The sequence below is a fragment of the Martes martes genome (genome assembly GCF_963455335.1).
Source record: "Martes martes genome assembly, chromosome: 11".
Lineage (NCBI taxonomy): Eukaryota > Metazoa > Chordata > Mammalia > Carnivora > Mustelidae > Martes > Martes martes.
This window is the reverse complement of record NC_137899.1, coordinates 1436677-1501341: the sequence shown is the minus strand read 5'-3', so window position 1 is coordinate 1501341 and position 64665 is coordinate 1436677. Positions and strand designations below refer to the sequence as shown.

Sequence of the window (64665 nt, the reverse complement as noted above, 5' to 3'; positions counted from 1 at the left end):
GGAAATTGGGCATTTTTAATAAAATGCTCTAATAATTCTGGGTTCAGGGCCAACGCTTTCTCTCCTCTGGGGCGTCTGTTACTCGCTCGTTTGCGGGACTGGCTAAGTTATTTGGGTGACGTCTTCTCCTTTCCCCTTGCAGTGGTCAGCCTCGGGTGCTCTCCCTCCGGAAAGTACATGGCTGTGCCCACAGTCACCCTGGCCCGCTCTCTGGGCTGTGGCTTCACTGGCTCTGTGAGTCTCCTCCCAGATGCCTTTGACCACAACCTCCACGGCCCTGAGAGCACCGTCGGGTTCAAACGTCCCCATGCGCTACTGTCAGGCAAGTCAGCTCCTCTGGGAAGAGCCCGGCAGCTGAGCACTCCGTGGAGGGGGGACCCTTCTGGAGTGGAACCATGGCCCTGAGCTGGCATACTCCACACTCCAGGCCCAAGGTAGAGCCTCCCTCCACAAGTGGGGGCTAATCGGAGGAAGGGAGCCCCACCTCGCTCACACTTGCCCGGGACTCAGGCTCAGCCGCACGTGCCAGGATGGGAAAGGCCAAGCTCCTGGGGGCCCCACGTTCTTGGCTCAGCCGCCAGGTGCATCCTCTACCTTTGTGAGCAGGGAGAGGGAAGGGAGGCAGCAGCTTGGCTGTGTCGGGTACCACTGACTCTGCATTCTTTCGAACTTTGAACGGGGCACCCAGGCGGCTCGGTCGTGTCCAGCACTTGGTTTCAGCTCCGGTCGTGGGATCAAGCCCGAGTCAGGCTGCACACTCGGTGCAGAATGCGCTTGAGTTTCTCTCCTTCTGCCCCTCCTCCCACGCGCACATGTGCACACTCTCTCTCCCTTTCTCAAATAATTAAAAAAAAAAAACTTGGCCCCCATTTCCTTGAGTATCTCTTTCTTTGTCCGTTTGCCCATCTGACCATTTCTAGGAGCCCTGAGTGTTGGTGGCATGATTTCCACCAGCTTCACTGGGAAACAGGATTTCATTCTGCAAGTCTGGCTGCCCTCACTCCTTTTCTTGCCTCCCTGTGGGGTTAGACCCTGCAGCCCCGAGTTGAAAACGGGCGGGAACAGAGGCCCTTCTGCTGCCTCCGCCCCGGAGAGCATTCTGTCTCGCCACTGAGCACAGCGTTGGCTCCGAGCTTTTGCGTAATCTCAGCCGAGCTCATTTTACTTGCTGAGAAGTTTTTCACCATCTGAACGGCTGTTGCATTACGTCAGACGGGTCGTGTGTCCCTCAATACGGTCACATAATTTTTCTTGTTTCGCTTGTGGGTATGGTGGGTTCCACCAAATGGTTTTCAAGTGTCGAGCCGTTGGCGCACACCTGGAATAAATTCTATCTGGTCATGGTCATGTAGTGCTTTTTATACAGTGTCAGATTCGATCTGCCAGTCTGGCACTGAGATGTTCTGTGCCGAAGTTCACGGGCGACACTGTCTGTAGCTTCTTGTTTGCTGCTTGTTTCTGGCACCGTCTTTGCTCGGTTTCGGTGCAGTATGTGAATTCGCCTCAGGAGGTGAGCTCGGATGTGCTCCTTCGTCTCCTGCTTTTGGGAAGAGACCGCTTCAAACGGACGTTGTACTTTGCATGTTTGGGGGAAGTGGCCGGCGCCCTCCGGGCCTGGAGTTTCCTTCGGGTGAGCTCTTAAACAAGAAATTAAATGTCGTTCACGGCTCCAGCATTGTTCAGACCGTCTCCGTCTCGCTTGCTCGGATTTGGTGATTTTAATTTGTTTCTTGCCTCCAGGGATTTCGGACATCACCTGGCGCTCCTGGAAACAATCTCACCCGGCGTCCGGCGCCGTGTGGCCCGGTCAGGCCGGCGCCGAGCTGAGCCTCCAGGCCGCAGCGCCCTCGGCTACTGGGCACTTGTCTTCTGTCCTCTTCAGGCTGTCAGCCTCGTTAGGGCCTGGTCGGTCTTAAATCCCCACAGAACCATCGTGTTTCGTTGATTTCCTGTTTCCACTGTCACTGATTTCCGCTCCCGACTTCATTATTTCCTTCTTTTAGGTGCTTCTGGTCTTATTTGGCTCTTCTTGTCCTCGTTCCGAGAGGCAGGAACGTCAATGACGTTGAGGTCTTGCCTCTCTCTGATGCGTATACATATCCCTTCGGCTGCGTTACCGCAGACCACACCCTTCAACGTTTTGTATCATTCTTATTCGGGTCAGTTCTGTGTTTAAAACAAACAGGGGCACCTGGGTGGCTCAGTGGGTTAAGCCTCTACCTTCAGCTCAGGTCATGATCTCAGGGTCCTGGGATCGAGCCCCACATCAGGCTCTCTGCTCAGTGGGAAGCCTGCTTCCTCCTTTCTCTCTCTCTGCCTGCTTGTGATCTCTGTCAAATAAATAAATAAAAATCTTTAAAAAAAAAAAAAACACCCCCCGAGGTTCGCCCCCGATCACTCGCCGGCTGGAGTGTGGCTTTCTTCCCAGCGTTTGCAGGGTTTCCTGTCGTCTTGCCGTGACCGATCGTGTTGGAGTCCGCCGTGGTCTGAACACAACGCCGTGATCTCGGCTATTCTGGACGTGCCGGTGTGTGTTTTTCGCCCGAGCTGTGAGCTCCCTCGGGGGAGGTTCCCTACTTAGAACCCAGGATCGCTCCGCGTCGCTGGCCGGGCGGCCCGTGGGGGCCGTGGCGGGCGTGCAGTGGCTGTCCTGCACCGGGCTGGCTCCCTCCCAGGGGCACGGTGGGTCGTCTGGAGGCCGGAGGGGGGTCCGCAGCCACACCTGTGGCGGCAGCCTCCCCGCAGCTGCGCCGGCCTCCGCCCCGCCTACTTTGTGGCTCTAACAGCTGCCGTGACATCTGGGACGGTCACGTCCTCCTAGGGGACTGATCCCCGCCTCTAGCGTGTCCCCGCAGACTGTCAGTCCCCGGCCACCACACCTCCGCCCAGAGGTCTGCCTTCTCGGATGCGGCCCCGTGCAGCGCCCTCGTTCGGTTGCCGCTTGCCGTTGGGCTGCTGTCCACACCGCGTGTCCGCTGCCGCCAGCCCACCGAGCCCGGTGACTCTAAGTGACTTTGCCAGAAACGGCACATGCTTCCGTCGGCGTTTTGTGTCCACTCTGCCTGTCTTTGCCTCCCACTCTGCGCGCACACATGTGATTTGTACAATCAGCCTCCTCCCGTTTGTGTGCGTTAAGGCCCGAAGCCGGCCGTTTTGTCTTCCCGTTCGCGCTGTTCCTTGTTCTTTTGTTTCTCTCGTCCCGCTTTCCTGTGGACTCTTTGAACTTTTTTTTTAAACATTGTATTTATTTATTTGAGAGAGAGGGAGAGAGCACAAGCAGTGGGGAGAGGGGGAAGCAGGCTCCCCACTGAGCAGGCTGACTCGGGGCTCGATCCCAGCACCCTGGGATCATGACCTGAGCCGAAGGCAGGGGCTTAACCCACTGAGCCACCCGGGAGCCCCTTCTGTGGACTCTACCATTTAAAAGGACTCTATCTTGGCTTACATAGAGTGGTTTGGGGTGTGTCATCTCGTTTTGTCTTTTTTTCTTTAAGATTTTATTTATTTATTTGACAGAGAGAGATCACAAGTAGGCAGAGAGGCAGGCAGAGAGAGAGGAGGAAGCAGGCTCCCCGCTGAGCAGAGAGACCAATGCGGGGCTCGATCCCAGGACCCCGGGATCATGACCTGAGCCGAAGGCAGAGGCTTTAACCCACCGAGCCACCCAGGTGCTCCAATAAATAAAATCTTTAAAAACAAAAATCCTCTTGAGTGTCCGCTGGTGTTAACATTTGTTTCATCATCACACACGCTGCCGGGCACTGAGGAGCGCTCGCTCTCTGCCCTTCCCGTGCTCCTTCTTCCCTCCCGATGCCCCAAGAGGCCGCCCTTATCATGTCCATCCTGGTGGAGGGACGTGCTCTACCCAGGCTTGTGGGGCGCTGGGCCACAAATGCATCACTCAGGATGCATTTCTCCGTCGCTCCTGTGCACGTGCACAGGCACACGGCCGAAGCGGGGGGGTCTCCTTCTTGAATGATGCTCACTTTCAACACCTGGAACACAGGGTGCCGCTTCCTTCCAGCCGCGGGCTCTGGACCAGAGGAGCACTGCGCTTGCCCTCCGCGTTCCCTGTAGGGCTCGTGCTCGTCTGGTTGCTTCCATGATCTCGTCCTCAGTGCTCAGAGGTTACAGCTCAAGTGTCCGGACGTGGGTTTCCTTGGATGTACCGTATTTGGGATTTGCTCAGTTCCTTGGATCTCTAAGGCTCTGTCTTTGGCCGTGTTGGGGAGCTTCAGCTCCACTTGAGTACTCTTCCCGACCGCTCGCCCCTGCTGCTCTTTGGGACTCCAGTTATGTGAACAGCGGATCGTGTGTTGTTACCCCCCAGGTGCCTGAGCCTCTGTCCAATTTTCCCCAGCGTTGTCGTTGTCATTGTTGTAAACAGGTTGAGTCCTTTCTGTGGACCCGTCCTCAGCCTCACGGGGACGTCCCCTGTCATTTCCGGCCGCGGATAAGCCACCCAGCAAGTGTTTCATTTCGGCGAGTCTGTATCGTGCTGTGATTTTGGTTTTCTTCTGTGTTATAATGTCTCTCTCTTTGCTGGCATTTCCCACTTGTTCCAAGATAAACTGTTGTTCCCTATGGAAGCTTCACGAGCACGACTGATTCAAAGTCCTCGTCTGATAATCCCAGCATCTTCGCCTCCGTTTGGGCATCGGCCGGTTCCTCTTTCTTATTCTGGTTGTGCCTTTCCTGGGTCTGGGGGTCTTCCTTGAGTTTCCTGGTAGGACGGGGGATTTTTTTATTGTCCCCTGAACAGTCGGACAATTTCGTTCACATTTTGTATTGTAGCAGGTGGCCGTCCTGTTCAGGCTCGCCAGGTGGGTCCTGGGCTGCTCTAGTGGCCTGTGGTTTCGGTGGCCGTGGGACGTGCGGTGGTCCCTGCTGGGCCATCCTGAGCCTCTGGCCGGGGGCTGGGGATCTGGCCCTCGAGGAGTACTTCCTGAGCTGAAAGCCTGTTGTGGGCACCCCCTAACCGGTGCTCAGGTTGGGGCGTCTTGGTGGGGCAGGAGGGCCAGTGAGCCGGGTGGGGAAGGAGTTGGGCCTCTCCCTGATCCTCCTGCCAGCTCTGGCAGACTCCCCTAGAGTCATCAGTGGGACTCCAGCCCCACATGGGGATGAATACACCCCCCTGGTCCTCTTCCTGGTAGCAGGCTGGGGGCGGGGGGGGGCAGAGGTCAGGAAACGTGATCCTGGACCCCCTTATGTGGGGCTGCTCTGTTGTTCCTCCAGCCCTGGGGGCCCTCACCATGTCACCTCACCCTTTTCATGTGCCAGAGTTGTTCTGGTTGTCTGTGATTTCCTGCGTTTATTGGCAGTCGGGCAAAGAGACAAAGCTAGAAGGCCCTCAGGGCCTGCTGAAGGGCTTTTGGTCTCCGCAAAGTGTGTGCCGGCCAGATAGTAGGGGTCGGCAGAGCAGTGCGGGCTACGAAGGACTCTGCTGCGGCACCGCCGAAGGGCGGGGCGGGGGGGGCAACCTAGAGGAGTCCGGGAGGTGCAGATGAAGGTGTGGGGAAGGAGAGGAAGAGGAGGGTCCCGGTCGGGGATAGATGAACGGGTCTCCAGCGTTTCCGGAGCCCGAGAGGGGTGCAGGATGCCGGCTCAGGCCGGGCGAGGCGGGGCTGCTGCGTAGCGCAGGCAAGGGGGTCAGCTCCACGGTGCGTCCCGGCGGCGCACGCAGAGACAGCGTTGGGGAGACGCCCCGCCCCGCCCCCATGACAATGACCGCTCTGATTCCCTGCCCCCGCCCAGCTCTGGGTGGCGACAATGGTCATCTGTCTCCTGGAGCCGGAGCCTGGCACCGGGCGGGTGCGAGCGCGGGAGGGCCCGGGAGGAAGCAAGGGCACGGCCGCGGAGGCTCGAGAGGACTTGCCGCTCTGGGGTGCGGCGGGGGAGGCCGCGGAGGCGGGGGGGGGGGGGGGGGCGTGGCTCGCCTCTTCCTCCGCCTGGTGTCCGGGAGCGGAGCTGCGGGGCGCCCCCCCGCTCGCCTTCCCGCACGGCTCGCTCTCCGGTTTCCATGGAGCCGGGAGGCGGTTGCCACGGAGACCGGCGTGCGACCGCCAGCCAATCGGCGTGGAGCTGCGGCTCCGACTCACCTCCCGGATGGAGGCAAGGGGGGCGCAGGAGGCCGGGCACCGGGACGGCGCTGCCACCTCCCCCGGGGCGCGGAGGCCCCTGCGCCCTGCGCGCCGACGACCCTCCCCACCCCCGTCTCTTCCAGGCCCGGCCTAGGGTTGATGTTCCCTGGGGCCCGTCCAGCTTCCGACCGGCCCCGAACACCCTGGCGTCCGGAGGGGAATGCTGCAGGGAAGGCGGGGCCGGGCAGTGCGGAAGGAGGGCGAAGCCCAGGTCGGGGGAAGGAGGAAGGCCGCCCCCCGCCTCAGCCGCTCCGCAGTGCTTGGGGCGCACGCGCACGCTCACTCGGGGCGCCGGGCGGGCGGGGCGGCGCTGACGTCATCCGATGACCCACCCACCCCCTACCCCCTGGCCGAGGGGCGGTGGCCGCGCAGGCTCCGCCGGACGGACGCACGGACGGACCGGGCACCGAGGGAAGGGCGCACGGTCAGGCCATGCCCGGGGAGGCTGCCCGCGCCGAGCTGCTGCTGCCGGAGGCGGGCAGGCCCGGGCCCCGCACAGGTGAGGCCTCGGGCTGTGCCCCCTGCGTCTGTCTCCGCCGCCCTGTCCCTGCCTGTCCCCTGTCTAATCCCTCTCCTGCCTGTCCCCTCTGTCCTTCTCCCTTCTCCGATCACCCCTCCCCCCCGACCCCGTCCCCTCTCCGGTCCTTCTGGCCCCCTGCCCTTTCGAGCACCTGAATGCTGACCGCCGCCCCCGCTCCCGCCCCGCACGTCCCAGCTCAGGACTGCGGGGAAGGGCGGAAACGGGATGTCCTCCAGGAGCCAGGAGCGACTCGAGGGCCTGTGAGCATCCCAGGGCTCCGTGGCTCTCCGCCCGCGTCCCGCCCTCTGGGCCGCCGCTGTTGCCCCATTGTCTGCGAGCAGCGTCGGGCCCTGCACAGAGGTGGGGGGTCTCCACTGCACCCCGTCATCGGGGCACCCGCCCCTTAGAGGCCTGGGCAGCTGGAGCAGGGCTGGAGCCGGAGCGGGGGGGGGGGGGGGGGCGGCCGGCTGTAAGGGTGGGAAGTCTGATCCCCTGGGGGAGCAGGTCTGGGGGCAGGGCCCCGGGGTGCAGGCAAGCGTCACTGGAGAGGTGAGGTCAGCAAGTGCGGGTGGGGGCTGAGGGTGTCTGCCTGGGTCTGGAAGGACCAAGAAGGGTGGCCCAGCAGGTCAGCCATGAGTGACCCCTAGAGGGCCAAGGGCACCTTGCTGTGGATCAGTCAGTCACCTGGGAGTGTCGCCAGAGCTGGGTCCAGGGGCCTGGCCTCCCTCTGGGGTCCAGTAAAGCAGGTGGAGGACTAGGACTCCTCAGACCCAGGGTCTCAGGCTGCTTGATGACCTTGAATGCTTATGAAAACCTTTGACTTTTGACTTCCCTTCCTCATCCCCCATGGCCCAGCTCTGCCCTCTCCCTGCCCCTGGACAGGAGGGCAAGGGGACCACCTGCTCTGAGCCCGGTCTCCTCCCGTCCCCGCCCACCACACCCACCTCCAGGCATTTGGTGTCTGTCACACGGCAGAGAACCTGAAAGACCCCCTTCTCAGGATCCCCTGGCCACCTCAGGATCGCAGTAGTGCGGCCCCCGCACCCCGAGGGACCGTCCCCCATTGCTGCAGGCCAATGGGCAGCGGGGGGCACTATCCCTTCGTAAAAGCTTCACCCCTAATCCTGGCAGATTCTTGACTTTTGCAGACAGCTGAGGCACGAACATACTTGTGGGGTGATCATGGGTAGGGAGCAGGAGCCCCCCTGAACGGGTGGTTGGGGCCCAGGCAGCCCCTGTGACGCTGCCCTGGGACCGGCTTGCATATTCCTGGCAGGGGGAGCCCTTCCGGCCCCGCGGGGCGGCTGCCACCACAGAATGGCCCGGCTGGCCCTATCGTCCTGGAGCCTGTCCCCCACAACTGCCCTCTCCCACGGGACCCCACCCCCACCCCCACGCTCCAGCTTGGCCTCCGTGGGACACGCAGCCTGAGGACGCACACACAGTGGCCCCGCTTCTCTCCTCCGTGAGACAAGTCTGGGAGCAGGAGTGAGGGCAGGGCCAGGTGGCACCCCCAGAGGCTGGCCTCAGGTGTGGGCAGCAGGGAGAGAGACAAGGCCAAGAGGCGAGACCCCCATGCACAGGAGGAGGGAGACCCAGATCATCACAGGCCCAGCAGGATGCAGGTGTCCTGCCCCTGGGGGTTGCCGATGCAGGAGGTCAGGCGAGGTCACCCGCCAGGTCCCCGCCAGCCAGTGTCCGCAGACGGGTGCTGGTCCTGGCCCCAGGATCCACGTCCCCCGCCCCCCGCCCCACACCCCCCCGGCCCCAGGCTGTTCCCCCGGCGTCGCACCTCTCGGAAATTCTCCCCCAGACACTCCTGGAGGATGCCTCCCTTCCTCACACCCCTCTCTTTCCGCAGAGTCGTCCTGTGATGTGGCCGTGGCCACCACCCCAAGAGGGGACCGGCTGGAGCACTGTGCCCTGACCCCGGGACCCAGCGCCCTGGCCCTGGAGTTTCTGCCCAGCAAGCCAGGCGCCCGGCCCCCGCCCGAGGGAGCCAGCTGGGATGCAGGCCCGGGTGGCACCCCCTCGGCCTGGGCAGTCCCCACAGAAGGCAGCCCCAGCCTGGGTTCCCCCGAGGCCCAGCCTGCCGGCGGCCGTCCCCCAACCACCCTGGAGCCCCGGATCGTGATGGGCGAGGAGACCCGCCGGGTGCCCCTGCCATCCAGGGCAGCCCTTCCAGAGCTCAGGGACTGGGAGGGTGGGCACCCCAGCCTGGACCCACCCCCCGAGTTGTGTTCTCAGGGTGACCCTCCTGTGCCTTGCCCCGCCCCAGACCCTGACTCCTACTTCACGCCACCCTCCACTCCCACCGAGACCACCTCTGCCCTGCTGCTTGGCCCTGGGCCCCGCAGGGAGGCCCGGGACGCCCCGGCTGAGCCAGGGGACTCGCCGCCCGCCTCGCCATCGGGCTCCTACATCACAGCAGATGGGGACAGCTGGGCCTCGTCCCCATCCTGCTCTCTGAGCCTGCTGGCCCCGGCCGAAGGGCTGGACGTCCCCTCAGGCTGGGGCTTCTCCCCACCGGGCTCTGTGGCCGATGAGCAGGAGCCGCCTCCCGCGGGGCCCCCGGGCCCCCCATCCCCGGAGTCCAGCATCTCGGCCGACAGCAGCTCTTCCTGGGGCCAAGAGGGCCACTTCTTCGAGCTGGACTTCCTGGCCAACGACCCCATGATCCCCGCCGCCCTCCTGCCCTTCCGAGGCAGCCTCATCGTGCAGGTGGAGGCTATGGAGGTGACACCGAGAGCCCCCGAGGAGGAGGAGGAGGTCCCTGTCCCTGGAGGGGACCCGGCCGGGGAGGGCGAGGACGACAGCACGTTTGCCTCCTCCCTGCAGTCCCTGTCTGACCTCTCCATCACCGAGGGCATGGACGAGGCCTTCGCCTTCCGGGACGACACCTCGGCGGCCTCATCCGACCCCGACTCGGCCTCCTATGCGGGGGCAGATGACGAGAGGCTGTACAGCGAGGAGCCCCACGCGCAGCCCGCCGCCCTGCTCCAGGACACCCCCGGCGAGCCCGCTCCCACCGTCTCCTCGGGGGGGGCCGGCCGAGCCACCGAGAGCCGGGAGCCGGGCGCCCGGGTCCCCGAGATGGGCCAGGCCCCCGCTCCTCCCGCAGTGCCTCACGCCCCGCAGGAAGCCCCGGGCCTCACCGGGGAGAACCCCTGGGCCTGGGGGGCGGACGCGGGCTCCATCTCGGGTCTGGCGCCTGCTGCCGCGGGCACGGCTCAGCCCCGATGGGAGGATGACGGCGCAGCCTTCGGCCCGGAGTCTTGGACCTCCCCGGAAGAGGGACCCCGCACTCCAAGCCCAGACTCCCTGCAGAATCTGGAAGAAGAAGCAGGCCGAGGCCCTGACTCTGAGGCCGCACCTCTGTCCCCGCTGGACACCGGCCTCCCTTCAGCCCAGGCGCCCGCCGCCACAGTTGGCCCTGTGCCCCAGCCGGGGGACGCGGACAGGACCTCACACCAGGGGCCTGACTGTGAGGCCACACCTGTGTCCCCGCAGGACGCAGCCCTCCCCTCAGGCCAAGGGACCCCTGCCGAGGCCAGGCCTGAGACCCCGCGGGTAGATGCAGGCTACACGCCAGCGATCGACCTTGTGGTCCCTGCAGCCCAGCAGGAAGGACGAGTGACCTCGCAACTGAGGCCAGCACCCGAGGAGAGGGACACAAGCTGCACGGGAGGCCTGGAGCCTCCCGCCCGGGACCAGGCCCAGCTGGATGGCCTGGAGCCAGCTGCAGACGCCGGGGTGCCCTGGACCTCATGGGGCACCTCCAAGCCTGTCACAGAGGCCCTAGACTCCCCCAAGCCTGCCACAGAGGCCACAGAGCCCCTTGAGGCCCTGCAACACCCCAGGCCTGCCCCAGATGCCACGGAATGCCCTGGTTCTGACACAGAGGCCACAAATTGCCCCAAGCCTGTCGTGGAGACCACAGAACGCACAGAGCCTGCCACGGAGGCCCTGGAATGTCCACCATCTGTCACCGAGGCTACAGAATGCCTGGAGTCTGGCCCAGAGGCCCCAGAACATTCCAAGCCTTCCATGGAAGCCCCAGAATGCCCAGAACGTGCTATGGAGGCCGCGAAATGCACCAAGCCTGCCAGTGAGGCCCTGGAACTCCTGGAGCCCGCCTCAGAGGCCCCAGAATACCCTGAGTCTGCCACAGAGGCCCTAGAACATTCTGAGCCTGCCCTGGAGGTCCTGGAATGCCCAGAACCTGCCACGGAGGCACCAGACCATTCTGAACCTGTCACGGAAGCCCCAGAATGCCCAGACCCTGCCACGGAGGCCCTGGAACATTCTGAGCCTACCATGGAGGCCCCAGAATGCCCAGAGCCTGCCACAGAGGCCCCGGAACTCCCAGAGCCTGATACCGGGGTCCCGGAACACCCAGAGCCTGCCATGGAGGCCCTGGAACATTCTGACCCTGCCATGGAGGCCCCAGAAGACCCAGAGCCTGCCACGGAGACCCTGGAATGCCCAGAGCCTGCCATGGAGGCCCCAGAATGCCCAGAGCCTGCCATGGAGGCCCTGGAACATTCTGACCCTGCCATGGAGGCCCCAGAAGACCCAGAGCCTGCCACGGAGGCCCCAGAACATTCTGAGCCTGCCACGGAGACCCCAGAATGCCCAGAGCCTGCCACGGAGGCCCCAGAACATTCTGAGCCTGCCACGGAGACCCCGGAATGCCCAGAGCCTGCCACGGAGGCCCCAGAACATTCTGAGCCTGCCACGGAGACCCTGGAATGCCCAGAGCCTGCCATGGAGGCCCCAGAATGCCCAGAGCCTGCCATGGAGGCCCTGGAACATTCTGACCCTGCCATGGAGGCCCCAGAAGACCCAGAGCCTGCCACGGAGGCCCCAGAACATTCTGAGCCTGCCACGGAGACCCCGGAATGCCCAGAGCCTGCCACGGAGGCCCCAGAACATTCTGAGCCTGCCACGGAGACCCTGGAATGCCCAGAGCCTGCCATGGAGGCCCCAGAAGACCCAGAGCCTGCCACGGAGGCCCCAGAACATTCTGAGCCTGCCACGGAGACCCCGGAATGCCCAGAGCCTGCCACGGAGGCCCCAGAACATTCTGAGCCTGCCACGGAGACCCCGGAATGCCCAGAGCCTGCCACGGAGGCCCCAGAACATTCTGAGCCTGCCACGGAGACCCCGGAATGCCCAGAGCCTGCCACGGAGGCCCCAGAACATTCTGAGCCTGCCACGGAGACCCCGGAATGCCCAGAGCCTGCCACGGAGGCCCCAGAACATTCTGAGCCTGCCACGGAGACCCCGGAATGCCCAGAGCCTGCCACGGAGGCCCCAGAACATTCTGAGCCTGCCACGGAGACCCCGGAATGCCCAGAGCCTGCCACGGAGGCCCCAGAACATTCTGAGCCTGCCACGGAGACCCCGGAATGCCCAGAGCCTGCCACGGAGGCCCCAGAACATTCTGAGCCTGCCACGGAGACCCCGGAATGCCCAGAACCTGCCACGGAGGCCCCAGAACATTCTGAGCCTGCCACGGAGACCCCGGAATGCCCAGAGCCTGCCACGGAGGCCCCAGAACATTCTGAGCCTGCCACGGAGACCCCGGAATGCCCAGAGCCTGCCACGGAGGCCCCAGAACATTCTGAGCCTGCCACGGAGGCCCCGGAATGCCCAGAGCCTGCCACGGAGGCCCCAGAACATTCTGAGCCTGCCACGGAGGCCCCGGAATGCCCAGAGCCTGCCACGGAGGCCCCAGAATGCCCAGAGCCTGCCACAGAGGCCCCAGAACTTTCTGTGCCTTCCACGGAAGCCCCAGAAGCCCCAGAACCTGCCACGGAGGCCCAAGAACGCTCACAGCCTGCCACAGAGGCCCTCAAATGCCCCAAGCCTGCCACGGAAGCTCCAGAACTTTCTGAGCCTGCCACGGAGGCCCTAAAACACTCAGAGCCTGCCACAGGCCCCCCTGGGTCTGCCATGGAGGCCACAGACCCACCCAAGCCTGCCTCCATTAAGGAGGAAGTAGCTGAGGCTCTGTTGGCACCTACGCAGGAAACCTGTGCCCGTGCCTGTGTTGTTGCTGGGGATGGAGCCGAACCCCACTTTCCCCCAAAGGAGGGCCCAGGGGGTGAGAATCAGGGGGCTGGAGGCCGCGGGTCAGCACCCCACAGTGCTGGGAAGGCTCCCGGGGCCAGTGGCCCAGAGGCGCATCTTGCTGGTCACCCCGAGGTCGGCCACACGTGGCCCCAGAGCCCAGCAGAGGAGGGAAGAGCCAACCCCGAGCCCAGGTCTTCTGTTGCTGTGGCCTCAGAAGCTGGGCTGGCTTCCTGCTCTGAGTCTCCCCCAAGGTCTGTGGCCAGGCCTGGCAGGGTCTGCCCCAAAGAGCCTGCCCCCACCACGCCAGCACCCTCTTGGCAGCTGGAGCCCGTGCTGGGCCCAGGCAGCGGAGTGAGGGCTCAAGTAGCCCCCGGAAGCCCCAGCTTGTCCCCACCACAAGCCCCCGAAAGCCCTAACAGGGGCCTGCCCAGCAGGACCCGAGACAGGCCCCTCGGCCCAGACCCCGCTGTTCCTGGGGTCCCCACAGAGGCAGCCCCGTGCCCCATGGCACCCCTCACCCCCTGCCCTTGCCAGGGACCCAGGGAAGACTCGACGGAGGAGCCCCCGGGCTCTCCGGGCCTCCAGCTGCCGCGGGCAGGAGCCCAGCGGGCAGTGGCTGCCTTCTCAGGAACCACAAAACCTCCTGGGGCTGGGCATCGAGTCAGCCTCGCGCCCCACTCGCCCCTCCTCCACCCCAAAACGGCCCCCACGGGGGACACCCATGCCAAAGACCAGGCCTGGCGGAGTTCGCCCCCCTGCCAGGTGCCTCCTGGCCCTCGAGGGCTCCCAGCCGCCGAGCAACGGGACGACCAGGACAGCCTGGAGGAAGGTGAGGGCGCCAAGGGGCCGGAGCACTGCCCCGAGCCGGGGACCAGGGGGGGCAGGTGGGCGGGCCGCAGGGATGTTACGAGGCAGAAGCCGTCCTCACACGCCCACGCCCCCACCCCACGCCCAGACTCACCCCCGAGGGCTCCGGGATCCGGCCAGCACTCAGACAGCCACGGGGAGTCATCGGCGGAGCTGGAGGAGCAGGAGCTCTCAGGAGCGCAGACGGCACAGTGCCCGACCCAGGTGCCGGCCCGGGATGGGGGAGGCTGCAGCCCTGGGACGGCCCCACCCCACCCACCCTCCCTCGGGTGCTCAAACCCTGTCCTCCCCAGGCCCCGGCAGGCGGCAGCAGCGAGGAGACGGTGGCCAAAGCCAAGCAGAGTCGCAGTGAGAAGAAGGCCCGGAAGGTGGGTGGGTCCTGCCAGGGCCGCTCCCCGGGGAACGGGCCTGCCGCGTAAGGGGACCCCTCACGCCCAGTGGCGGACAGACACCACCGGTGGGGCCATCAGGTCGTGAAACCGCTGGGGCCAGAGCACCATTGAGACCGTGCCCACAGCTGGGGTCCGGTACCCCACCCTACACCTGGGGGGCGGATGTCCCCACAGGCTCTACCCAGAGCCCACAGAGGGTCCCCTAGAGTTGGTGGCAGAGTCCTTGGTCTCCCATCAGTGTGCTCTCTCCCGGGCCTACCCACTCCTCCCCACCCCAGCCTGGGACCCCCAGGCTGATGCCCAGGTCTGAGCCCCCCATGCCCCCAGGCGATGTCCAAGCTGGGCCTGCGGCAAATCCAGGGCGTCACCAGGATCACCATCCAGAAATCCAAGAACATCCTGTTTGTCATCGCCAAGCCTGACGTCTTCAAGAGCCCGGCCTCGGACACCTACGTGGTCTTCGGCGAGGCCAAGGTCTGGCCGGCCGCAAGGTGCGGGGGTGGGGGGGGACCCGGGGCATGGGCTGGGCTGACCGCTGTGCCCCTGCAGATCGAGGACCTGTCCCAGCAAGTGCACAGAGCTGCTGCTGAGAAGTTCAAAGTGCCCACGGAGCCTTCCGCCCTGGTCCCCGAGTCTGCGCCTGGGCCACTGGTGAGGCCTGAGTGTGAGGAGGAGGAGGAGGAGGAGGAGGAGGAGGTAAGAAGCAGGGACCCAGGCTGGGGAAGCGTCTCACGGCCTTTCCTGGGGTGGTGGCAGCCCCAGAACCTGCCGGCTTGCCCCCTTCCAGGTGGATGAGGCGGGACTGGAGCTCCGTGACATTGAGCTAGTGATGGCGCAGGCCAACGTGTCGAGGGCCAGGGCCGTGCGGGCCCTGAGGGACAACCAGAGCGACATCGTCAACGCCATCATGGTGAGTGGCTGACCCCCCCTTGGTCCCCTGCTGCTGGCCCTGCTGGGCCCCTCCCCAGCCCGCTCTGTCTCCTCTCTCCGCAGGAGCTCACCATGTAGCCAGGAGCGCCCCGACCGCACGGCTCCGTCCCTGCCCCCGGCTCCGCTGCTCAATAAACAGGTGTCTCCGCACGGCCTCTGCTCTGGCTCCTCCACGCTGGGCGCGTGCTCCGGCCAAACGGGATTGGTGGAGGGGTGGAGGCGCGGAGACGCTTCCTGCGTCCGTGCAGGGACGGACTCTGTCCCAGAGGGTGGCGGTCTGGCCCCCCTTGGGGGGTGTGGCCTTCCCGTGGCCCCAGAGACTGGGAGTCCTCTCCCCACCCTGTCCCCAGAGGGCGGGATCTGTCCAATAACTCCAAGAGGTGGGGGGGTCCATCCCCCACCCCACCGTGCCCACCCTGCCTCGAGACGGTGAGCAGGCACCCAGCTGTGGCCCAAGCGTGGGCCTGGGGGCTGGGTTTGGGAAGGAACTCCCCAGACTCGTGGTCTCTGCAGCTCTAGCCAGGGAAAGCTGTTTCCTGGGTGGGGGAGGGGGCAGCAACCAGCCCCCACAGATCTTGGCCCTCCCGGCACCCAGCTCTGCAGTGGCCATCCGTGCTCTCCGTGCTCCCTCTTCTCCAAAGTCCAGGGACCCACAGGGGTGGGCCCCCGGAAGGAAGGGAGCGGTTCCTGCCGTCCACACAGGACACTCAGACCTGGTTCCACAGTCCACCCACCCCGGACTGCCTGCTACGGCCACTCACACCCAGGGTGGGCTGGCCCTGCCTGGATGACTTCTTCCAGATGCTTCCAGAGCAGGCTGACTGGCATTCACGTCCGGAGACCTACTCCACTCCCCTTAGCTCTGTTGGCCTGGGTCCACGTCCAGCTCCTGGACACCCCACGCCAGAACCAAGCCTGAGAGCCTTCCTCCCATCCCGACCTGCCCTGGCCAAGAGGCAGATCCCTCACTGGGAGCCCAGGGCTCTGTCCTCCCTTCTCCGGGACCCCGGCCCCCCTCTACACTCCATTTGGGGCTTCCCACACGTGCTGTCGGGGGTCTCCCAGAACAGAGGCACCTTCTAGGTAAGGAGGATGTCTCCAGGGCCACCCCTGCCTCCCCATGTGCCAAGGGCAGGGGAGGGTCCCAGCTCAGGGAAGACCTAGGAACACAGGGCCACACCGCCCCCCGCCCCGGCCTTAAACCCCCTGGAGACCAGGACCCTGGGCCCCTGGGCTCTAAGATGACACGCTCTTGGCGGGGGATCGGGTAACAAGTTTGCAGGGAAGACCACCTTGGTGGCAATGAGACTGAGGACTGGGGGACTCCGGCGAGAGGCCGAAGGCAGGCGCCACACTCAGGAACCCGGAAGCCACTCCCAGGGGCGAGGACCTGACACTCACACCAGCGCCCAGGCCCCCTGCTGCCCACCCAACGACCATGCAGCAAAAGCCCCAATCCCGTCCTCTCAGTTTGCTGTGACAGCACCAAAGGGCAGCCGGCCTCCAGGCCACAGTGCCCAGACGTGTGGGCCCGGCTCCCACCCGACGAGACCAGAAGCACACTGGGACCAGAAATGAATTATTCACATCGCAGTAAACTTCTTTGAAGGTCTCTGAGAGTTTCGACAGGAACGTCGTGTGCAAAACCGAAAGGACCCCCGGGACCCCTCCTGGAGCGGGCCGTGGGCACCGGCACCCGGGGCCAGTCCTTCACAGTAGAGGGCGCAGCGGCAGGTTCCTCCACGGCCGTCAGGCCGAGTCCCGGTCCATGCTGCAGCCCAGAGCCTCGATGTCGTTGCTGATGTCCGAAATCATGCGGTCCCACTCGTCCCCTTCCGAGGGCGCGGACTGGTCGTCGGAGCTGCCCGCGGCCCTGTTCCCGGTGCCCGTGGAGGTGGAACTCAGGGCCCGCCGGTACCTGCCAAAGCTGTCGGTGATGATGCCTCGGCCGTCCTTCACCCCGATGGTCTCGAGGAAGTTCTCGAAGTGCTGGCTGTCCTTCTCTGGGATGAAGGGCCGCAGACCTGTGGACACAGAGTGGGGCTGATGCTGGGCCTCCCATGGGGAGAACGAGTCTGCCCGCCCGGCCCGCTCTGCATCCGGCCCAGTCCGATGGGCACCATGGGCCCACCAGGTCCCAGCACTGCAGCAGGTGGCTGACCCCACGTCCTCCCTCGGGCTGGCGGAAGTCCACCCACAGGCCTGGATATAGAACGGAAGGGGCCAGCTGACCGCTAGGGGCACCTCCCACTTCTGCAAGAATAAGCCAGAAAGGAACAGAGCTGGGGCTGGGGCCTGGGACCCCAGCCCTGGCTGCACTGGCCCTGGCGGGGAGGCCACAGTGTTGGCAGGAGCTCAGACTCGACGCAGCAGGCCAGCCCTCCTGCTCTACCTCCCAGTGAGTGGCGAGCCCTCAGGTGGCTGCTGACAAGGGTATGACCCACCCCCTTGGATGGTGGGGGCAGGGCCCAGGAGCCTCCACCAGCCCCCATCAGCCCGTGCAGTCTCTAGGCTCAGCATCTGGGAGACACGGCCCCCCAGTCACCCCAAGGGTGTGGGCAGGTGTGCAGCCTGGCCACCCTGCCCACCCAGCTAGCAGGGCCAGCAACCCAACCTCCAGTGCTTCTACCCAGAAACAGGGTCCACTTCAGGGTCCAAATTGCTGGTCACCCACCGAAAGCCCCCCCGAGAGCCACGCCCCCCCCAGGAGCCCCATTCCATTCCCCGCTCCAAGAGCGACCCTCCAGGGTTCCCCGCAGTCCGGCTCCCACGGGCAGCTCCCATCCGTCACTGGGAAGCGCTCTGGGCGGCGGATCCCTGGCGGAGCCCCCACGCCGCCGCCGCACCCCTGCACCCCCGGGCTCACCGAGCAGCAGGAACTTGCGGCTGTCCCCGTAGAGCTGCCGCAGGTTGATGCAGAACTCGTGCACCGACGCCCCGTCGCGGTAGTCGTGCAGCAGCGCGGCGAACTGCTGGATCTCCTGGGAGGACAGCTTGGTGCGCAGCTGCCCGCGGCGGCCAGGGGTGCGGCGGTGAGCGGGGCCCGCCGTGCCCCCCCGCCAGCCCACGCAGCGGCGCCCACTTGACCCACGGTGCCCCGGGGAGCGCGCCCGCAAGGAGCCCAGGGACACGTACAGACCCAGGTGCGGGTCAGCAACGGCGGGGGGGGGGGGTGTGGGGGGGGCAGTTGTCCCCCCGCCCCTCCCGCGCGCCCGCGCCCGCCCCGCCCCGTCTCCGAGCCCCGCGGCGCGCACCGTCAGCATGTAGTCCTGCAGCAGCTCGGCCGCCGTGGCGCTCAGCTCGCTCTCGCTGGCCGTCTTGGCGTGCGGCGCCGTCGGCACACAGAAGGACAAGGGCGACACGCCGCCTGCGCGCGCGCACTCGGGGACGGAGCTGCAAGGACAGGAGCCGTGGGCACGGGGCTCCCGCGCCCACCTCGAGGCCCGGGACCCCCGCCCCCCGCAGAGCTGCACTTCCGGCCGGGGCGCCCGCGTGCGCGTGGGGGGCCGGCGGGGCCCGGGGACTCACAAAGCGCTGACGTCCGTCTCGTACGGCTCCTTCACGTCCACCTTGGTGGAGGAGTCGTCTGTGCAGGGGGCGGGACACAGGCTTCGGGTTATGCGCGGGCAGAGGGGCCCCGAGTCCCCGGGCCCCACCCCTCACGAGACGTGGGCTCTGGCGGGGGGCCTGCAGGCCTTCTTGGGCAGAGCCGCCCGCCCCCGGCAGCAGCCTCAGGCAGCCCCCCACCGGCTCCCCCTGCGGGCGTTCTGGACGGGCACCACCTGTCGCAGGTGTGGGCCTGAGCGCAAGGGTCAGATCGGGGCACGCTCCAAACCGGGGACGGAAGGGCACTCCCTGAGGGCCAAGGATAGGACAAGGGCCACTTGGGGCTGCCGCGCAGTGTCCCGGGGCCCGGGTCACTTTGTCCCCTCTGCTCACTTCAGACGAGGAGTGGGATCCCAGAGGTCGGACAACTTGCCCCACCGCACGGGGCCGGCCAAGGGCAGAAGGTCGGAGGCAGGGCTGACCCCCAGCCTGGAGCCGGTGGGCTCCGCGCAGGCAGGAAGGCGGGACCCGGCATGCCTGAGCCCCTCGCACCCACGAAGAGCCCGGGACACAGCCGCTACTCAGGAAACACTGGTCAGGGGACCTAAGGTCCGCATGACACAGACCGTGGGAGGCACAGACACCACTCTGTGCCGCTGCTGAGCTCACGGAGTCCGGGTGACCAGGAGCAGGGGGTGCTCCTGGCGTGTGGAACACGGGGCTAAGGGCTCCACAGATTCAGAGGGGGCTGCTGCCATGTACCCGCGCCCAGCAGCCTCGGTCCTGGAAAAAGCCCTCACCCAGTAGCTGTGAGGTCTGTGGGTTCCTCCCCACACACACACCCCCTCCCCCGCCCCTGTTCTCAGGCAGGTGAAGGGACTTGAGCTAAGGCGGTCCCCGCCCAGGACGTGGTACAGGAAGGCACCAGGCTCGCCGGGGACCTCAGCAGCGGGGTGTGGGAACAAGGCACTGGCGCAAAGCCGCAGGGACAGGACAGCATCACTGTGCACCCACACTCACGTACCACTGTGCAGGGACAGGTGGTGGGTGGGTGTCGAGGCCCCGTCGAAGATGGCTCTGTCCAGAAAGTCAATGGTGGACTCCGTGTACACGATCTGGAAGACCTGCCCCAGCAGGGAGCACAGCTCCTCCGCGGCGACCTGCCGTTGGGACAAAGCTGGGCCTTCCTGGGCTGCTTGCTGGCCCCTGGCTCCTCAGATGCCCAACCAGCACCAGCACCCGCCGCCTGGCGGGCCACGAGGGGAGCAGCCCCCAGCTGGGAGGCTCTCTGGACCCGAGGGGGCCAGGTGTATCCACCGCCAGCCCTCCTGTCCCCCCCACCTGCCCACCAACAGGCAGCCCCCGCTGCAGCCCCAGGCTCGGGACGGCACTCCCAGCCCTGAACACGGCTCACACACGTGCTAAGGCAGGGTCCCCTCTGATTCTGGGCAGTCACCAGAGGAGCCTGCAGTGAGGACAGGCCGGGGAGGCAGCCCCGTGAGGAAGAACCGCCAGGCTAGAGGGCCGGCAGCGCCAAGGAGGGACAATGATCCAAGGGTCACGGAGGCGGGAGGGACCAGGTCAGTGAAGGAGGGGCCTGGGCTGCGGGGCGGGCCTGTGGTGGGCGGGGCCTGGGTCAGCAGTGGGAGGGGCTCGGGGTGCAGATATAGGAAGAGCCCAGGCATGTTGTGGGCAGGACAGGTGCCCGAGTCCCAAGTCCCACCCTCTACTCACCTTGCTCTCTGCGGCCAGGACCACCAGGCAGCAGGCCTCCACAGGCCCCACTCCGCTCTCTGACAGGGAGACTGTGGTGAGGCCTCTGGAACTTTCTGCACACAGACTCTGGCTGGGGGAGATGCCAGGGTCCTGGGCTGAGAAGTCACAGCGCAGCAGGTTAGGACAGCTGTGGGGGCTCCACAGCCCGCTGCGGGCCGCGCCCACCTGGCTCAGGCGCGCCCCCTCGCCCCCGCAGCTAAGCTGCCCCCGCCCTCATGCTCCTTGGCGGCTGCCCCGGCTGTGCTCACTGAGAACCATCGCTCTGCAGGACCCCCCGGCATCCCCGCCACGGACGGTGCGCGGATCTTGGACGAGGACATGAAACGCCCAGTAGTCAGCCGCTTTCGGTCTACACACGAGACGGGATCCCCAGGGTTCCACTCGCAGGAACCATGCAATGAGCACAAGCCTGACAGATGGGAACCCCGAGGTGTGTGGGCCCCACGGTGCGAGGGGGCAGAGTCCAGGACAGGATGTGGACCAGGCGAGCCCCGGCCCACATTGCTAAGGCTCCGCACCTCCTCGGACAAGGGCAACCCCAGGCCTGCCTGCTGCAGGGAGGGAGGCTCCCGCCCTGGGAAGCTCAAGCACATCAGCTCAGCAGACCAGGGAGCAGACCGGGGAGCGGGGGCGGGAGTGAAGCCTCCCATGCCCCCACGCCGGGCTACCTCCGGACTCGCCCCCCTCAGCACAGAGGGCCCCTGAGGCTCAGACGTGGCTGGGAGCCAGCAACCAGGCAGAAGCCACCCTCGGGACAGGTGTGCCTGCAGAGCCCGGGGCCGGGCACCCCGTGAGCCCCACGAACGCCGCCGTCAGACCCCAGGACTGCACTGGCCCCCCCACAGCCACGGGCCCCCGGCACCGAGCATGTGAAATGCGGCAAGTCCCCATGGTGCCGTGTGCGGCATCTCGGGGGCGGCACAAAGAAGATGGGGGACATCTTGTTAACGACAGTCACGTTGGTACGCGTGGACACGAAGGGCTGAATACAACATGTCGGTAACACTGACTTTGTCTGCTTCCTCCCCTTCTCCTTTTCCACGGCTACTAGAACGTTTTAAGTAGCCCCGGGGCTGTTCTCAGGTCAGCACAGCCCCACACAGCAAGGACCGCCTGTGTCTGAAAAGCTCCCGTCTGGGCCCCGACCGCAGCCCCCCAGCTGCCCCCACAGCCGTGGCTTCGGACTCCTACACCCACGGAGACACCCTCCTTGAGATGTCTGCGCGGTCCGCTCCACCCTGCCCTGCCCGGACAGTGGGTCACCCGCCACACGGAGCCCCTGCAGCCAGACCCGGCCCCGCACCGCCCTGGGCACCGGCGAAGCCTGGACCCGCAGAGGCGTGCGCGTGGGGCTGCGCGTGGTGGGCACTTAATAAACATCAGGGTCACGGCCAGTGAACTGTGGGCCACCACGTGCGTGACCTCATACGCGGCACACTGGGGCCACAGGGCCACGCGGGCTCAGGGTCGCAGGACCTCGCTTTCAGGGCCACCTGCGAAAATGACGCAGATGCCCAGGACATGGTTTCCTTCTCTCCCTTTAACTCAGAAGCCCTCAAAGCTCCGGGTCCCCGTTTTCGTCTCATTTCGCGAAGGATCTGCTATGGAGCTCATTCTCTCCCTCGCAAAAAATCTGCTACCCCTTTCTTAGCAATTTGCTCCAAAGATGAATGCGGATACGTGTCCCACCGCACAAACCTGCGGGGGGCCCAGCCCCCCACCCACCGGCTTCCAAGCCTGCAGACGCTGGTCAGAGGTCGGTCTTCCCGTGGCTTTCTGTCCCTCAGGATGCCCCAGACCTCGGGCCTCCTGTGGGACCGTCCACTTCCCAGGCCGGCTGGCCCCGCCACCGCCCCGCTGGGGCCCCCGCCAGTCACTCAAGCTCTGTGCTCTGGTGACTCCACCTGCGAAGTGGGAGAACGCGGCCCTCCTGCCCGCCGAGCTGGACGCCACACCAGGTTCTCCACGTCCAGCCGTCCTGCCAGTGAGCCCTTTCTGTACATTAAAACGCTTCGTGTTGTTCAAACTAAAGTAATGCCCGTCGCTCAACAGCAGATGTTCGCCGAAGGGCAATGAGGGGGAAGCAGAGCACGGAGGGGTGTGGGTGGGCCCGTGGCAAGCCCACTGGATTTGTGCCGGGGAAGCCCCCCGAGCTCAAGGGGTCACGCGAGGAGGCCGGAGGGACGTGACGTCTCTCCCCATGTCTCAGTGATCCGGTACCAGGCAGAGGCCGTGGCACTGCGGGTGGGAGGAGGCCGGCTCACCCGGAGAGCCCAGGAGGCAGGGGTGGAGCGGGGGCAGGGGCCTGGGGGCTGGCGCCTTGTTCAAGATTCCCCGACTCTCTTACAAGGACATGCTCAGCACATCTCTCGGACCAGGCGCTCCGCGATGGTCTGGTCTCCTCTCTGAACCCAGCTTTGGGACGCCCGTGGCCCAAGGCAGGGCCTGCACGCTGGCGGCACCGAGCAAAGGCCCACTCTCGGGTGGCGGCCGGCCCAGTGCAGAGAAACTGTGTGCAGAGCTCCCCTGGATTCCCAGGCTCACCCCCGAGGACGCACGCCCCGCCCCTGGCCCCTACCTGTCTTCAGGACCACCAGGTGTGAGGCGTCATCCCGCACATAGGACACGGCGGCGATGTCGTGGATGGGGACCCTGAGGATGGTGTCCTCCCCGTCCCGCCAGGCCAGCTTGACGTTGTAGGCAGACAGGCTGATGACAGCGTCGTGCTCCTGGGTCAGGTGTCCGGGAAGCTGATGGGCTCTCTGCTAGGGACCACAGCGCGTCAGTCACAGGCCCGCCGCAGCCCCCGGGCCCATGCACAGCCCCATACCCTCCCGTGGCCGTGCTCGGCCCGCCCCGGGCACTCTGCAGCTTCCGCGGCTGCCCTCACCCAGACCAGTGGGGTGTGCTCTATGCTCTGGACAATGTGAATTCTGAAAACAGCCCAAAAGCACGAGGAGCAAAGTCCAGAGAAGAAAGCTCACATTCAGACAGGTTTGGTCTTGACGGCCCGAGAGCCAAGCACACCCATGACACAACGGGATGGGGTCGTCCCCGTCACCCCTCCCAGCCGGGAAGGCCCAGCGTCAGAGGACCAAGAGCTGGGGTCAGAGTGCGAGGGCAGAGGTCAGAGTTAGGAGGGGTCACAGGCCAGGGGTCATAGGTCAGGGTCAGAAGGATGGGGTTACCTTTGCATTGTCTATGAAATGCAGGATTTCGGTCCTACTGGAGGGATTCAGGTATCCTGGTATAGACGTCAACTGACCTAAGTACTGCAACAAAGCGAGGAGAGACGCTGCCATGAGGAAGGGACGATCGGCCCGGACCATCGTGGACACACAGAGGACGCAGCCTGGCCTCCGCCTTCCGCCACCAGACCTTCTGGCCTGGCTCGGGGGGCGGGGGGACCTCCGCTGGGAAGCGTGCTCTGAATTCTTGGAGAAGTGTCCCCACTCAGGAGACGCTGCCACACTTCCCGCTGTCCCGCACCATGAGGACGGTTATCCCTAACGGGGCCCCCTCCTCAAGGAGAACGAGCTCTGCCAGGGACGGAAATCCCCGGCTCCAGCCTAAAGCGGGGGAAAGGGGAACAGAATGAGAAGCACGCGTGGCCGTCGCGGCCCAGGGGCACAGGCTCCCGGAAGGACTAAGACAGACTGACCACAGGATGGGGGAGCGCAGCCTCCCCACACGTCATCCTCCAGCCACGTAAGCACACGGCCCCACACGGAAGGCCCGTCCACCGCCACCCCTGTCACCCTGTACATCACGTCCAGCTGACGGCAAGGCACGCTCACAGGCAAAATGCCGTCTGAACACACAGGGCAAGCGCCAGAACCAGACGCAGACCCGGCAGGGCTGTTCTCAGGGGCCACCGGACCCAAAGTTCAAAGCAGTGGGATTGGGGCGCCGGGGTGGCTCAGTTGGTGAAGCGTCTGTCTTTGGCTCAGATCATGAATTCGGGGTCCTGGGATCGAGTCCTGCGTCGGGCACACTCCCTGCTCACTGGGGACTCAGCTTCTCAACCTCTCCCTCTGCCTCCCGCTCCCCCTGCTTGTGCTCTCGCTCTCTCTCTCAAATAAATAGATAAAATCTTAAAAAAATATAAAATTTATAAATAAAGCAGTGGGATTAATGTGCTAAGGGTCCTAAAAGAAAAAGCGGACATTGTGCTTCGTGCATAATGTAAGCAAAGAGCTCGAAATGCTAACCATGGACCGATGGGAAATGCCAACGATCCACCATAGCAGAAACGGAGTGATGGTTCCATCGATTGTCACATCTGCAGGCTGGACACACCCAAAGGACGGGTCAATGGGCGTGCAGACGTGTCAAGATATGTCAACAGAAACTTCCCGAAATGGAAAGCAGAGAGCGAAAAGTATGAAGAAGATGGAACAGGATATCCAAGAACGGTCAGTAAGTTCCAAAAGTGGGGCCCGGCGTGTGGTGGGATGACCAGAAGCACTCACGACCGACAGGCTCCAGCCCACAGATCCGAGGACTCCGAGAGCACCAAGCAGGACACCCACAGGGAGAAAAGAGAAAAGGGAATAAAAACAGAAGCAGCCCAACGCCTGCGCGTCAGAGTCCAGCTGTAAACCACCGCAGAGAGAACCCTGCAGTGAGCTCCAGGACAAAAGCACCTCACCCGCAGAACAAGGGTAGCGATGGGGTCAGACTGGGGCGCCTGGGGGCTCAGTCCGGTGAGCGGCCGGCTCTGGGTTTAGGCTCAGGTCATGAGCTCAGGGTCGTATGATCCAGCCCCACATCAGAGGCTCCAGACCCGCTGTGGTGCCTGCTTAAGATTCTTTCCCTCTCCCTCTGCTCCCCCACCCCCCACTTACATGAGCTCACTCTCTGTAAGTAAATAAATAAATCTTTAAAAAAAAAAAAAAAAAAGGTGACTCAGTTGTTAAGCGTCTGCCTTCGGCTCAGGTCATGATCTCAGGGTCCTGGGATCGAGCCCCGCGTCGGGCTCTCTGCTCGGCGGGGAGCCTGCTTCTCCCTCTGCCCCTCCCCACTCTCACTCATTTTCTGTCTCGCAAAAATAAATAAAAATACTTTAAAAAAAAGAATGATATTGGACTTTTCTTCAGAAACTACAAAGCGAGAGAGGAATGAAACCCTGAACCACTGATGGAAACCCGCTCCCCCCCCAATCTGTGCCCAGGGACCCAGTCCTTAGGGCAAAGGAGAAATAAAACCTTTCTCTGACAAACAAAATTTGATGGATTTTAACACTGACTGATCTGAGAGAGAGCATGAATGCACACACCCTTGATCTCAAGAGTTGTGAGTGTAAGCCCCATGTTGGGCACAGAGCTTACTAAAAATGTTTTTTAACTTTTTTATTTAAAAAAATGGGGGGGGGACGCCTGGGTGGCTCAGTTGGTTAAGCAGCTGCCTTCGGCTCAGGTCATGATCCCAGCGTCCTGGGATCGAGTCCCACATCGGGCTCCTTGCTCGGCAGGGAGCCTGCTTCTCTCTCTCCCTCTGCCTGCCACTCTGTCTACTTGTGCTCACTCTCGCTCCTCTCTCTCTCTGACAAATAAATTAAAAAAAAAAAATGGGGGGGGGGGCGCCTGGGTGGCTCAGTGGGTTGGAGCCTCTGCCTTTGGCTCAGGTCATGATCCCAGGGTCCTGGGATTGAGCCCCGCGTCGGACTCTCCGTTCAGTGGGGAGCCTGCTTCCTCCTCTCTCTCTGCCTGCCTCTCTGCCTACTTGTGATCTCTGTCAAATAAATAAAATCTTTAAAAAATTTTTTTTCGTTTAAGTTTTATGTAACTAATCTCTACACCACCCCCCCATGCGGCTCAAGCTCATGACCCTGAGATCAAGAATTGTGCATCCAAACAACTGAGGCAGCCAGGAGCCCCTAAAAATTTTTTTTAATTCAAGACCCAACTACATGTTGCCCAAGAAAACCCACTTTAAAGAGCGACCTTACATGATGAAAGCAGTTCTCTGAGACGTGACAATGCTTCCCACGTACGCACCTGACCACAGAGCATCTAAACACACAAGGCGAAGACAGAGCTTCAAGGAGAGAGAAATGAATCCACAACGGCAACCAGGGACTTCAAGGCGCCCCTCTCTGTCGGAAACGCGCCGACCCAGCAGGCAGAAAGTCAGCGAGGATACAGGGGAGCGCGACACCCTTGGCCAGCAGGATGTAACCGACACCTACAGACCACTTCATCTGGTAGCGCAGAACACACTCTCCTTCAGCTCACATGAACACTCACCGCGAAACAGCTCGTTCCGGGCCATAAACCGCACCGTAACAAATTTCAAAGCCTGGAAACCGTACATAGTATGTTCTCAAATCACAATGAAATTCTTTGAAAGACACAACTATAGGGGCGCCTGGGTTGCTCAGAAGGTGAAGCTTCTGCCTGGGGCTCAGGTCATGACCCCAGGGTCCTGGGATCGAGTCCCGCATCGGGCTCCCTGCTCAGCGGGGAGCCTGCTTCTTCCTCTCCCTCTACTGTTCCTCCTGCTTATGCTCTCTCGCTCTCTCTGCCAAACAAATAAATAAAATCTTTAGGGACATAAAATCTTTAGGGACGCCTAGGTGGCTCAGTCAGTTGGGTGTCTGCCTCCTGCTTGGGTCATGATCTTATGGTCCAGGGATCGAAGCCCATGCTTCGATCTCAATGGGGAGCCTGACTAAATGAATAAAATCTTTAATCCATTATCAAAAAGTTGCTTTCATGAGTACAAAATCAGCAAAACAAAAAACAAAAGCAACAAAGGAAGAAAGACACAACTATCAAAACTCACATAAAAAGAAATGGATAATTTGAGTAGGCATATGATCTATTAAAGAAACTGAATAATTAATAACGTTCTAAAACAGCACCAGGCCCACACAGGTTCACAGGTGAATTCAACCACACACTAAAGGAAAAAATGATACCAATTCTCTATAATCTCTTCCAGAAAATAAAAACAAAGAAAACATCAACCCCAATATCCAAGTCAAAGATACTACAAGAAAGGAAAAATTACAGATCAATATTTCTCATAAATATAAATGCAAAAATCCTCAACAAAGTATTAGCAAATCGAATCCAAAGAGGTATAAAGATATAAATTATATAAGATAACAAATATACACGATGACCTGGTTGCATTTATCCCAGGGAGGCAAGGCTGATTCAAAATTCAGAAACAAGTTAATGTAATTCATCACACACCAGCGTTCTAAAGAGGAAAAATCATATGATCGGATCAACAGATGCAGAAAAGCATTTGACAACATCCAATGCCCATCCATGACAAAACTCTCATCGAGCGAGGAACAGAAGGAAACTTCCTCAAACTGACACAGAATGTGTACAAAAACCTACAGCCAGCATCCTAGTTAACAGTGAGATGCGTAAAGATTGCTTCAGATCGGGAGAAATAAAAGCATATCCCCTCTCACCACTGCTTTCCAGCACTCCGGAAGTCCCAGCTAATGCAATGAGACAAGAAAAAGAAAGAAAAGGTACAGACTGGGAGGGAAGAAACCCAACCGTTGCACTCGGAGATGCTCTCTCCGACTGAGGAACCAAACAGGTCCCTCTGGGGATCACTGAGTGCAAGGAAGGCGGACACGGGCCGACTCGGTGCGCCCAGGGCTGTGCCAGGCCACCGCCTCCTCACATGTGGAGGAACGGGCTCAAGTGCACCCAGAACACAGCAGCAGGCACAAGTCGAGTGGCTGAAACTTCACGAAAGCTGCTTTCAGCAACTGTCCATGTGTGCCAGGCAGCTCTGTCGGGAGACACACACTCATTCTGGAAAGTTCTATATGTCTCCTCTCTCAGTTGGGGGCTGAGGGAAGGGAATAAAGCTAAGCTGTGCATTGGCTTCCCCACCCTCTCTAGGGCTGGGACTCTCCCTCTGAGAGAGCGGTTTAAGAGTAAATAAGCAGCACATGTAACCACTGGCTCATACTTAGATTCTCACCAATAAACATTCCAGAACGTTCCCACTGAGCTGCAGCTGGCCAGTGCCTTTCCATCCGCTTATGTGCACGTGTACACCAAATGCAGATGCCTGTTTACACCGACCCGTATTAAGTTTCATCTATTCTCACAGTTCCAGATTCCAGACTTACTACAAAGCTATGATGACCGAAAAATGTGGTGCTGGCGTAAGGACAGACATACAGACTGATGGGGTGGAACACAGTCCAGAAAGAAACCCTCACATACATGGTCAGTTGATGTCTGACAAGGCAGCCAAGACCCTTGATAGGGAAAGGACAGTCTTTTCAACAAACGGTGCTGGGAAAACAAGAGGTCCACACAGGGAGGAAAGAAGATGGTCCCTTACCTCACACCATATACAAAATATAATTCAAACGGATGAACCGTCTAAATGTAACACCCAAAGCTCTGAGTCTTAGAAGAAAACCGAGAAATAGCTTCATGACATTGGATTTGGGAACGATTTCTTGGTTACGACACCAAAAGCACAGGTAATAAAAGAAAAGAGACAAACTGGACCTCAACGAAATTAAAAATGTTTGTGCATCAAAGACCATAAGCAACAAAGTGGGGTGACGACCACCTACGGGAACCAGTGTTTGCAGCCACATCTGATGCGCAGTTGGTATCCAGAACACACAGAGAACTCCTACATCCCAACAACCCAAAACTAACCAAGCTGATTAAAAAGCAGGCAAAGGGCTCCAAGCGGACATTTTTCTGAAGACACAGACAGCCAACAAGCACACGAAAAGATGCCAGCATCACTAGTCCCTACGGAAATGCAAATCAAAGCCACAGGGAGAGGCCGCTTCACGCACCCACCGCCACGGCTCCCAGCGAAACCTACAGTAACGTGCTGGCGCGGACACGGTGCAGCAGGGCCCGGGACATGCCAGCAGCAGCGTGAAACGGTGTGGCTGCCCAGAAAACGGCGTGTGAGTTCCCCAAATGCTGAAAACCAGAGTCTCCGCAGGACCCGGCAATCCCACTTCCGGAGATACACCTAAAAGAACGGAAAGCAGGACCTCCGAGAGTTCGCCGCTGTCGCGGCAGTGACAGCCCTAACAACGAGAACGTGGAAGCAAGCCAACATCCCTCGACCGATGGCAGCAACACTGACTGCGGCCCGTCCGCGCCATGCAACGTGGCTCAGCCTCTGAACAGGAAGGGACTCCCACAGTGTGCCACAGCAGGGAGGGGGCTCGGCGGCATCACGCTATGTGAGATTCGCCTGCAATTTTGTACTCCTGCGCAAGAGGTCCATGGATGCCCGGACGCACACTAGAGCGGGGTCTAGCAGGGCTGGGGAGGGCCGGTTCTGCTGCTGGGAGAACTCTGGGTTTCGAGAGGAAAAGTTATGGACGGAGGTGGACGGTGGCGATGCCCGCCCAACAGCACAAACATACTTACTGCTCCAAACTGTGCACTTAAAGATGGTTAAGGTGGGAAACTTGGTTACATGTATTGTCACACGATAAAACAAAGCAGCAAGGAAGCAAAGGGCGCCTGGGCGGCTCAGCTAAGGTCCGACTCTTGGTCTCAGCTCAGGTCTTGATCTCGGGGTCGTGTTCAAGCCCCGCGCTGGGTTCCACGCTGGGCAGGGAGCCCGCTGAATGCCACCAAGAGCAATAAAGCCAAAGCAGAGACTGGACACACACTTGGGTCCCACGTGCATGGCAGCATGTTCACAACGGTCAGAAACGATGGAAACGTCGCCACACTCTGACAGATGGACGGATCGGTGAAATGGGGGGTAAGTATACACAGAGTCGTGCTCAGCGTTAAAAAGAAAGTTCCGACACCTGCTACAACACAGCTGCCAGAAGGGGGACGTGAGGTGGAGCGGGAAGAGCCAGTCACAGAGGGATACACCGCGTGACTCCTCGTGCACGCAGTCCCCAGCGCGGTCCAGTCCACACAGGAGACAGCAGAGTGAGGGGCGCCGGGGATGGGACAGGGAGCTGGAGTTTCATGGGGACAGAGCTTCCGTTCGGGGATCTGAGAATGTTCCGGACGTGGGCAGTGGTGGCCCCACAGCACCAGCAGCGTGCTTAATGCCAGTGAACTGCACAACTTAAACCTGTTTAAAAAGGGCTAAAATGAAAATTTTGTCATGCATACATATATTTTTTAAAGATTTTATTTATTCATTTGACAGAGTAACAGCACACAAGCTGGGAGAGAGGCAGAGAGGGAGAGGGAGAGGCAGGCTCCCCGCTGAGCAGGGAGCCCAATACAGGACTCAATCCCTAGACCCTGGGATCATGACCTTAGCTGAAGGCAGATGCTGAACTGACTGAGCCTCCCAGGCCCCCTGTCATGTACATTTTACCATATTAGAAAACCACCTTATTAGCTTTACTCAATAATTTCGTTTGCTAACAACTTTTTGAATCCTAAGCAGCGTGACCCTGTCCGTGAACGGTCACTCCGGCTTCCGGGCTTCGCGGACTCGCGGGGCCCTGGTGCACACGCACAGGATGGCCCCCGCCCCCACCGTTGGCCTCGGGAGATGATGCCACCGTCTCCTCCCTATCCCTTAGCTCCGCCGGCTACAAACCCAGCTAGCACATCTCCGGAGAAGCCTACTTTCTTCGTGGAAAGGGGAGCCGCCATTCATCTGAGATGAGCTTCACTGCGACAGAAGTCTCGGTAAGACATTTTCACTGCAGCCGTCATCCTTGTTACCACTCCAGATGCGACCGGGTGTGCCTCCCGGACAGGGCTGACCACACACGTCCCATCGTCCTGCAAGGTCCCCGATGCACGCCCTGCGCCCCGACAGAGTCAGCAGCGGCCCGTAGCCGCCACGGGGCACAGCAAGTCAAGGGCACAGCTCCAGAGGCCAGAACGTGATGACATGTGCGAGACTCCGAGGGGACGCGGGGCTAGCAGTCGCATCTGTCAATGGCCCTGGCACCGGCGAGGAGGAAGATGAGACAGCCAGACCGCCTCGGGCACCACGCCTGCCGGCCGACAGGGACCACAGCCGGCGCAGAGGTGTGCCGGCCAGCTCACGCTCCAGATCCAAGCACAGAAGGTGCTTCCAAAAATCACTGCTGACGGGACACCACGGACGTCCCCGAGGCGGCCTTCTGACAATGTGCACCCACGGCTGGACTCGGTCGGCAAGACCTCCGCAGCAGAGCGGGGCCTGATGGAAGGAAGGGCAGGATTCCCACATGGGGACGGGGACACTGGGGAGGGTGCACGAGTTCTCAGCACGCCAGGCCCGCACGAGTGACCCGCCCCCACGTGCTGGAAGACAGACGCCGCCGCACACACACGGACACACACACACACAGGCCGTGGCAAACTGTGGGTGAAAGCTTGAAAAGGCTCAGAGGTGGGCCCGCTGGACGGGGTCCCCCGGGTAAGACAGGGAACCCCATGCCGCCGCTCCCCTTGCTCCCTGGGGGCCAGGAAGACACCCCGCTCTGAAGGCCCAGAAGCTCCGAGAAGGAGCAGCTGACGGCAGGAGATTCGCAGAGCCGGGCACCCGGGGCACGGGGACAACAGGGCCCCAGGGAGCAGCGCTGGGCAGCGGCGCCAGCTGCAGGAGCTGCAGGAGTGGCCGCGGAGTGGCTGTGGGGTGGCCGTGGGGTGTGGCCTGCGGGGGCCCTGGGGCCGGCTCCCCCAGCCCGGGAGCCCAGGGCACCGCCTAATGCACACACACGAGGACGCCGCCGAGTGCATGGCTCGCGCACAAGGGACGGATCCCTGACAGGGGTTCCAGCCCCAGACAACGTGGCTGAAGCAAGGCGGAGCCCCAGAGAAGGCCCCCACGGCGCCCCGGCAGGTGCGCTGCAGAGACATCCCGGCAGCCCCGGAGGAATGTCTCTCCCTAGAGCACCTGCGCTTTGGGGACCGGGACACCCTTCACAGACCTGGAGACGAAGCCAGCACCCCGGGACCCGGACGGCCCACAGCGCGTCCTCGCATCCAGACCCACATCCCCCGTGTAGCAGGAGCAGGTGGACCCCGCAGCCTCCAGGACGAGGGAGCTACTCATCCCGCTGCGGCCCCCGCCCCGGCTCCGAAGCAGGAACGGGGTCACTGCCAGTGGCCAAGGCAGCGCGGCGAGCTGCCCTCTGAGACTTCCGTGGCACGGGGACGGCGGGGTCCGCCTCACGCCCAGCCTGGCTCTGCAGAACTGGTGGGCCGTGGCCGTGGCCTGCGCGAGGGAGCTAGACCACGGGACAAGTGAGCGCACGGGACACACACGTTCCTCTCCAAAGCCGCCAGGAGCCATTCCCGTTCACCCCCAGGATGGAGCAAAGCCCAGTCCCGGTCCTACCCGGAGCTGCAGGACTCCAGCAGAGACGCACGGGCCCCCTGTAGCTCAGCCTACGCGCAGCTGAGGGCAGGCGGAGGCCAAGCTGGGCTCACCCAGCGGGAAACAGGCCTAAGCACACAGTCCCCGTCGCAGGGCAGACTCGGCAGCCCCCGCATGGCGCCGTCCCTCAAGGGGGCCAACCAGGCTCCGGGTGGCTGCTCAGCCCCGCGGGGGCCACGCTATTCTGTGGTGAGGACGGACGCGTACCCCAGCTGCGGGTCCGGCTGTCCCTCCACACGCGTGGCCCGGCTGCAGTCCGTCCCCGGTGAGATTCCGCGCATTCGGGTGTGGAGCGTGGGCAGAGGCTCACACTGTCTCTGCGGGTGACCCGCAGCTCTGGCAAAACCGTCTCAGCGGTTCTGCTCCTTCTGCCTTTGCACACGCATTTTGGAGTTATCTCTGCATCTACGAAAAGCTCGCTGGGATTTCAGTAAGAACTGCGCCAAGCGCCGCACGGGTCTGGGGACACATGCCACGCTGACCGGGTTGAGTCCCCCACCCGCGGACGTGGCAGGCTCCCAACACGCAGATCTGTGCTTCCCTGCACCCCTACTGTGCGCTCAGGAAACCCCATCCACATCCGGGTCCAGCTGTACCTGTCTGTCTGTCTCTGAAGCGCCTGTAAACGCTACGGCACGTTCAAGTTTGGGCTCACTTTGGACACGTAATGTGGTGCATACGCACACATCCTGTTCTTCTGAGTTTTTTCACCATGGATGGGAGTCAGATGTGTTTCCTGCATCAACCGACAGGGACATTTCTACCTTGGCCTGTTGATGTGATGGATCCCGAGCCAGCCCCGCACCCCTTCAGAGCAAGGTCGCCCCTTCTCTTTCCGGGAGAGACTGTGGCACTGGCGTCCGTTCCCCGAACACGTGAGGACATCCTCCAGTGAGAGCAGGCGGGCCTGGAGACCTTCCGACGGCAGATTCCAGACGACAGCCCGAGCGTCCCTGTCAGTCGCAGAACGGCGGCTGCCGGCACCCCGATCTCCCAGTGGAGAAACCGCACCCCTCTCCGCTCTCCAGGCCTGCTGGCTCTGCTCTCGACAAGTTTCACGGGGACGCGCCGACGTGTACGGCTCTGGGTTCACCCTGCTCGCAGCACACTCCGCTTCTTAAATCTCTAAGTTTGTCTTTTGCCAAATGAATGACATTTCGGACATGATCCCCGGAATAGTTTCTCAGCCCCTCCGGCCAGGACTCCGACGACACACATGCTGGAGAACGTGCTCTGGTCCCACAGCTTCCGCCAAGGCGGCCCCTCTGTCCTGCTGGGTGTGGTGGGCATTCTGGCTCCCCCGGGGCCCCACGGACACCCTGGTCCCACCCGGGTTCATCAGGGGCCAAAGTCCCTGCTCCCAGCCCGGCCTCCCGCCGGGGTGGGTGCTGGCCCCGCTCGGCCGTGGCTGGCACCCCTCTGCTGCTCTTTGGTCCAGACGGAGCGGCTTTCGGTGGGGTCTGGTCGCACCGGTCTGTGTTTCTGGGTGGCCAGCCTCTTCCACTCCACACCTGGGGCACATGAGGACGAAGAGAAGCTGGAGGCCTCCCCTGGGGCCTCCCGTGGGGCCCCCAGGTCCCTGTGGGGCTGCCTTGTGTCCACCTCGCAGAGGAGCCGACGGTCACTGCCTGCAGCATCCAGGACTGTCGTTGTGCAAAGTGAGAGGCCCAGAGAGAGGCACGTGCGCCGCGCCTTCTGGAAGCAGAAATCCCCAACTTTTCTCCTCCAGGGTTTAACGGGGCGGCCCTTCCCCACACCCACGCTGTCCTCACGCGTGGCCCCGGCTCCTCCAGCTCTTCCCCAGCCCCTCCCCCCACATAAAAAACATCCCGTTCCCTCTCCCAGAGGCGCTCGGGCTCGGCCCTCAGAGTCTCGCCGGGGCCTGGGCTCTTGCGCCGCACCAAGAACCCCCCCGGCTCCTTTCTGGGGGGAGCCCTGGGCTCTGGACCTGCGTCTCCGCCTTCATGGTGTGTCCCGCGTGGTGAGGCAGCAGGTCCTCCCATGTCTCCCTCAGAACTGGGTCCGCCTGGTCACCGTGGCGGGACGCCTTCGTCCCACGAGGTCGCACTGGCCCACTCCGCGACAGGTCCCGCGTCTCCGCGTGGGTGCCACCTCTCCCCCTGCCGGGCCCCCCGCATGGGTCCTCCATCCCCGTCTGCTCTGCCGTCTCCCGCTGACTGATTTCCTCTCTTCACCTTCTGGCCACTCCTCTGGGCACCTTTCCGGACTCTCCTTCGAGCCCTCTAGTGAACGTTTTAAGACACACATGGACGTACCTCTCGTTCCAAAAGCTCCTGTCTGCCCCTCTTTATTCAGAAGTGAAGCCTGTAACTTCCGAGATCACCGTGTTTGCTCTCGCCTCTCCAAGGACGTTACACTGACCACCAGTTTCCCGCGTGGCTGCAGCCAGGCCCACATCTCTGTCCCATGTTTGTCACAGGCTCTACCTCCTTGAACGTGTACGAATCCACGCTGGCCCGACGGAAGCCACGTGCACGGGCACAGTTGCCAGCTGTGCTCAGCCTGGCGGGCGGTAACCCCAGCTTCCCCCCCGAGAGCACCCCGGGACCCCATGTGGGACAGGCCTGCACAAGCGTTCGGGAAGCTTGGCAGGGAGAGGGGCAGGGGATTCCCACTCCATACCCAGGCTAGCCTCGCGTCTTCACTCGGGGTCGCTCCAACCCTCCTCTGTGCCAAGTGTCCCCACAGCTGAGCCTCCCCAGTCCCATCTCTGCCGGGACACCACCCACCTCCCCTGTCACCTGACTGCCAGGCGAGAGCAGAAACCCCTCCAAGGATACCACCGCCCCATACCCTCCCCGGCTGGGGCTCAGACTGGACAGCTCCGCATCCCCTGAGGGGACTCGAAGTGGGCTGGCTCCGTGCAATCTGCCGCCCCACCCTCCCGGGCGCCCTCTCCAAGCGCAGGCGCCCCACTCCTGGTGGAGCCCCCTCCACCACCCTGACCTCGAGGCTGCAGCCTCTCTCCCCGGTTCACTCGCACTCAGCATGTTTGGGGGACCGGCGTGCCATGCTTATCCGCAGGTGCCTGCGCACAGGACTGGACAGGGTTTGGGGACTCTCGGCCATGACCACACACACAGCACACACACGCCCGCCCTCGAGAGAAAGGAGGCAGCTGCTCCTGTAGAAAGAGTCGGAAATGGGGCCAGCGGACGGGAACATGGAGCGTGGGCACAGTCACCCGCCACAGCAGCGCCGGCGGACGGCGGCGGGGCGCACCCCGTGGCCGGACTCACCTTCACCTCCTTCTCGATGTAGTCGCTCAGCAGCCTGTCGGGCTCTACGCGCTCGGGCAGGGACAGCGCCACAGTGTGCAGAGGGCGCCGCTCTGTCACCTTCTCATGGGCTTTCTTATCTCTACTCTTTTCACCTTTCAGGAATACTCGTTTAAACGGTGACACAATTCCAGGCTGTAGGCAGAAACGGCAAGGGTTGGAGGTCGTTATTCACGAAGGCTTCACGCAGCACCCCCACCGTACATGCCAACGTGGCCAAGCCACCACCACGGTCCCCATGCAAAAGGGCTGCCCGTGCAGCCCGGGGCAACCGGTACCGAGAATGCCGGCCGGGGGCAGGGGTAGGCTGGTGCCACCTTGGGCACATGGAGTGGGGGGTCCTTCCTCCACCGGCTCTCGGACACTCAGAAAGGTGAGGGCGCGCTCTCTGGGCAAATAATCTCGTGACTCAGGAGAGGGCAGGAGGGGGGAGGATCCCTCCAGAAGATAGCAACATAGTGTCACCCGAGCCCCTGGCTCCAACGGGTCCCTTTGCTCCAGGACCGCAGAGCAGGCACCGCGGCCTCACCAAAGGACGCACCTCAGCAGCCAAAAGCCCACCCGCTCCCTGTGCCCATACCTGTGCTCTGCACGCCCTTCCCACCGCCAGGGCCTCGCTGCCCCAGGGTGCTGACTACACTGTGCAACCCGCACCACGGAGGCTAACACTCCCACCCAAGGAGCAGCATGAGCCGGGGGCCCAGGAGCAGGCCTGGTGTCCCCTCCCTGGGACTCTGCAGGCCTGGTGTCCCCTCCCTGGGACTCTGCCAGGGAGCCCCTTGCCTGCCATGACCACGCACACCTGCATGTGGACAGGTGCAGGCTGCCTCCAGTCAACCCAAAGGGATGCCAACCAGAGAAGACAAGACACCAACGCATGGCCTGGGCCAGGGACCACTGCACAGGGACCCACAGTCCCCCTCAGACCCAGGAGATGGTTTGCCCGCCCAGACGGCCCACCGCCCGGCTGCAGCCAGGACCCACAGACTGGGCTCGGACCCACACCCGCAGAAACTACAGAAACAAGCTACATACCTCTGTCGCCAAACAGGGCTTACAGGTTTCCCTCCCCACCTTGGACCTCCCTCCCCGCGCTGGAGACCCCCGCCCTGCCCTGGGACCCCCCCCCACGCTGGAGCACCCCTCCCCACGCAGGAGCACCCCGCCCCGCCCTGGAACACCCCCCCAACACACACACCTCTCCAGAGCACCTCCTGGCTCCCGCTCCCCACGCCCCTCCACGGGGACCGGCCGGGGTGAGGCTGATGTAAGACCCGCAGGGCCACCACCAGAGCTGGACGGCGTCCGCAGGAGCCTCGCTTACTCGCGTCTCCAGCCACGTACACTGCCTATTCTCCACCTCAGCGAGGTTTTCACGCAAGGATGAGGCCACTCCGGCCGGCAGCTGCTCGTGCATCAGCTGAGACAGGATGCCCAGGGGCCTCACAGGCACACGGACGGGCTGCAGAAGGGACGGAGCATCTGCGAGGAGCCTGCCCGCCCCGGGGTCTGTCCGGGCCCCGTTCTCCTCAGCCCCTAGAGTTTCAGCGCGCACAATCTCGGGGCACAGCCAAGAGTGGGTACAGTGGGGGGGGTGCTGCATGGGAGCAGGTGGGCGCCGTGGGCAGCTCACAAGGGGAGGGGTGGGGAACGCCCGGCCACAATGGGCCGGACAACTACAGTAAATTTAAGTTGAAAATGACCCTGGAAATGTAGGAAAGTGAACACCACGTTTCACCAGCCCTACCCCAGGCTGGCAGGCCACACCGGACTGGGGCTGCCCCTCTGGCCCGCACCCCGGTCAGCAGGGCTTCCGGACCCCCGGCTTCCGTGTGCAGAGCACCTCCCAGCTCCTGCGACAGGTGCACGCCGCCGCCTCAGGGCTGCGGAGAAACGACGGGGCACGTGCGTACCTGACCCTGTCGAAATGTACGAGCCTCACAGACGCAGACCTACGCCCTCTCTCTCCCTGGCCACCCCACAAAGCTGCCCCTCCTGGACCGCGACCCGCCGGGCACAGGCTGAGGCTGTGTGCGCCCAGCGGCACACACAACTGCTCACACGCGCTCTCCCACCTCGTTACTCCCCTGCTCCTGGGAGCACCGGGAAATCGACTGAGAGGACAGGTTTGCCACGGTCAGCCTCTCACCATGAGGCGCACGCCAAATCGCCACGGCCACAGACCACATGCGCTGCGGGTGAGGTACACGTAGCTCACGGAATGGCAGAATGCCCGCACGGCCGGTCGGCACTGGGAGGATCTGGGGCCTCAGCCCTGCAGCCGGCCGGGTCCGTGGCACGTGTGCAGCCCCCGCGGCGAGGCAACCCCGACCGCCCACTCCAGAGGCCTCGACTGGCCCAGGGCCCCCCCTCACGAGGCGGAGCCCGACCCATCCTCCTGTGCCACCACCCCTCGGGACCCCACAGGGGACCCCCGGCACCGGTGCTGGTCAGTGGGCATTCGGTGCCCGCGCTGGCCAGGCATGGGGAAGGCCCCGTCGGGGAATGAGACGGCTCCTACCTCAAGAGGGCACAGTCAGGCCGGAGGAGGGGCCCAAAGCTGGGGAACAGGCACAAATCCACAGTGAAAACCGCCGGCCTGCCACCTCGAAGGCGTGCTCAGTGCCAGTTGCTCCGCCTTTAAAGGGGGCCCCGCCCCGGCCACAAGGCACAAGCCCACGAACATGGGGGCGCCCGGGGCCGAGTGCGACCCCGTGGGAGCGGCCGGGAGCGCCCAGCTTCCAGCCTCCGCCCTGAACGGCCGCACCGCAGGCTTCTGGCTGCTGCTGTGAACATCGCCAGCAACTTTCAGTGGTGCACGAGCCTTCCCAGACGGCGGAAGGCTGAACCACTGGGTGGAGACACGGATCGCGGCAAACCTGACCCTTCCCGTGGCCACCTGGGCCCGCGTCAGCAGCGGGTTCCCTGCCGGCAGCAGGCAGCGCCCCACCCCCCACCTCTCCAGAAACACCGCGACCAGGTGGGCACTCCGGGTTTGGGAACGGAGGTTGCTCTGAACACGAAAATGTAAAGTGACGTTCTGGTTAAGGAAACACAGGGGGAGACAATTCAGAATATCCTGACACAGAAGTAGGGATTCCGAACACGATCATATTTTAATACTTTAATTTCTGGAATATTCTCCAGATCAAGATGTCAAGTTTTTAAAAGCACGTCTGACAGTGCCCGTGCACCTTCCTCACTCCACAGGAATTTTTACTGAGTGCTGATGCTCACCGTCATCACCGAAAGGATCTCACAATCCCTGACCCTACAGGGCAAGGACCAGCTCAGCCCCCCGAAGGAGCATGATGCTGACGATGTCCCTTCAGTAATGGAGCCCGGCACCGGGTGCGGCCTGGGGTCCACGTGAGCCTGAATCTTCTTTGAAGATACGGGGCCCTGAGGGGCCGGGGCCGGAGCAGGGACACCGGGCTTCTGTGGCACACAGAACACTGGCCGCTTCTTTAACTGGGGGGATCTTTCTGGACTGGCTTGGAAACGAGCCTGAGATCCTTACCTATCCTACAATATCTTCCATTTTATGCTAGAAACCACTTTTGAAGTTGGGGACCTAGAAGGTCGCTCTTAAACACTCAGTCTGGCTGCCGAGCGTTTCCCAGAGGAGCGCCCAGGGGCCAGGCGGGCCTAGATTTGCTGGGCTAAAGCTCGGTTAGCCGCTCAGCTCGGGCACCCAGGCTCTGAGCAGGTGCGTCTCCTCCATGACTCTCGGAGGCTAACGTCTCTGCCAGAGTGTCGGACTTACGAGCACAACCACTCATGGGGCAATGGGCCCCACCTGCGGCCTGGAGTTAATCACAAGAGGACACACCAGCTGGCTGGGTGTGCACAGCGCTAGGCTCGGCATGCTCCGCGGGGTGCCCAGCAGCCAGGAGGGGAGGACGGTGCAGGGCACCCCGAGCGCCTGGATACAAGTCCATACCTTCTCAAGGACATATCTTATGTGATCCTTTAGTCATAGTTCAGAACTGCTCCTGAACACACACTTTCCAAGCGCAAGGCCACGGGCGTTCTCAAGTCCAACACTCAGCAAACGTCTACCAAGTACTCAGTAGGTGCCCGACCCTGGGGCTGCGACGTGAGGGGGCCTCCGTCCCTCCCCAGGGGCCCAGCAGACGGGCGGCTGCATACAGCAGTCAGGCCCACACAGGGCTGCGGTCGAGCCTGGGGGAGGCGCCGAGGCCAGATTGGTGGTCAGGCAGACTGCTCGCAGGCCTGTTTCAGCAGAAACCAAGGCCACAACTCTGTCCCGCTGGGCAGCTCAGCGGGCACACGTGGCAGGGCACCGAACCCTCTGCTGCAAGCTTCCCGACCAAGGGCCCCTTTGTGTCACACCCGCACTGCAACACTACCCACCTTCTTTTGATTTTAAAGAATTTATTTTTTTAATTTTTTTAAAGATTTTATTTATTTGACAGAGAGAGATCACAAGTAGGCAGAGAGGCAGGCAGAGAGAGAGGAGGAAGCAGGCTCCCCGCAGAGCAGAGAACCGGATGCGGGACTCGATCCCAAGACCCTGAGATCATGACCCGAGCCAGAGGCGGAGGCTTTAACCGACTGAGCCACCCAGGCGCCCCAAGATTTTATTTTTACGCCATCGTTACAGCCAATGTGGGACTCGAACTCACAACCCCAACATAAGAGTTGCACACTCCTCCAACTGAGCCAGCCAGGCACCCCCCGCCTCAAGACTCACCCCCAGTGCTCATCTTAGTATCAACTAACCGCCGGCGTTCTCAGTTATGCGGGTCGACAGGAACGCTGTCAGAGCGATCGGCAGGACGAGGTGCCTCCCACCAGGAAAAGAACCTGCTCCAGGCCCAGAGAGGAGCAGGACACGGTCCGCACCCTCTGGCCCTCCCCAGACCGCAAGGCCCCCAGCTCCAGGCCCCGACAGCTTGCCCGGGTGGGAGCCGCGCAGGCGCCTCCGGCGGGGTCTCAGCACAGGCGACATTTCGGGCGGGTGTCTGCCAGCGCCACGCGCTCTTTCCCTCCACCCTTTCCCTAAGTCACGTTCCAACTCAGATCCCGTGTCCTAACCAACCGCGAACCCACATGAACCCCGCTCTTCCCCCGCAGCTGGGACACCGAGGCCTCCTACGCCTCGGGTTAAGATGGGTGGACACGCCTCTCCCGCTCGCCGACCGCCGCCAGCCACCGCTTCTCAGCCCCGGAACCCAGCGGGAACCCTCCTCCCCTCTTCCCAAAGCGGGGGTCGTGGGCCCGGGTCACCCCGGCTCACAAACACACCCGCCGGGCTTGCACCTACCTCGTTCTCCATGGGACACCCGCTGGAGAGTCTGGGGAGGGGCTCTGGTCCCTACCCCCGCCGAGAGGTACTGTGCACTCTCCTCTGCTCGCTTCTGATCTTGCTGAAAAACACGGCCGGATGTGAGCCGTCCCTCTGACAAAAACACGTGAATGCACAGGAAAACCAGAACCACGGCTTCCTCCAGCGAACCCCGCCGAGGCTGTTTACCGTTTGTCTGAAAAGGGTAAGAGGCGGGCGGCGCCCTCAAACTGCTGGTACAACGCGAACGGCCACGAGCACGAGAGGTCCGAGAGGGCAGTGCGCGCTGACGGCCGTCAGGAGCCGGCGCCGCGGCGGCCTCCCTGCGTCTCCGGCCAGTGCTATGTGGACTGCTGAAGGCCACGGTTCTGGGAGCCCCACCACTCTGCAAATCCGCTGCCAACAAGAGTGACTGAGCAAACCCGGACCCCGCAGGGCTCCCCTCTGACCCCTCGGGGAGCACCCCCACCCGTGTAGGGCCACCTCAGCCCCAAGCGCCCAGGTTAGGGCCGGGGCAGGGCATGCCCTTGGAGCCCTCGGCCTGCCTGCAACAGCCTCTGTGTCCCCGGGGACTCCCGAGTTCGAGGTCCCCACGTGACACAGACGAGCATGTTTCCGAGCAAGTTCCCTTCAACGTCTTTAGGGTCAAACGCCCTCATCTGGAAAAGCAGAAGCTGGTGTGCTGCTGATGAGGCCTGACGCAGAATATTCCAGAACAGCCTGTCAACAGGAAAGGCTACGTAAGGAAGCGTCTGGTTCACTGAAGGGGCCGTGTGTGCTCGCAGATCCACAGCCGTAACAAGCACAACACACATTTGTTACCAGGGTGAACCAAACCAAAGTGCTGGCGTTCAACGGCTTTTTGCCCAGAAAAATGGCCTTTCCACACGGCTTCACTTACACTGTGGGAAGCTGCAGGCTTCCTGACTCTGGGACCACAGGCTCCGAAGCCATCGCTCTGCGCCCCGACGGCGAGCACGCGCGCCCCAGACGGAGAAGGCGCCGCCGGCCGGGAAGGCGGCCCTGAACCAGATACGCTCGAATAACGCCCGGCACCGACCAGACTGTCCGTCTCCGGAGGGACTCGGGGCAGCAGGCGGCCTGGACGCAGACATCTTTCTCCAAGTCGCCCCCAGGCAGCAGGACCGGGTGGCCCCGGCCTCTGCACGGCCACTGAGGCAGGTGCAGAGCGGCCCGTGGGACGGGCACAACTACGGGACCCCCCAGTGGCGCCCCCCCAGCCAGGCGGCCTACTTTCACAGATGTCACGGTCGCCCGGTGGGTGAGAAAGAGCAAAGCCAGGGAGCGCACGGGCAGACGCCGCAGACAAGACACGGGGGTAGACACGCGGCCCCTGCGGGCGTCTCGGGAGGGCTGCGCCCCCAGACGCAGCAGTGACACGCAGCAAGCAAGTAAATACAGAAAAATAATTAAAAACTCTAGAAAACCAAAGTTGGTCCTCAGAGACACAAGCCATGTGATGCTACAGCACCGCCTGGTCCTGAACACTGGACAGAGCAAGATGACAACTCCGGAAGCAAAGATCCTGCGGCAGGAATGACACTTCCCGCTGGCCGGACCGCACACGTGGAACGCACACCAACCTGAGGGGCCGGGCGCGCGCACTGCTCCGGGTGTCTCCGCGTCTAAGAAATGCGTGGTTTTCGGGGGTTCTTTTTAGACTTTATTCATTTGAGAGGGAGGGAGGGAGAGCACGAGCAGGGGGGACGGTGGTGGAGAGAAGCAGACTCCCCCATGAGCAAGGAGCCCGATGCAGGACTCGATCCCAGGACCCTGAGATCATGACCTGAGCCGAAGGCAGACGCTCAACCCACTGAGCCACTCTGGTGTGCCCAGACACGCGTGCTTTAAAAACGAGAGATCATGAATTCAAACTGAGAATTCTGATTCGAAACGAACCTACCAGGATGTTCTTTTATGTCACCTTTATGCCTGTGTCTTTTCTCTCTTATGAGAATGACCTTAGTTCCGGACGACCTGGCTGGCACAGCCCCCAGCACAGGTGCTGTTCATGGTCCACACAGTTCTGGGGGGCAGGGGGGTAGGCGGGGAGCCGGGAAGCAGGGGTCAGGTCTCAGCACCCCGCCCAGCCACCTCCTCAGCACCTCACATCCGCAGCTGTTCTGCGTGGGGGCGAGGCGACCACAGCCGGACCGGCACCGCCTGCCAGCCACAGACGCCGCTCCGAGGAGGGAAGACAGGTTCTGAACCTCTTAAACAACCTTATAATTAGGAAGTCAAGGGGCGCCTGGGGGGCCCAGTGGGTTAAGCCTCTGCCTTCGGTTCAGGTCATGGTCTCAGGGTCATGGGATCGAGCCCTGCATCGGGCTCTCTGCTCAGCGGGGAGCCTGCTTCCTCCTCTCTCTCTGCCTGCCTCTGCCTACTTGTGATTTCTGTCAAATAAATAAATAAAATCTTAAAAAAAAAATTAGGAAGTAAAAAGAAATATTCTCCACTGGGGGCTCCCGGCTGGCTGAGTGGGTGGAGCCTGTCGCTCATGATGTTGGGCGTGAGTTCAAGCCCCGTGACGGGTGTAGAGATGACTTACCAAAACAAAATTATTAAGGTTTCAAAGACTATGTATACTTTACCCCAATACAAATTTAAAAAATAAAAATAGAATATTTCTATTCTCCAGTATTCTCCACCAGACCAAAAACTGGAGCAAAGGCCAAACATAATCTGACCCTAGAGTTTTGTTTTTTCTTTTTAAGAAATTAACTGACAAAACGTTAAAAAGGAAAAGAAGAAAGTGAGGAGCCAGTGGAAGGATGAAGGTGGACACGGGCTCTGACTCGCGGTCTGAGCTCTCCAGGGCTCACGACACTGACGGACCCCCGGCGCCCCCACTCCCCCAGTAAAATTAGCTCAGCACAAACCTAGGAGAAACAGGGTGAGTGTTCCGTGTGGAACCCGTGTCATCCATCACCCACCACACAACCTCAGCTCCGTCAGAAAAGCCAAGTGAAATGCTTCCTCCTTGCCCTCTAGTCCCAGCTGTCAAAGTGACACTGTTGCTTAACAACGGCCCAAGGTGAACAGGAACGAACCGCAGCCGTGGCCCGAGGACGCTCCGGTGGCCCCAGCTCAGATCAGGGACGGCTCTGGCGGGGAACATCTCAGGCAGGGGACTGCTGGGGCCGGGAGCGGGGGGAAGCAGCGCCAGCCGCGGGGCAGCCGCCTCTGCTGTCTCAGGTCCCACAGGCACTGACGGTGCTCACCGGTGCGTGTCTCCGGGGCTTTTCAACCAGGGAGTAAGGACATGAGCTTTCCGTGTTGAAGAGACCCGAGGAGCGCAGCCTGACGCCTCCGACTCAAACTCGGGATTCCAGTGTTACAGATTCCCTCCTTCCTGATGCTCCGCCCTGTGTCCCATGCTGGAGCTCCGTGCGCGAGGATGCGAATTACACGGCATCCTAAAATGGATGCCTAGGACGCTAGGACACCACATCCTAAAACCTACGGGACAGTTGCAAAATGACAGTATCACTATTATTACTAATACGATTACTGAAAACAATCTGGGGCTTTTTGGTACTTCTTGTTCTCAGTGTATATCCCACTGGGGCTGTGCTGTCACATGTCTATGATCTCATTACTTGAAATAACTCTTCTCTGAGGGGTTATGCCTTTGTGTAGCTTTATGCCATTTTTAATACTTTTTTTTAAAGATTTTATTTATTTATTTGACAGACACAGATCACAAGTAGGCAGAGAGGCAGGTAGAGAGAGAGAGAAGCAGGCTCCTTGATGAGCAGGGAGCCCGATGCGGGGCTCAATCCCAGGACCCTGGGATCATGACCTGAGCTGAAGGCAGAGGCTTAACCCAGTGAGCCACCTAGGCGCCCCTTTAATATATATTTTTAAGTGGCATTTTAAGAAGCTTTTATTCCATCTGTAATATTCTAGAACGTGAGATGGTTGCACAGGTATGAACCCTATGCTCAGAGGTCACACCGTCCTGGTCTCCAGGTAACCGTTTAAAAACCAACAGAGTGAATACTGGCTCATGCATGTCCCGGAGCCCGCTCATGGGGCTCAAGGGACCCCCATGGCTGCACGGCCCCAAACCCCCCATGTGGGCACAGCATAGCTTGGAGAACCTGCCCCCTGCACACGGAGTGGGGCCACAACACACAGACCATGTCTGGTTCTCGCCACTGTGTCCTTGGGGTAGGTCTCTGGAAGTAGGACGCTGGGTCAGTCAACACACCAGGTGAGCCAGGAGTCGCCCTTATGCCCTGCCTGGGGTTGTACAGGCCCCTTCCCTCAAGCCTGACCAGCTCGGGGGGTTCTGCGGCCACCGGGAAACAGGTGGCCCCAAGTGATCTGAATTTGCGTCTCTTGCTATTCAAGAGTCTCACTGCCTTTTCACACATTTTTGTTTTTTGGTTTTGTTAAGCTTTTATTTATTTGACAGAGACACAGCGAGGGAGGGAACACAAGCAGGGGGAGTGGGAGAGGGAGAAGCAGGCTTCCCGCCCTGGGATCATGACCTGAGTCAAGATGCTTAAGGACTGAGCCAGCCAGGCACCCCTTTCCACGTGTTTTTATTTTTATTATTATTTTTAAAGATTTTATTCATTTATTTGACAGACTGCAAGCAGGCAGAGAGGCAGGCAGAGTGAGAGGAGGGAAGCAGGCTCCCTGCTGAGCAGAGAGCCCGATGCGGAGTTCGATCCCAGGACCCTGAGATCATGACCTGAGCTGAAGGCAGAGGCTTTAACCCACTGAGCCCCCCAGGTGCCCCACCAGATGTGTTTTTAAAAGCAATTTGTGTTTCTCTTTCTGTGACCCTCTGTTCCCATCTCTCGCCCATTTTTTCTTCCCGGCCCCTGCCTGTCGTTTTCCCTTTTTAGAAGCATCTTATTTAGGAACATTTACCTTCTGTTTTATAAGGCGCAGATAATGTTTTCTTGATTCGTCTTTCTATTTTGCTTGTGCTTACGTGGTCAGGTCTTTTCGTCTTTCTTTTTATGTGTTACTTATTTTTATTTATTTGTTTTTATTTACATTCCAGAGCCCATTTGTTGCTCATCCTGGTGTCCAGTACGAAGGATGGACCCATTTCACCCTTTTCTGCACGGTGACCCAGGCTCCCCACGCCACTTGCGAAGAGTCAGATCTCCCCACTCTCCTGCACACTCAGCTCCTCGCAGAGTGGGGCCTAGTTCTGACTTTGCCCTTCTGTGCCCGCACCTTCGCACAGAACAACCCCGCACGGGCCGGCAGGGGCACAGCCACTCCGGGCTTGTCCCCGCGACGCTCTTCGTTCCCACGGTTTTCTCGTTCTTGCTCGCTCGTAGCTCGGGGGGCTTCCGCTCAAGTAGTCGGCTCCAGAGAAGAGCCTGCTGGCCTTTTCACTGGGATCATAAATTAATTCGGGGGGAACAGACCCAGTCATGAGGCCGCCAATCCCAGCCAAACACGAGATGTCTCCCCACTTCTTCTAGCCTGTTTTTCCCTGTTTTGGGAGTTTGTCCCACAGACATCTCAGATGTTCCTGCTAAGTTTACCCGAGAGCGCCCACTCACTCCCGGGACCAGGACCTGGTCCTCCATGATAGGCCAGAGCTCCAGCAGGACAGACGGCCTAGCAAAGCTGGCTGGAGGGGCTGCTGGAGGTGGGCGGGGGACATGGCATCCGAGCCAGAGCCCAGCCTGGGGTGCAGGAACTGCGGAGCGGGGTCGGCCCCCAGGCCCCGCACACCCCGCGCGTTCCTGTGCTGACGTGAATGCAGGCTGTGGTGCGTCGGGACTTGCCGTTTCCATTGGCGTGGGTAGCTGGAAGAGAAGCCGCAGGGCATCGGGTGCTCGGCGAGAGTGGCCCACACCCCTGCAGGGGCCCAAATGCACTACTGAGCCCCCACATCTGGGCCCGAGGTCCCACGTGGCCAGAAGCCACGGGTTCACGGGGCCCGGAACAGCAGGGCTGCTGGCCCCACGGTGCCAGGCATGGTCTGCCACCTTGGACACCGCCCGTGCCTTCTGTAGGAAAGCTGTGCCCTCGGAGAAGCCAGAAATCAGCTTGCCTGCACCCAGCCGTGGTGCCCTATGGGAACTCTCCTTTGGCCACACAAAGCCAGCACATGTCGGGGCATGGTGGCCTCCACCAGGTGGGAGTCGGGGCAGACTGGTAGCTTCCAAAGAACCACCTGCAAGGGTCACCTGTCCTTTCTGCACACCTGTGCAGGACAAGCCAGGACACAGGCAGAGTGTAAGGTCCCGCTTCAGCAGGTCACCCGAGAGCCAGCTGGACAGCACCATGGAGAGCTCAGCACGTGCGCACGGGGGCCACCAACAAGAGAGGACGCCCAGCACCTTACAACCTCTTGGGACACGCTGCATCCACACGTGGGCCTTCACCTACTTCCTCCCAGCGCGGCCAAAAGCCTGTGCACGCCTCAGCGGAAGGACGGGCAGCGCTGAGGCCAAGCCCCCGCAACCTCCCAGTGCCTGGGACCAGCCTCACAGCTGCCAGGAGCTCTGGCAACAGCCGGGCCTACAGCTCGGGCCTCCCCAGCACCCATCTTCTTCCAACCTCCTGACCCCAGAGCCGCCCCTGCTGTGGTGAGCCAAACACCCAGACACCAAAGGAGGAGCACCGTGGGGGGAGGAGCGCCCCAGAGGGAGGGGTGAGGAGGAGCGTCCAGAACAAAGGCAGGGACCGGTCAGCCCAGTTCTGACGAGTCCCCCACCTCACGCCGGCAAGGGAAAGCCTGGCCAGCCGCGCCCAGCAGGAGAGGGAGGGCACCTTCCCCGAGGGACACAGCCGGCGGCGTCCGCGAGCAGGTGCCATGCAGGCTGCACGCAGAAGGCGGCGCTCCGACCCTGCACCCACACCTCTGCCAGGGCCGCGCGGCGGGCACTGCAGACCAGCGCGCTCTCCGCCAGCAGCCGACGCCACGCCCAGGGGCGGGGCCACGCAGGCTCCTCCCCGCCGCGCGCGCCCGCCGGCCGGCGAGCACCTCACGCCAGCACCTGGCCGGCGAGCACCTGGCCGGCGAGCACCTGGCCGGCGAGCACCTGGCCGGCGAGCACCTGGCCGGCGAGCACCTGGCCGGCGAGCACCTGGCCGGCGAGCACCTGCGCGCACCGAAAGGACCCCCGCTGGTGAGAGCATGGCCCGGGCCTGACCCCGCGGAGACGGGCGCCCCGAGGGAGACCAGCAGGAGAGCGCGCAGGAGAGCGCAGGAAAAGCTGGCGCGCCCGGCGAGCGGGCAGGGAGGGCGACAGGGCCGCGCGCAGACACGCAGACACGCACAGACTCCGAGCAGCTGCGGGCCGCCCGCGTTAACGTGCCGCGGCCACACGGGAGCGCCCGGTACTCCTGCAACTCCTCGGTGTGAAGTTCTTCCGAAATAGAGAGAGTGGTAGAGACGCACGGAAACCGCGCTGGTTCCGCAAGACCGCACAGGACAGGACCCGCGTGACGCAGGCCGAGACGTGAAAAGGGCAATGAAGCACGTGAAAAAAACAAAGGTAAGACCCATCAGAGTTGCCCCCTCCTGCGGCGGCCAAGACCCGGCCACAGAGGAAGAGGGAGCTGAGGCCATGATGTGCCACCACTGACGGCCGGCACTGGGGAGACTCGGCCAGCGTCCAGGACCCCCAAAAGGGTCACATCATGCACACACCCCCGCCAAACGCCGTGCCACTGGGAGCCATGCACAAGCTTCTTAGGACACACACAACCCCCACATGTGCGAAGAGCTCTGGAAATGAAGGTTCCCACGCAGGGAACTCCAGGCAATTCGGGGATGTCACATGTCTGCCCTGCATACACCAGGTGATAAGATACCAGTGACAGGGCTTTCTGCCCCTGGTGAGTACAGCAAAGTTCCAGCTCTAAGAATGAACTCACGAGAGCATGCAATGTAGACACACAAGGGCCACAGATGTCTCTGTGTAACAGGTGTGGAAACAGCAGAATCTTTGTAAGGCGTATCCGTAACCAGTAACCCTGGCTCTTCAACCCCCCTCCAGGATAAAGAACTGTTCCTGATACTTACTCAGGTGCACTCCGTCACCTTCTCTCTATACCTGCCCAATGTAGCTACAGAAATCTGTGCGGACCAATAAACACCAGCCCAGCAAGGACGGCCAGGGTGGGCCCTACTTCCCCAGCAACAGCAGAACCACATGACAGAGTTCAAGCAACAAGGGGATTGGGGGGTGGGGGGGCTTCAGAGAATCCACTCACTCTGCACAGTGCACATCCTGACCCACCACCCTGTGCTCCTTCCAACAGCACTCAGGTCTATCTTACGGCACTAAGAGCCTCCCCAAACATGGTGAAGGAGTTTCAGGAAGGCGGAGACAACGCCCCAGAAAGCACTGGACCCAGTGGGCACTAAACATGTATCTGAAATAAATGAGGTCAAGGAAGTAAAACCGTGTATGTGTACAGAAAAGTAGACACATGTAGGAAAGCGATCTGAAAAGCTAATAGTTGTTCCTTGTGGAGAGGATTTTTTTCTTCATTTTTTCTTGATTATACTTTGCTGTTTTTCTAAGCTGTAAATGTATTTTTTTTTAGTAAGGAAAAATCTTAAGTTCATTTTGGAAAACAAAACCCAAAATTATTAGCAAATACCATTTTCATCTATTGGCTTGGCAAGTATTCAACAATCTGGTAATGTGTCACGTGAGCAAGGATATTTGAAAACACGCATTCTGATAAGTGACTATTTGGAATATGAACGGGCACTACTGTGGAGAACAATTTATCAGTGTGTACTAAAATTACAAATGTACATAAAGCTTCCTAATAATGGCATTTTTTAGGGCTTAATCCTAAAGATACATGTACACACCAGAAAGCTTAGCAGACGGCTCATCTCTGCATTTTGTGTGAGAGCAAAAGAGCGACGTAAAATTCTATAAACGGGCTACTGTTGAAATGAATTGGACCAATCCATAAGGGAAAACGCCACCGAGCCCCAGTGAGGACTAAAGAAACTGCATATGTATAATGCAAGATCTCCAAAACACCATCGAGAAGAAATAACCCAAAAGAGGTCCCTAGTCCCCTAACAGAAATAACACCCCCACAACAATGAGCACATCTACGGGCAGATCTTGGTTCCTAGATACCATTTCCACTGAAAGCAACCAGGCTCCTCGGACTAATGTCTGGTTCTGGACGGGCCAGGGCAGGAAACCAAGAGAATAGCCTAGAACATCTTGTAGCAAATGTAACCGAGAGCTCAGGGTACTGGGGACTAGTCAAAAGTCACCAGCCACATGCCAACGTGAATACACTGAACGGGACTGAACTGCCCTTAAAAATGGTTAAGATGGCAAACGATAGCTTATGGGGTTTTGACCACAATTAAAAATAAAGACTCCAGGGGCGCCTGGGTGGCTGGGTGGGTTGGGCCTCTGCCTTCGACTCAGGTCGTGATCCCAGGGTCCTAGGATCGAGCCCCACACCAGGCTCTCTGCTCAGTGGGGAGCCTGCTTCCCCCTCTCTCTGCCTGCCTCTCTGTCTACTTGTGAGCTCTCTCTGTCAAATAAATAAATAAAATCTTTTTTAAAAAATAAATGAATAAATAAAAATAAAGACACCAGAGCCAGCCCACAGTGGCTCCTACTTGTTGAGTTCACAACAATTTGAGCTTCAAAGCTAACAATAACAGTAAAAGATTACAGTAAAAGAACTTTAAAACGCAGAAACCTAGGGGCAGGGCGCCTGGGTGGCTCAGTGGGTTAAGCATCTGCCTTCAGCTCAGGTCATAATCTCAGGGTCCTGGGATCGAGCCCCACATCTGGCTGTGTGCTCAGCAGGGAGCCTGCTGCACCCCCCCTGCCTACTTCTCTGCCTACTTGTGATCTCTCTCTCTGTGTCAAATAAATAAATAAAATCTTAAAAAAAAAAAAAAAAGGAAAGAAAGAAAGAAAAAGAAAAAAGAAACCTAGGGGCACTTGGGTGGCTCAGTCGGTTAAGTGCCTGACTTCAGCTCAGGTTCATCTCAGTGTCCTGGGATCAAGTCCCGCATCGGGCCCTCTGCTCAGCAGGGAGTCTGCTTCTCCCTCTCCCTCTGCCCCTTTCCCCACTAGTGTTTGTGCTCTCTTGCTCTCTCTTTGAAATAAATAAAATAAAATAAAGCAGAAACCTGGCTGGGGCACATGGGTGGCTCAGTTGGTTGAGCATCTGTCTCCAGATTTCACCTCAGGTCATGATCTCAGGGTCATGGGATCAAGCCCCAGGTCAGGCTCTGCACTCAGTGGGGAGATGGCTTGGGGCTCTATCCTCTCCTTCTGCCCCTCTACCCTGTACACTCACTCTCTCTCTAATAAATAAATCTTAAAAAGAAAAATGCAGAAACCTGGGAAGTGGTGAGTCAGCTTCACCAGGAATGGAGCAAACAGACCTTGATCAGCAAGTCCGGGTGCAGTTGGTGAATCAGGCGGCAATACAGGATTGATGTGAATTTCCTGACTGAATGGTCTGAGGACGGGTGGTCCTTGTATCAAGAAAACACACACTGGGGGCGCCCGGGTGGCTCAGTGGGTTAAGCATCTGCCTTCAGCTCAGGTCATGATCCCAGGGACCCAGGATGGAGCCCCGCATCGGGCTCCCTGCTCAGTGGGAAGCCTGCTTCTCTCTCCCTCTGACACTCCCCCTGCTTGTGCACAGTCTCTCTCTCTCTCTAACAAATAAATAAAATCTTTTAATTAAAAAAAAAGAAAGCACACACTGAGGGAAGAAGGGTCATGGAACATCACGTCTGCAATTGCTTTTTTTAAAGATTTTTACTTATTTGTTTATCTGAGAGAGAGAGAGCACGAGCAGGGGGAGGGAGAGGGAGAAGCATGGGGAGGGAGAGGGACATGGGGCTCGATCCCAGGACCCTGAGATCATGACCCAAGCCGAAGGCAGACACTTAACTGACTGAGCCACCCAGGTGTCCCAAGCAATTGCTTCTTAAATAGGTTAGAAATGTTAATACTTGGGAATCTGGGTGAAAAGTCTCTGAGTACCCTGTGTACTCTTTATGCAACTTCTTTGTAAACTTAACATTGTTTCTATATAAAAAGGTAAAAATTCAACTGTCTACAGCAAAACTAATACTGTTGGCTTCACTACACGTGCAGGACTGCCAAGAGCTCTGCAAAGACAGGCTGCGGCGTCCGTGGAGCGCTCCTGCCGACCGGCTCCTGCAGCAGGGGCTCACGGCTATCTGCGACGAGCGGCGGCTAGCGACACCACGAACCGTACAAGCACTCGACCCAAAAGCAGACCGATGAGGGAGGAACAGAGCACAAGAGAAACAGAAAGCAACCGGGGATGTGGCCGACAAACACAAACCCATCAATAATTACACTCGGTGTGAAGCAGAACCGAAAGGTACCAGGCGTCAGACTAGATTAAAAAGGTATAACAAGGGGCGCCTGGGGGACTCCGTCGGCTGAGCATCCAGCACTTGGTTTTGGCTCAGGTCATGATGTCAGGGTCCTGGGATCGAGCCCCAGGTCGGGCTGAGCTTCAGCGGGAAGCCTGTTTGTCCCTCTCCCTCTGTCCCTGCCCGACTCGTGCTCGCCCACTCTCTCTCAAATAAAGAAAGTCTTTTTTAAAAAAGAAGAACTCGGGGCGCCTGGGTGGCTCAGTGGGTTAAAGCCGCTGCCTTCGGCTCAGGTCGTGATCCCAGCGTCCTGGGATCGAGCCTCGCATCGGGCTCTCTGCTCAGCGGGGAGCCTGCTTCCTCCCTTCTCTCTCTGCCTGCCTCTCTGTCTGCTTGTGATCTGTCTGTCAAATAAATAAATAAAATCTTTAAAAAAAAAAAATAAAAATAAAAATAAAAATAAAAAATAAAAAAGAAGAACTCACCACTGTGGCACCGGCTGGCTCAGCTGGTAAAGCACACGACTCCTGATGCCAGGGTTGTGAGTTCAAGCCCCACGCTGGGTGCGGAGCCCACTCAAACGCAAATTAAACAAATACAGCAATTTTTAAAAAAGGATGAAAAAAATTAAAAATTTTAAAAGGATGAAAAATTAAAAAAAAAAAAAAAGGACAATCCAGCATTCTCTGATTCTCTGAAAAGACTATGAAAACACTGCTCCCTTTTCCAGCTACATGGCTGTGTGAGGCCAGATTCCCTACACACACGCATACATACACACAACACACAGCAACAGACTGAACGCACGCGCGGACAGGACAACCCCGCTGTCTGCTGTCCATCCAGACAATGAGTTCCACAACCATTACGAGGAAAATAAAAGCAAGCGAGGTGGTACGGCTCTATTAACGTCAGGCCGAGTAGAACTCAAAACGAGAAACATTACCGCAAATAAAGACGGTCATTTCACGATGAAAGAGACTCATTTCAACGAGACATAACGATCCTAGAATGTGTAGGTACTTAACAACAAAACGCGTGAAGCCCAAACACACAGAACCACAGGGAGAAACAAATCCGAGACAACCGGAGCTGTGACGGCCACTCGCTCGGTAACTGGCGGATCGGCGCACGGTTCCCCAGAGAGCGGTTTGGCGATATCTTACGAAGTTCGATATATAGCTGCCGCATAAATGGCAATTCAGTTATTAGGTATTTACCCAAAAGAAATGGCCACATGTGTCCACGCGATGACCCGTTCACAAACGCTAGGTCGTGGCGTAGACATACGGTAGACTGCCATTCGACATCACGGGTGAGTAGAGGGTCCCTGAACAAAAGAATATGCCCAGCCTCGGGGCACCAGGGTGGCTCAAGGGGGTAAGTATCTGCCTCCGACTCAGGTCATGATCTCAGGGTCCTGGGATCAAGCCCACATCAGGCTCCCTGCTCAGCAGGGGAGTCTGCTTCTCCCTCTCCTGCCCTGCTCACACTCGCCCTCTCGAGTAAATAAATAAAATCTTTAAAAAAAAAAAAAAAAAAGGGAGTACATACTGCCTGAATCCATGTGTGTGAAGTTCTCGAACAGAAACCAATCCCGATGGGCCGGCTAGAGCGCCAACCTTCGGAACAGCGGCTGCCTCGGGGGAGGGGGAGGCATCCTAGGAGGCAGGAGGGACCTTCTGAGTGACAGCAATGGCCTGTTTCTTGGCAGGGCTTCGGGACGCACAAGTGTACACAGCTGTTAAAATTTAGCTAATGTACTTTTAAGATGCGTACATTTCGGTGTGTGTAACTTTTACAGCAAAAGAAAACCAGAAATGATATTGAGCCCCAGCTACTGACACGCATGCTGAAGCACCCAGACGGGAGAGCAATGGTGTCCGTAACTGACCCTAAATGCACCAGAGAGGCAGGGCGAGGTTCGGGCGGGCTCAGAGACACACGGGTAGGTGTGCATAACAAACGTTAATGGCAGAATCTAGGTGGTGGGTGGACAGGGATTTGCTGTAAAATCCTTTCAACTCTGCTGGATCCAAGAGGGTTCACAATCAAATGCTGGGGGGCGGACTGCACAGTCTTCTTCCAAGGAGGAGGCTGAAGGTTCAATCCTGGGGGAAAGGAGCCGCCTTCTTTTTTTAATAGATTTTCTTTCTTTATTTGACAGGGAGAGACAGAGAGAGCACAAGCGGGAGGAGGGGCAGAAGGAGAGGGAGAAGCAGGCTCCCCGCCGAGCTGGGAGCCCGATGCAGGGCTCCATCCCAGGACCCTGCGATCACGACCAGAGCTGAAGTCAGACACTTGGCCAACTGAGCCACCCAAGCATCCCCGAGAGGAGGCCTAACGGGGCCTGGCATGGGTCTGACCTCCACGTACGAAGGTCGGGTCGGCTTTGGATACCGTTACACCGCAGAATGTACACAGGTGACAGTCATTGAGAGGGACATGTCTCCTGGCAGTTAGACCTGGGACATTTGCTGACATGTGACCCGCAGGGTGAGAGACCTGCCACATGGTCTGTCCAAGCATTAGATTCATAAACTGCATCCCTGCCAGGTCGACAGCTAGGGAAAATGGAATGTTCTAGAGCAGCCAGGACTGCAGAGTTAATGGTAAGGACACACAGGAGGTGCACTGGCTTGTGGGTCCAACAGTGTGGGGAACTATAAAAAAGAAGTAAGTGTCTTTCTCCCCAGAGTCAGGAGCGGCAGCAGGTGAATCAGCGGGTCCCGTGCGAGGGAGCGGCTCCACACGTAAGGACAGGAGTTCGCCCGTCCACACCCACCGGTGCTCCCTTTCAGAGCGCAACGGTCCTTCCCGCCTCCCAGGTTACAAGATACCCACCTTCCTAAGCCTCAAACAAAAGCCTAAATCCCCACGTCCTGCTGCACTTGGTGAAGCAGATTAGTCCCAATGCACAGATCCAATCCCCACAATCAAATGTCTTAATTCTTGGCACAAGCCCAGCCAAAAAACAGCTACTATTCAGGCACACTTAGGAGGAAAAAGTAACATTTCTGGCCGGCAGAGCACAGCACAGGTCGTCCTGCGACCCTGAGCAGCCTGTCTGTGCATCAGGTGACCGTGGAGACCAGGTGACCGTGGAGACCAGGTGCTCAGAACCTCTGGGTGAGACCGAGACCAATTTCCCCAATTCCCCCCAAGATGGTCCTTGCACAGGACTCCCGCCACACCTCCCCGATCTCCAGGGTTTGCCTCCAAACAACCTGAGTCTGCTTTCACAAAGCCAGGGACCAGGCGGTGCACACACGGCTCTTCTCCCTCAGCCCTCCCACATGACAGGTGTGGCAGGGCCGGTGCCCCCACCCCCGAGGCCTCTCCTGGGTGTGCGGACGATGTCTCCTCCCCTTGTCCTCATATGGTCCCTGTGCGTGTCTGCGCCCTGACCGCCTCCTCTGATGAGGACCCCAGTCGCACTGGGGTAGAGCCTGCCCTAGTGACCTCATTTTGCCTCAATCACCTCTTTAAGAGCCCTCTCCAAGTACAGTCCCATTCTGAGGTCCCGGGGAACTTGGGGCTTCACCCCGTGGACTTGGGGGGGAAAGGGTCAGCCCAGAGCACCTGGGGAGCAGGGGCAGACGAGGAACGAGCTGCGGTGCATGGAAGGTATTAGAAGTTGGGGCAAAGGAGCTTTATTTCAGGATTTTCTCTATGCTTGTCCTTGACGCCTTCGCAATAAAAAGGGTTTCTCATTTGCTCTCATCAAAGTGCGCTTTCTCTGAAGTTCCACTCTCGTGGGTCCTCCGAGCCCCACTTCCAGCTGCAACCACAGAGCTCATCTGTGTCCCTGCATCTGGTGCTGGCACTCGGTCAGCGCCAGGGAAGAGCTGTTAGAGGCAGCGACAAACAGCCCAGCAGCTTCTGCCCCACCCCTGGGCCCAGGGCCCTCCGAGCACCTCAGGGGCCCCGGCCCGCACGTCTCCTTCTCCTGAACATCACGCACACGGGCCCGTGTGGGGCAAGCTAGCGCCCGCCGCATCCCCTTCTCCCACACCGTGTGGGCACCTGCTCTTCAAGCAGGATGCGACAGCCCCAGTCCTGTTTCGCGCGGCACAAAGCGTGTCCCGGGCGCTGGGATAAAGGAACAAGAGGATCTCACGCTGCCGGCTCCGCAGGACTTAAGGGTGGCGGCTGACTCTCACCACAGAGTGCGGATGAGCCAGGCCAGTGCTGCCGACAGGAAGGAAGACGCGGGAGAGCCACAGGGACCGCGGTCACCGAGCCCATCGCTACAGAAGGCGCTGGTCCCCGACCTCACGGGCACAGTGCTGACGGCCCCCCTCACTTCACAGCAGTCCCCTTGGCGGTACCATCGCTGAAAGAAATGTGTTCCTCTCCAGGATGTTCCTCCCGAGTGATGTTCCGAGCCGCAGCAGAGAGGCACCGTGAGTTTTGGGCCACTGGCATGGCCAGCGGGTCACGGGGTCTGGAGGTGGCAGGGACTCTACAAGTCCTTACATTGGAAACGAATAAATACAGGTACCATGTAAGCAGCGACTCTCCAAATCAGAGAGGAATGAGCCTCATGACTGCTGGCCTCCCTGGGCTTGTCCGCTGGCTGCTGGGCCTACGGTCCCTGCCAGGCACCTCCCAGCTTGGTGGTACTACGTGGTCACCCAAGAGTCCATGTGAAACTGACGGAGAGGCAAGACAAAGCAAGGCACAGACCCCAAAGTCCCCGTGTTACCCTGTGCTACGACTGTGACATGTCGTGACTGCCCTTTTTTTTTTTTAAAGATTTTATTTATTTATTTGACAGACACAGATCACAAGTAGGCAGAGAGGCAGGCGGGGGGGGGGGGGAAGCAGGCTCCCCGCCGAGCAGAGAGACCAATGCGGGGCTCGATCCCAGGCCCCCAAGATCATGGCTGGAGCCGAAGGCAGAGGCTTAACCCACTGAGCCACCCAGGCGCCCCATGGCCGTTGTTTAATGGGAGAGAAGAGGAGAGTAAAAAACTCACAGTGCTTTGCTTATATGAAGTACCATTTCCTCAAATTCTCATTTCAGCTATGCACACACACGCACGCCTGTGGAGAAAGCTGATGGTCCAGCAGCTACCGGAGCTGATGGCCGAGGGCCCATAACCTGGGGGGCTGTTTTCTCCCCACTTTTTATATGAAAACTCAAAAATTCACATAAGTGAACAGAATAATGGATGAGGAAGACCCACTACCAGCGCATTCCACTATCTCCCCTCTGTTTTGTTCCTTGTCTGGGTAAAGCCAGTCTCAGGGGTCCCACCATTTTACCTATAAACAGCTCAGCGTGGAGGTCTACCAGCTCAGAACTCAGCCACACGTAATACAGACATTATATGCCACAAAATTAGTAACGGCTCCCTGCTACTACTTAACACCCAGTCCTACATTTCCAGAGTACCTTATCGCCTTTCTTTATTTACATTCACAGAAAGCACAATAAAGTCACCCGACGTAAAAACATTTAACCGTTCAGGCTGAAAGCCCGGCCGCGGAGGGGTGACCGGCAGCGGCAGAAGCTGGGCCCCGAACCGCACACAGGCCTGGCGGTGACCTCCCGCGGCCCAGGGTCCTCGTCCCATCAAGCGTGCGGCCCAACTCATGCATTCACCTAAGCTTCTCACAAAAAAAGAATTACATCCTGACGGAACGGGGTCAGAACTCGTGGAACTTGGGTCCATTTTATAAGGAGGCAACATTATTCTCCAAACCCCAAATCAGGACTTGTGGTCTGAGAGAGAGCAGTCACTCTGGGGACACGTGGCGGGGAGAGTGGCCCCCTGTGGTCCCTCCTACTCCCCAGGCCCCACGCCTCTAGCAGCCAGTGGACTTCCTGGTGCGCACACACGCATCCCCCAGATGTACCAGGACCGGCTCTTCCCACAACCCCATCAGCCAAAACTTTCCGTGGGACATTACAGGGGCTCCGGTCACCCTCATCCTATGTGCCAGGGTAGCCTAAGAAAGGACAGGGCTGGAGGCACCTGGGTGGCTCAGTCGGCTCGGCAGCCTACCCCTGATTTCGGCCCATTTCATGATCTCAGGGTGGCGAGATCGAGGCCCGTGTCAGGCTCTGTGCTGGGCGTGGAGTCCGCTTAGGATTCCCTCTCCCTCTCCTCCCGTGCTACTCAAGAAAGAAAGAAAGAAAGGACGGAGCTGTGCCTGGGGCCACTGGATATGAAACCCACCCTGTTCTACTTACTCTCTGGTGAGCTCTACAGCTCACCGCCTCCGGTGCTGAGGAAGTAACAGGCCACATTACAACACACCTGAACAACTGCCCAAGAAAGCCCCAGCACGAGTGTCTGAAGGCCTGAAGAGGCCGAACCGTCCACAGCTTTAAAGGTTAAATCTGGGGCGCCTGGCTCGCCGGCTCCATACAGCATGCGACTCTGGATCTCGGGGTCATGAGTTCAAGCCCCATGATGCGCCAAGAGCTTACTTTAAAAGAAAATTAAAATAAAAATTAAAAGTAAAGGTTAAATCTGCAATGTTGAGAGAGCTAACATGAAGAGAAATTTAAATGCCCCAACTGTACTTTCTGGGCGCCTGGGGGGCTCAGTTGGTTAAGAGGCTGCCTTCGGCTCAGGTCGTGGGTCGGGGTCCTGGAATCGAGTCCCACATCGGGCTCTCTGCTCAGCAGGGAGCCTGCTTCTCCCTCTCCCTCTGCCTGCCTCTCTGCCTACTTGTGTGATCTGTCAAATAAATAAATAAATAATCTTTAAAAACAAAATAGCAAACTGTACTTACTTTCTTTCTTTCTTTCTAAGATGTTATTTCTTTGACAGAGAAAGCGTGCACAAGCAGGGGGGAGGGGGTGTGCAGGACGGATCGCAGAGGGAGAAGCAGGCTCCCCACTGAGCAGGGAGTCCGGTACAGGGCTTCATCCCAGGACCCTGGAATCATGACCTGAGTCCAAGGCAGCCGCTTAACCCACTGAGTCCCCCAGGTGCCCCCAAACTGCACTTTCATAAAAGTATTAGGTCGTTACTTCTGCTATTTTGGGTATAACTTTTAAAATAGATCAATCTGATGAACGGACCATAAGGAGAACAACGCAAGCCCCAAGTGTCGTGAGCTGGCGGCGACCTCACGCTGGGTGGAGGAGCAGAGCAGAAAGGCTCTGCCTGCTTGAGACTGGCAGAGGGCAAGAGGGAAAGTGTGCTAAGCTGTGGCCTGGATAGGAATTCCCACCCCAGAGCTGTCTGCTGGCCTGCCTATGGGAAAATGAGCTAGGGCAGGGGCCTAACACAGAGGAAACACAGAACTCCTGCGTCAGGCAACCATGTAACAAGTGATTATCTTCTCTAACAGACACAATGAGATTCATCGTAAACCTTCTCCAGGCCTAATCTTCACACGGCCCCCACCTCAAAAATTCTTGAGTTTCACTGGCTTCTCACTTCTATTTCAGGAATGTCCCACTGATTCTTCGTCTCTCCCAACGTCGCTGAATATTCTAATGCTTCTACCAAACCTCATAGAGGGCTCTGGAGTCCGTCAGTCTGTTCCACGCTTCTCGTCACAGAACCAGGTTAGCATCCATCCGAAGGGAGGCCCCGTCTGGCCTGAGTGTGGAAGATGCTTCGAGGCCAAGACTGGCGACCAGCTGGGCGGGGAGCAACACTGGCAGCCAAAAGCGCTGGGGACGGGCCATCTCCTGTGCGGGCCCTGGCCCACCTGCCTGCAGCAGGGAAGGAGGCCGTGCACTGACTTTCTTCTGGAGCCTTCTACCGGCTGTGGCAGAAACACTAAACTCAGCTCTCCCCTTCAGGGTGGGCAGCATCTCTCCGCTGTCTAGCGCCTGCAGGCTGAATCACTTTCTCGGGCTGTTTTCCAGACTTCGGTAACTGCAGCTGGTACCACACTTTAATTAGACATATCACAACACGCTGCCGACATAACACAACAAGGAGGGAAAAAAGTGAGGGAAAAGCACCACTGGATCCGCGGAGGGCCACCGGGGGCCACACGGATTTCAAGCTCAACCTTTCAAGAGTGGGGCACCTTGGGAAGCAAGGGGATGAGTCCGCTGCGGGCACAGCCGGCTCGGGCCGGCTCGGGCTGTGCGACCAGAGGACCCACCCAAGCCTCTCTGAGATCCGCACACCGAAGCGCACCCTACCCAAACCCAGCGCGTCGTAAGTCCTCTACCTGAAAGGGAAACTGCGCTGAAACCGTTCTGCACTCCGGTGGCCGCCGAGCTACGACCGTCTCCCGAAACGCGAGTGACGTGATCAGCCACTCCAGCCGGTAACGAAGGCCACATTTCGGAAGGCCGCCCAAACCGACGAGTCTCCTGAACCGTGTCCGAAATGCAGCCGCCGACGGAGCGTGCCCGGAGCGGCGCGGCGGGGTGAGCAGGGCCGAGCGCGGCGGCCGGGGGCGCACCGTGCGCGTGTGCGCGGCACCGCGAAACCGGAGGCACCGAGCGGCACCGCTCTGCGCGGGGCGGACTCCCCATTGTCTCCCAGACGCCGGCCCTGAAACTTTCCGGCGCGGCGGCGGGCCGGCCCCTCCGCAGCCCCCGCGCCCTGCGCCGCCGGCCCGGCCATGTGCAGAGCCGGGGTTGGGGGACGCACTGACCGGAAGGGGCGGAAAGGCGTGGCTCCTTCCTCCCCCGCCGCGCGGCCCGGGCGGAGGACCACCTAACCCCATTGTCCGGGGGCTCGTCTCCCGGGCCATCCGCGGAGCCCGACGCCCGCGGCCCAGTGCCGGGCCCGAGCGCGCGGCGCCCCCGGGGAACCCCGGCCTGCCGGCCGCCCTCTCCGAGCCCCAAGAGTGTGCGCCCCCGACCGCCCCACGCCTGACCTCACATCTAACCTTCCCCCGTGGGACCGCCCGCGCCCCGGGCCGGCTGGCCGTCAGCGCGGCCCCGAGGGACCTCCCAGTCCGCCCCCGGCGCCCGCCCCGCCGCCCCGCTCCGGGGTCCCGCCCGCCCCCCGCCCCCCGCCCCCCGCCCGGCTCGGGAGCGCCCGCCCGCGCACGCTCACCTTCTTGCCCTTCTTGCCCTCCTCCTCCATGTCGCCGCGAGCGGCCCCCGCGGCCCGGCCCGCCCCGGGAGCCCCGCGCCGCCCGTGGCCGCTACATGCTCGCCCGGCCCCGCGGCCGCCGCCGCCGCCGCCGCCGCCGCTCCTGAGCCTCCCGCCCGCGCGGCCGCACTGTCCGGCCGCGGCCGCCAGGGGACGTCCGCGCCCTGCACCCCACACCCCGCACTTCCGGGCCGAGGCGCGGCCCCGCCCCGCGCCCCGCCCCGCGCCCCGCCCCCACGCCTCAGGGCCGCCGGGAACGCGCCCGCCTGGCCCCGCCCCCTCACGGCCGCGGGACAGCGCCTGCCGCGCCCCGATCCCGCCCCACGCCCTTCGGAGAGGACGAGAGCGCGCCTGCCCCGCCCCCGATCCGTCTCCGGCCCCTCAAGGCCGCAGGAGCGGCTCCAACTTTTCAATTCTGCCGCCATCTTTAGGGCGGCCAACTTCCCGGCCTGCCTCGCGCTCGGGAAGGCCACGCACAGGCCGACAGGAAACGGAGGGAGGGGCTAGCCAGAAGGTGGGGGGCGTGGCCGGTGGGGGAGGGGCCAGTGTCAGGGGCGGGACTCGAGGGAAGGGCTATGGGTAAGGTGAGGGCAGGGCTGGTGGGGAGGGGAGGGCTGGAAGGCGGGGCCTGCGGGAAGGGGGCGGGGCTAGCAGGGAAGAAGGGCGGTGGGGCCGGCAGCAAGGTGAAGAGGCAGCGCCGGTGAGACGAAGGGAGCTACCGGGAAGGGGCGGGGCCGGTGGGTATGGGAGGGCGGGGCTGGCGGGAAGGTGAGGGGGGATCTGTGGGGAAGAGGCTAGGCCGGCAGGAAAGGGGGGACCGGATGGGGAAGGGGCGGGGCTGGCAGGAAGGAGGCGGAGCCTACGAGATGGGGCGGGGCCGGTGGGGAGAGGAGGGCCGGACGGTGAGGATCGGCGGGGGAAGGGGGCGGGGCCAACGGGAAGACGGGGCGTGGGCGTGGCCAGAGGGCGGGGCGGGGCCTGCGGGGCGAAGCCCCCTCCTTTCTGTCTCTCTGTCTGGCTGGCGGTTCCTGGGTCCCCGTGAGGCCCCTCCGAGACCTTCCCGCGCCAGCGCCCGTCACTCCGGCTCCGAGGACGGCGGAGGTGCGGGCACAACAACGCCCGGGCCCTGTCCGAACGCACGTGGCCCCTCAGCAGGGCCTGGGACGCCCGCCCCTTCCCAGCGGAGTCCGGGCGGGCCGCGGGGCTGCCCGCCAGCTGCAGGCAGGAGTGCGCGGCCGCCGGCCACGGTGTCGCCACCAGCCGCGCTGCCGCTGAGAGCCTGCGGGCCGCTGGACGGCGGACCGGCCCTCGTCTCCACGTCCGTTCTCCAGCGCTGGTCCTGTGCGGGGCGCCGCGTGTGACCTCCGGCTCCGCGCGCGCTCGCTCCTGCTCCCGGACGGAGCCCGGCCCTCTGAGCGCTCACCCCTCGCCGGCTGGCCCAGCACCGCCGCGCTGAGCCCACGGAGCCGCCGGGAGGCGGCGCGGCGGGGACGGGCTTTGCGGCCTGGCTCCGGGAGTTCGGGGCGGGCACCTGCGGAGTCAGAGGCCTCCTCGGCGCCCGCCTCCCCGCCCCGAGCCCAGCTCCTTCCAGCTCCAGCTCCAGCTCCAGCGAGCGCCTGCCTCACGTCCGCAAGGCCGCCCGCCCCGAGCAGCTCTCCCTGCACCCAGCAAGTCCTGCCGGCGCTTCACCTTCGGCGGGCTCCGTTAGCTGGCTAGGCTCTCTCCCACAAAGCTGGATCTCAGCCCTGGGGGTGACGGGATTTCCTCCCTGGGAGCCCTCTCTGAGCCTTCAGAGTGGTAGCTGCTTCTTGTATCTTCAGGAGTTTCTTTCCTTTTACTAGCCAATCCCTTGTGACCCTCATCCCCTATGATACTTAACGGTTCTTTATCTTAAACCTTTTCTGTACCCTGTTTCTGTTTCCAGATTGGACCGTATTTGATAGTCTCAAGCAGCCCCAAAGACGTTCCAGCCCCTTCGGCACATAAAGTGGCGGCAGGTGAAACCTTCCACTCTACCTTCTATGCTCGTTCACACGCAACAGAGGCAGTGCATCTCATACCTAGTCTCCCACCGCTGCATGGAGGCCTGACCATCCCCATCTCCCACTCAGGTGGCGATGCAGCCAAGAACACTACTCCCCTTAGCTTGTGTTTTGGGAAAAACCCACTCTCCTCCTCAAAAGTCTCAACTCAAAAGAAGTGTCTTCAACACTTCTTTTTTTTTGTTTTTTTTAAAGGAATTCTCACTTATTCATTTGACAAAGGGAGAGAGCATGACAGGGGGAGTAGGGAGAGGGAGAAGCAGGCTTCCTGCAGAGCAAGGAGCCCAATGCAGGACTTGATCTCAGAACCCTGAGATCATGACCTGAGCCGAAGACAGAGGCTTAACCCACTGAGCCACCCAGGCGCCCTCCCCTCAGCACTTCCAACACCAGATGTGTGAGGGTTTTCCCCAGATATGGCATCGGATGCCACAGGTTGAGGGCTCGGTCCCACAAGAACCCACACACACACTTCAGATGCCAACAGCAAATCCAAGTTGTTACCTGTGCTTCTGACTAACTGGCTATGAATCGGGGTTCCCACGATCCTCCCTCGGGTTCAATGAGCCTGCTAGAGTGGCTCGCAGAACTCAGGAGAAGCGTCTACTCACTGATCACCAGTCATCCTAAAAGACATGATAAAGGGTACAGGGAAACATCCAGATGGAAGAGATGCCAAGGGCAAGGTGTAGGGAAGGGCACATGGAGCTTCCAGGCCCCTCAAGGTATGCTGCTCAACCAGCACCTCCACGTGCTCACCGGCCCAGAAACTCTCTGCACCCCCATACTATCAGGGGACTAATGAGCACCAACCCAAATGAGAATAAGCAAAGGCTATTTGTGCAGAGGCTGCTCTAATGGAGACACTGCATCCCTTGGACTGGCCAAGGCCCAAAGGCAGGCAGTGGGGGAGAGAGCTTCATGGCGGAAAAAGGGGGATTCAGGGGTGCCCTACTGGGGGCTATGGAGCTGAGGGAGCTGGAGCTGTGCTAAGCAAACGTTGGGCATCCCTTGTGTTTGGTTTTCTCTGCTTGGCCCTGAGT

At 60.7% G+C, this 64665-nt stretch overlaps 2 protein-coding genes across 5 annotated transcripts; one reads left to right on the top strand and one right to left on the bottom strand.

Moving 5' to 3' along the window:
- Window positions 1-6572: 6572 nt before the first annotated feature.
- On the top strand, window positions 6573-15005 carry NACAD (NAC alpha domain containing; the record flags this gene model as incomplete). Its single annotated transcript, XM_080818177.1, has 8 exons — window positions 6573-6639; window positions 8522-13567; window positions 13694-13809; window positions 13899-13973; window positions 14325-14471; window positions 14547-14693; window positions 14785-14907; window positions 14991-15005. 8 exons carry the CDS (start codon window positions 6573-6575, stop codon window positions 15003-15005), a joined length of 5736 nt encoding a protein of 1911 aa, XP_080674303.1.
- A 1497-nt stretch (window positions 15006-16502) lies between these two features.
- Window positions 16503-61715, bottom strand: CCM2 (CCM2 scaffold protein). 4 transcript variants are annotated; one of them, XM_080819069.1, is made up of 10 exons: window positions 61542-61715; window positions 35831-36004; window positions 23438-23521; window positions 22828-23014; window positions 20208-20344; window positions 19498-19633; window positions 18456-18513; window positions 18182-18320; window positions 17794-17932; window positions 16503-16951 (listed from the first exon to the last, which is right to left on the bottom strand). In XM_080819069.1, exons 1-10 carry the CDS (start codon window positions 61569-61571, stop codon window positions 16677-16679), a joined length of 1359 nt encoding a protein of 452 aa, XP_080675195.1. In that variant the 5' UTR covers window positions 61572-61715; the 3' UTR covers window positions 16503-16676. The 4 variants fall into 4 exon arrangements, with proteins under 4 accessions (XP_080675195.1, XP_080675196.1, XP_080675198.1 ...); XM_080819070.1 differs by having other exon boundaries at window positions 22828-23011; XM_080819072.1 differs by lacking the exon at window positions 61542-61715 and adding an exon at window positions 41160-41747 and having other exon boundaries at window positions 22828-23011.
- Between the last annotated feature and the right edge of the window lie 2950 nt (window positions 61716-64665).

Coding starts and splice junctions, on each gene's coding strand:
- CCM2 (XM_080819069.1), bottom strand. CDS start 61,571: ATGGAGGAGGAGGGCAAGAAGGGCAAGAAG. Junction 23,015..23,437: donor ATTTCATAGACAATGCAAAG/GTAACCCCATCC, acceptor TGTGGTCCCTAG/CAGAGAGCCCATCAGCTTCC. Junction 18,321..18,455: donor GAGACGGACGTCAGCGCTTT/GTGAGTCCCCGG, acceptor CTGTCCTTGCAG/CTCCGTCCCCGAGTGCGCGC.